General features: G+C 42.2%; 2 protein-coding genes across 4 annotated transcripts; one reads left to right on the top strand and one right to left on the bottom strand.

The window, feature by feature from the left end:
* Nucleotides 1-14,433: 14,433 nt before the first annotated feature.
* LOC122562687 (diablo IAP-binding mitochondrial protein-like) lies at nucleotides 14,434-31,947 on the top strand. 2 transcript variants are annotated; one of them, XM_043715761.2, is made up of 6 exons: nucleotides 14,437-14,559; nucleotides 14,735-14,834; nucleotides 22,684-22,818; nucleotides 23,368-23,478; nucleotides 28,265-28,361; nucleotides 29,895-31,947. In XM_043715761.2, the coding sequence occupies exons 1-6, from the start codon at nucleotides 14,510-14,512 to the stop codon at nucleotides 30,122-30,124; spliced, it is 723 nt and encodes a 240-aa protein (XP_043571696.2). In that variant the 5' UTR covers nucleotides 14,437-14,509; the 3' UTR covers nucleotides 30,125-31,947. The 2 variants fall into 2 exon arrangements, with proteins under 2 accessions (XP_043571698.2, XP_043571696.2); XM_043715763.2 differs by lacking the exon at nucleotides 23,368-23,478 and having other exon boundaries at nucleotides 14,434-14,559.
* A 6,222-nt stretch (nucleotides 31,948-38,169) lies between these two features.
* LOC122562686 (N-acetyllactosaminide beta-1,3-N-acetylglucosaminyltransferase 4-like) lies at nucleotides 38,170-71,761 on the bottom strand. Of its 2 annotated transcripts, none has more exons than XM_088000311.1 (3): nucleotides 71,724-71,761; nucleotides 44,827-45,180; nucleotides 38,170-41,814 (listed from the first exon to the last, which is right to left on the bottom strand). In XM_088000311.1, the coding sequence occupies exon 3, from the start codon at nucleotides 41,787-41,789 to the stop codon at nucleotides 40,689-40,691; it is 1,101 nt and encodes a 366-aa protein (XP_087856437.1). In that variant the 5' UTR covers nucleotides 41,790-41,814; nucleotides 44,827-45,180; nucleotides 71,724-71,761; the 3' UTR covers nucleotides 38,170-40,688. The 2 variants fall into 2 exon arrangements, with proteins under 2 accessions (XP_087856437.1, XP_043571694.1); XM_043715759.2 differs by lacking the exon at nucleotides 71,724-71,761 and adding an exon at nucleotides 53,503-53,603.
* Between the last annotated feature and the right edge of the window lie 328 nt (nucleotides 71,762-72,089).

Below are 72,089 nucleotides of genomic sequence, written 5' to 3'. Positions count from 1 at the left end.
CCACACAAATATACTTGCTCTGATTATTCCCCTTTTATAAAAGCACACCTTTTATTTTGCTGTGATATTGAACTACTGTTCCATCTGAAACTTTCCTCTCCTATTCCCTTGAATACATTGGCACACTTCATTTTGCACAATCACTGCCCTATTTAAACCAACTCCACTTTGGTTTCAGCTGGCCAAAGTCTTCAGAAATATCCTTTTGTGTCTGCCACCAACCTGTGTTATCACTCCTTCAACTCCATGTGAGATTGAAATTATAAAGTCATAGAAATACACAGCACGGAAACAGACCCTTTGGTCCACATTGTCCGTGCCGACCAGATATCCTAAACTAAACTAATCCCATTTTCTAGCATTTGTTCCACATCCACTTACAACCTCCTTATTCATGTAGCCATCCAGTTGCCTCTTAAATGTTGTAATTGTACCAGCCTCCACCATTTCCCCTGGCAGGTCATTCCATACACACACCACCCTCTGCGTGGAAAAGTTGCCCCTTAGGTCCCTTTAAATATTTCCCTCTCACCCTAAACCTATGCCCTCTAGTTCTGGACTCCCCCACCCCATCTTGATCCTCTCCTCCAAAATCCACCTCAATGACACTGCTTCTGTTTAAATCCAGGTTCCTTTTTCATTGATTCCAGTGTCATTTATACACATTATCTAATATCTGCTGCTTCCACCCTCAATTAAGATTTTATCCTCCATTCCTCTTTATTACTTGTTTAAATTCTGCATCTCAAGGAGATACTCACAAACAGGGTTAGCTTTGATATATACGTATGCCAATGCCTGACAATTCACAAGTTACGTGTGTTTCACAGCCATTTTAAGGCAAAATATGTGACGAGGCAGATCATACTTTCGCTCATGATCAACAGTGCTGAAACCATACTGTTATATTCCTATCAGAATCTATTCAATTTATTCACTGGCACTGTGGCTCAGTAGTTAGCACTGCTACTTCGCAGCGCCAGGGGCCCAGGTTCAATTACAGCCTTGGGCGACTGTCTGCATGGAGTTTGCACATTCTCCCTGTATCTGCGTGGGTTTCCTCTGGGTGCTCCAGTTCCTCCCACAGTCCAAAGATGTGCAGGTCAGGTGGATTGGCCATGCTAAACTGCCCAAAGTGTTAGATGCATTAGTAGGGAGTAGATGAATGGGTCAGGTGGGTTGCTCTTCAGAGGATCGGTGTGGAAATGTTGGGCTGAAGGGTCCTTTTCCACACTGTGGGGAATATAATCTAATCTAATTTAATCTATTTATTTTCACTTTCTTTCCCACAAGCGAGATTGGGTTCAACCAAGTAGTGAAAATCTTGGCTCACCCTAACTTCAAATTTTATACTAAAGAATACTAACCCCTAACTCCAGAACATTTCTAACTTTAATTCCCATTTAAAATCTACATACTTTTAAATAAATCATGACTTTTATTATTCAAGTTTGATTTTGACAATATTCTCCACATGAAGTCCCAAAGTCCACACTACACAAACTCTAATTTATCTCAGACTTTCACAATTTATATATTACTCCACAAAGATTAAGACTTCTCCCCAACCCTCAATGACACCAATTTCAGAATATCTTTCTTTTCTAATCACTCCAATTACCAGCTCCCAGCCACTCCTGCTTTATTTTCGACTCAAGTCCCAAATTGCATCCTGCACTCCTCCATCTCCCTGCATTACAGCTGACGATGTTTCACTATCTACATTAGCTTCCACAAACACAACTCTCCTGCATGCAGACATTCTCTTTCAACTTCTCAATATTTTCCAAACACCACAACCCCCCATCAACTTTGGCTTTATCCATTTCATTTAGCTTGTCTGTGCCTAAATGTCTTTCAGTCCTTTTGTAAAGCATCTTGTGATATTTCATGATGTGAATATGCTTCCAAATTGGTGATATTCCCTCTAAGATGGCACCACAGCTGGTGACTTGTAAACTTTTCACTGTACAGACTCATGCGAGTATGAATCAATAATGCTGATTCTAATTCTAGTAATGCATTTTGAAACTCTGTATTCTATTTCAGAATTTTTAAATAGATTTTATGAACTCTTCCTCTGTCCCATCCTGATCTGTTCTGCTTTGGTTTAAGCGGAGTCTGTAGGAATTTCTAGAGGTACAACCATATGATGCCAGCCAGCTCAGAAACTCATCAAATTATCTTCCTGTGCCATTGACTACTCAATGACCAGCAGAACTGTGAAATTAACTGTGGCTGAAAGTCAGCCAGAAGTGAGATTCTAATCTCTTTTGCAGTGCAATACTATTGCATTAACATTAGGCATCTGACAAAAATTGCTTTCACAAACTCTCTTTGACTCAAATACTGCACTTCAAAATGATACCCAAGACAATGGATTTCACCAAAATGTCTTCACATTGAACTGTGCTACATTATCAATTGACATCAAAATTTAAAACCATTTTAGTATTTGTCTGTTGAGGAGAGGTTAGGAAAACATTAAAAGAACAAAAAAATAAATATTTGATTATATCAGAATTATGTGATTCCTTCTCTCAGATTTATGTGGAGATTATCCATTCCCTTGAGATAAAATAAGTATTGTATGCCTGTCTGTAAAATTAACTCGCATAGATCTTTACACGTCACTGCTGTAACTTGATTGTAGAAGTAAACCATTGTGAAAATAGCTAATCACAACGATTTCCACTCTCTTCTTGGACAACAGTCTGGGTAAAGTCAATGGGGAGAAAAACAGCAGCCCCTTATAGCAAGGAAAAAATTAGAAGAAAGAAAGGATTGTTCAGGATAAAGACACGTCTGACTGGTTGCACTCTCCTACAGCTGCTATTCCCTAAGTCATTTGACTGGCATCTGATGAAATTTAGCTGTAATGCATTAAATATGATGCTAGTGTTCAGTAGTACGGTGTTTTCACAACAATGGCAGTACACCGAGAGACATTATCATTATGTTTCAATAAATAATCATCTTTTGTTTGTATCTGCACCGTGTCTCCACTTTTTATTTGAACCTCAGCCTAGTCCTGCCCTAACAAGGCTGCCTCTTAGCATTAGCTCCACCAGGGCATACTTTATTTTAATTTTCCTCCCACTGATGTACAAACAAATTCAAATGAATGATCTATTCATTATGCTGGTCGCCTTTCCTTTTAAAGAAAAAAATCACTGTCGCAATAAAGATTGAGAAACTGCTTCCTGTGTTATTTCAAATTGTTGGGAAACAAAAAAAACTTGAATTGTTAGGTTTGTGGCCTCATCCTGAGAAATAATGATGTAATTAATAAAAAGGAAGTTCTAGTTGTAAGAACTTGTCAGGAAAAGTCCTGATAAATTTGTAAAGTATTTAGTAATAATGTAATACAGTTAGGGAGAATCAAAATAGTTCCTAAATACAACATATACACTTGTTTCATTTTAAAATGGCAGTATGCTGTGAGGTTCACTGGATTTTTATTTCAGTGCTTACAGATTTCAAAATAATAAAGTATAAGTTCAGAAGTTATGGAGATCATACTCCATTGCTACAAATGGACATCTGTCTGCCTGCCTGCCCCAGATGGCATTCTGTCAATCCATTCTCCAAATTTTTCTGTCACACTAGGAGGAAGAAATGGTTAGAAGATCCTGTCTCCCCTTCCCACCTATATAGATAGATAGATATAGATATATATCAGAACACAGCAAAGTAAGTTAGAGGTAGCAAAAGACCAACCCAAATTCCCTTTGTTCTAGTTCACAGAGGTGTAGTGCACAACACAACCCAGGATTTCTAGAGTATGCCTTTCATATTACAAACAAAATTTGTTTGTAATTAAGCAATGCATGATTTTAGCCTAGCTAGGCACCCAAGTTGCATAAATACATAGATGTCGTCACAGCCTTGTGCAACATAAGGTTTGAACACACAAATTGCCCAACAATTATGAAGCAGGATCCTTTCTTCCTTTGGCATCAGATCAATACAATTAGGAATAGAAAGTTAGGCTGCACCTTGCACATGAAAGAATTGTGCGGGTTACATTGGACTGAGGAATTCCTTTTTCTGTCTGCCCTCCCTTCCCATCAGCCCTCTCTCCACAATGATGCTGATAATGAGGACATTGATTTCTGACAGTTCTGAATATGAAGTGCAGTTTTATATTCAGCCTGTGTGTGATATATCCTATGTTGTGATGGTTTTCTGTGTAAATTCTAAATTTAAAAGATCAGTTTTTTAACAATGATGTGTAATTTCAAACAAGTCTGTTCATGCCGTGCACACCAAAGGCTCAATCACTTGAGTTGCCAGAACTTACTCAAGTGCTTTCAGATAACACTCTAGTGATATCAATTATCACCTAATAAAGGGAAGACTTCACAGCTTACGGAAGGAAGTTAAAAAAATATGAAGAAAGCATCTCCTTTAAAAATCAAATGATTAAAGCAACAATGATTAACTTGTGTATATATTTTCCTCTCTTTCTTTTCATAAATTCTTGTGTACATTCACTCATCTATGTCATGGTTGGAAAATTATAACTAAATTTCCTTCTTCCTCATTGTTAAATCCCTCTTTTATTAATTACTGATACCAACAGTATAACGTATAACTGAGCTCAGTAGTGAAATGATGAAACCCTTTGAGAGGACTTAGAAGTTGGGCAGAATTTGGTTCCAGAGTTGAAAAATGTGGTGCTGGAAAAACACAGCAGGCCAGGCAGCATCCGAGGAGCAGGAGAATCAATGTTTCGGGCATAAGCCCTTCTTCAGGAATGAAGACCTCTTCATTCCTGAAGAAGGGCTTATGCACGAAACGTCAATTCTCCTGCTCCTCGGATGCTTCCTGGCCTGCTGTGTTTTTCCAGCACCACATTTTTCAACTCTGGTCTCCAGCATCTGCAGTCCTCATTTTCTCCCAGAACTTGGTTCCAGCCAGGATTGTGCCTGATATCGCTGGTCAACAAAGTTTTCTCACTGGAGGCAGGTCAAGGGACTGAGGAGTTCCTGAGCTATGCTGGAAAATCTGCTCATAGCACCCAACTAGGCCTCAGTTGCATTCTCCCTAAACGAGGGCTAATGAGAATTGCCTGAAGCTCACAGGAAAGATTCCAGATCTTGTATAAACAAAAAGTAATTATCATTTCTAATAGCTCCAAAACAAAATTTGTAATCTTTGGCCTAATCAGAGTCGAGAGTGTGGTGCTGGAAATGCACAGCAGGTCAGGCAGCATCCAAGGAGCAGGAGAATCGATGTTCCAGGCAGACAGGCCATTACAGTACCAGGATCATGATCACCTCCATCTGTTCATCCATCACAATTCAGCAGAAAGTCAAATATATACTTTACATTCAATCAAGCTACATTGAAAGTTTTTAACATAAACGATTGTTCCTACTGCTCCTCTGATGGTAAAAACATAAGGCAGTTCTTTCCAGATTTTCCCAGTTCATGCATGAAAAATGGAATATTAAAAACCATGTGCGAGAATCCCAGATTACGAGGGTGTCTCGACTTTGAAGGTCAAGTATAATTCCGGAGGATGACACAATTGGTCTATTTTGATTGAATTAGTAATTAATCAATTGTTGCTGCTTTGCTTTGTGACGAGGAGACTGATCCTAAATCACACATTGCAGTGGATTCCTAATTGCTGAGCAATCATGGACACAAAGCAATCATTATCCAGCAGTTAATTAACAACTGGGAAAGCACCATAAAAATTATATCTGTCTGTTAAATTGCATGCATTAATTTTTTTTCAGAAAACTTTACCAAGGTAATCATGATTCTGGTGCTTTGGTGCAGTCTCTTTTTAGGCTGCCTGATTTTCATTTTTCAGTTAATGGACGATAGCCTCCATTTTTGATCTAACCCTTTTAAACAAATTTTAAAAAAGCATTACTTCCCAATTTATCATAACTATATCTCCTATACTGACATTGCATTGGTCTAATTCCTCCTTTGCTTTGGCCACTGTTTAAACAAAGGGATACCCCTGAGAAACACAGCCTTGTGAATACTAACACAGTGTGCACATATCCAGTTAATAACAGAGGATTTATTATTTTGCAGCCAAAATCATTAGAATACAAGGATGATGTTCTATTCCTCTATATATTCTTTATGATTATTCTGTGTAATGGAACCTCCAGCAGCAGGTCATGACAGTGACAGAAGCCACTGAGCAAGGGAGTTCTGAGAGACTTCCTCCAGTAAGTGACAACAGTGAGGGAGGGCAGCTGAAGCAGTCAAACAAACTCACTGCAAAAGAGTATCTTTGGTGGAGAGTGGGCTGATCAGAAAGGAGGACAGACAGAATAAGGAATTCCTTAGCCCAAAGTAACCTACACAGTTCTTCCATGTACATTGTGTATAGCCGTTGTTTATTCCTACTGTTCCTGCTTGTATTGACCTGACACTAGTGGAATAACGAAACCCTGCTTCATCATCATTGGACCAGGTGTGTATTCAAATCTCATGTTGCATTAGAATATGGATACAACTATAATTATGTAATTTATTATGTGCTGTGACCATCTCATGTTTTCTAATTAAATTAACCAAGGTGTGCCAGTATTTCTGAGACCTAGGCATAATGTAACCTAACATCCTGCGCAATCCATGGGCTATCCATTTTACCTGCAGCTACTTTTCAAACTCCATAGTAGTAACATGGACCAAGTAAAATTGTAACAACCATCAATTCCATCTGCAATTGCTACTTCCAAGACTCAATGTCTGGATGCTGCAGAAATTGAACGTAAGTACTCTGATTAAAAAAAAGGTTTTCCTCACAATTTTAACAATTCAATAGATGTTTTATATATATTTATAGTTTACAGGACCCCAATATCCAAAATCACAATACAGTTCTGTGGGTTTACTCTATTGCTTAACTATTATCAATAAACACAAAGCAATTTCATTGAGCGTTGCCTTTTACTGTCGTTAAGGATATAAATCAATCTCCACTTGATACCACTGTTTTACTATTAGCTTGGTTCATTGTTTTCTTGTCATGTTACTTTATTTATGCTATTCTGTCATAGCTACTTTGCAACTTTTCTGAAAAAGTGCAATGTATCCATTTACATCATTAACAAAAAGACAGTAGTGACACTTCTATTACCACACTGTTGGGTTCACTGATTTCCTAATAGCACACTTCAAAGACCACAAGAATTGAAATAAATACTTGCATTTATGCATCATCTTATCACATCACGATTCCTTAAAGGACCTGATATTTTCAAGCCCAATAAACTGTCCTGCAGTAAATCGTTACATCACAGGCACCGAAAAGATGCATGATGAATTAACCCTTTGTTTCATATTGGATGAGAGAGGAACGTTGACCGAATGTTGCTGTTCTTTGGAACTATTTCTCATTGTTGCTACTTATCTGAAGTCTTGTTTCTGCTTTTAAACCCATCAGACTATTTGGCCTCAACCCTCATTATTCCAATACAGTGCCAATTAAGGGCCTCAAATGTGAAGCCTGTAGGCATGAGTGTGTGCTTACTCTTGACCAACCAGGTTATCCAGTATCAGATTTAGCTCAAACATCTCAAGCAATACTATCTTTTCCACTGAGCTGCCAGATCCCCCTACCATTTTAGGTTCAACTTCGAGGGTTTCCAAACATTGCCAAATTGCTTTCTCTTGCTTTGACATGCCGGACTCCCCACCCCACCCACCCTCATTTCAAGTGTGAGCGCTGATATGTATTTTCATCTTGAAATTTGAGATGATCTACTCAGCTGTCTCAGTCCCCTCTCTGCCTACCTTGAAAAGATTTTCTTTTCCCTATCTGCTTCCTCAATCCCTCTACTGACTCAACGTTTGATCATCTTTGATCCAATTTTACTCACATCATCAATTTCTCAATCTCCTCCAATCCTGCATATATGACCTCTTTCAAAGCTATTGTCAGTAATGATACCCTTTCAAAGATCATCCCTGGGATCCTCTGCAGAGATAGATGATTATCTTAAAAAAATGCCTCTGAGGTAAGTATGATGTCCTGGTCACCTCAATGGTCATCTACTCCGGCTGCAGTGAGGGGGTGGACCGTGCCCAGCATGGGTTCTCCTGGTCCATAGCTTTAGCAGTATGTACATTGAAACAAAAGACATACATTGTTAGTTACCAAGTCGGGCCTGAGCTTGTACCAAGACCTGAAGAAACCACACAAAAAACAAAATCAAAGACATTGCCAGTGATAGTGACAATGGTCTGAAGAATGTAAAAAAGCACTAAGCAAAACTCAGTAACCACAAGGACCATGGGGCAAGGCTGATGTACAAAGCAACAGGACCCTCTGAGAATGTCCTGAAGGCAGTGGCTGGTCATTAGACCCAAAGTGAGGTGAAATGAGGCCTTCTCCAAAACAGCAGCATATGGCCACCAACTCAGCAGTTACTGCTCTTTCCTTGATGGAGTCAAAGGTCTGATGTGAGCGTTTATATTGGGAAGTGCAGAAGACATAGTTGCATAGATGCAGAGCCTGACCCATGTTTCCATTTGACCAGAAACAGCCCCCCGAAAGTGTGTTCCAGACCAGCTGATTTCAAAAGATCAGTTCAGGGAGAATCATGAGATCTCCTTGAATTCTGAACCTGTGAAAAATTAACTTTGGGGAAGTGGTTGGAATGAAAACATAACCAATCATCATGAGAATGTTTTTGGTTAAATGTTGTGACCCAACTTCCCCCTACCACATGACCTGACACCTCTGCTACCCCGTACTGGCCCAGAACCAATCCAATTTCCCCACAGGCCGTACCCTATTCATCTGGCATCCAACCCTTGGCAGTCTATCCAATCCCTGGTATCTTTCCCAGCTGGCATCCCTCTTACCTGGTATCCTGTCCCACTTCTATCCATCTGACATCCTGCCCTCACAGCAGCCCAACATCACATTTACTGTATGTACCTACTGCTTTGAAAAAGAGCACTGTTTGTCTTTCTCTGGCAGTTCTGTGTGTGTAAAAAACTGCCTGAAAGGAATAATGGCTCTGCCCCAAGCAGGACTTCCTCTTAAAAATGTAGAGCTGTCTTCTTTTGTAAAGAAGGGCCAAATTGGCGATCTGCATGAGATCACTACTGCTTGGAAAACCTGGTCAATAGTATTTTATTTCATACCCAAAGGGTAAAAATGATTACATTTGGAAGAGAACATATTGGTCATTCTGGAACTCCACTTTGAGATACACAGATTAATCAGACCAGCATATTGTTATTTTCTCATTTTATTGTTTTTTCCCTTCTGGGAATCAGCGCACAACTGTAATATTTAACAAACTTGTACTTTAGTGTTAAAGGTCATATATTGAGGAAAGATGTGCATTTTGCATTCCCACACTCTCTATTCAAAAGAGGTTGAGTACATACTATTTTCTGTATACATCAGAGGACAGAAAAATGTAACATGTTTAAAGCTGCATGATGCAAGAACAGTATAACGAGGTACCAACAGATATGAAGCATTAACGCCTCAAAACGGCGGTGCTCGGACCCGACGTAGTGCACCAGTTGGAGGACGCTCAGGTGTGCGGTGGGATCCCGTCCGCGCTCACCCCAGCCCGGATGGAATTTCACATTGGCCCCAAGGTCCCGTACTTCCCGCGGGAGCCTGTGCCCCACAACCTGAGCTGCCTCCGAAATTTTAATTTTGTTTCTTTCATAGATGTGAAAAGGAGGGCTTTATATAGACTGCTGCTGCACACCGTCCACTTCTTCTCCCTCATCCACCGTCCGGACACACCTTGGCCTAACCATTTGCCACCGGGTGGTGGGGATCCCCAGTGGAGGGCTCTCTACGTGGGAGTCCTCCCCCTTTCTCTCAGGGATCTGGGATGGAGAGTGCTGCACGCAGCAGTCCCCTGCAACCGCAGATTGCGGTGGTTCACGGACTCCCAGCCCAACTGCTTGTTCTGTGGTGCTGTGGTGTCCGTGGACCATGTGTATATTGGGTGTGGGCGTTTGCACTCCCTTTTTGATTTTCTGAAAAACCTCCTCCTCTGCTTTTGGTTGCACTTCAGTCCCACGCTCCTGATCTTTGGGCACCCGGTACGGAGGGAGGGCAGGTCTGAAGACCTCCTCGTGGGTCTGCTCCTGGGCCTGGCCAAACTGGCCATTAATAGGTCCAGGCAGCGGGCCGTGGAGGGGGTCGTTAGGGCCGACTGCCTGCCCCTCTTCCGCAGTTACGTTAGAGCCCGGGTGTCCTTGGAGAAGGAGCACGCGGTGTCGACCATCACCCTGAGTTGTTCAGGGAGAGGTGGGCGCCGCAGGGAGTGGAGTGCATCATTTCTCCCTCCAACTCTATTTTGATTTAGTCTCTACCCTCCCCTTCACTGTTTTGATCACACAGCACTGCCCTTTGATGTGAAGGGCAGTGTTTATCACTGGCCACTCGGGTGTTTTCCTATCTTCCTGGTGGTGGAAATTGAATAAAGATTCCTTCACATTGTGTCTTTCACTGTGTCTCACACCTGCACACACACACCATGGGTGCTGGGGAAAAAATAAGCACTACCGCACTTAGGTGGTAGTGTGGGGGTTAAATAAAACAAAAAAAAAGAAAAAAAAAGTATATAACCATGGAATATCTTCCTAAAAAAAATTTTAAAAATGAAGCTTTGTTTAACGCCTTAAAACGGCGGTGCTCGGACCTGGCGTAGTGCACCAGTTGGAGGACGCTCAGGTGTGCGGTGGGATCCCATCCGCGCTCACCCCAGCCCGGACGGAATTTCACATTGGCCCCAGGGTCCCGTACTTCCCACGGGAGCCTGTGCCCCACAACCTGAGCCGTCTCCGGAATTTTAATTTTGTTCCCTTCCAGGGGGTAAAAAGGTGGGCCCTGTATAGACTGCTGTTGCACACCGTCCACCTCTTCTCCCTCATCCACCGTCCGGACACGCCTTGGCGTAACCATTTGCCACCGGGCGGTGGGGATCCCCAGTGGAGGGCTCTCTACGCGGGAGTCCTCCCCCTTTCTCTCGGGGATCTGGGGCGGAGGGTGCTGCACGCAGCAGTCCCCTGCAACCGCAGATTGCAGTGGTTCATGGACTCCCAGCCCAACTGCTTGTTCTGTGGTGCTGTGGAGTCCGTGGACCACGTGTATATTGGGTGTGGGCGTTTGCACTCCCTTTTTGATTTTCTCAAAAACCTCCTCCTCTGCTTCTGGTTGCACTTCAGTTCCACGCTCCTGATCTTCGGGCACTCGGTACGGAGGAGGGAGGGCAGGTCTGAAGACCTCCTCGTGGGTCTGCTCCTGGGCCTGGCCAAACTGGCCATCAACAGGTCGAGGCAGCGGGCCGTGGAGGGGGTCGTTAGGGCCGACTGCCTGCCCCTCTTCCGCGGTTACGTTAGAGCCCGGGTGTCCTTGGAGAAGGAGCACGCGGTGTCGACCAACACCCCGGAGTTGTTCAGGGAGACGTGGGCGCCGCAGGGAGTGGAGTGCATCATTTCTCCCTCCAACTCTATTTTGATTTAGTCCCTACCCTCCCCTTCACTGTTTTGATCACACAGCACTGCCCTTTGATGTGAAGGGCAGTGTTTGTCACTGGCCACTCAGGTGTTTTCCTATCTTCCTGGTGGTGGAAATTGAATAAAGATTCGTGCACTTTGTGTCTTTCACTGTGTATCACATGTATACACACACACCATGGGTGCTGGGGAAAAAAATAAGCACTCCCACAGTTAGGCGGTAGTGTGGGGAAAAAAGGGAAGAAAAATAAATAAATAAATAAAAAGGAGAGTTGTCACTGGCCAAAAAAAAATGAAGCATTGTTTATTACAGGGGGAAAGTGAGGACTGCAGATGCTAGAGATCAGAGTCAAAATGTGTGGTGCTAGAAAAGCACAGCCGGCTAGGCAGCATCCGAGGAGCAGGAGAGTCGACGTTTCGAGCACAATCTCTTCATCAGGAATGTGTAGGTGAGGGGGGCGAGGCGGCTGAGAGATAAATGGGAGTAGGGTGGGATGGGGGTAAGGTAGTTGGGAATACGATAAGTAGAAGAAGGTGGGGGGGGGTAATGGTGATAAGTCAGAGTGGATAGGTGGGAAGGAAGATGGACAGGTAGGACAGTTCAAGGGTGCGGTGCTGAGTTGGAGGTTTGGATCTGGGATAAGGTGGAGAGAGGGAGATGAGGAAAATGGTGAAATCGACATCGATCCCGTGTGGTTGGGACCCACTCTCCACTCTCGGCACATTTCCTTGTTGCCGCAAGAGGTATGAAACATGCTCCCCACCTCCATCCAAGGTCCCAAGGGATCCTTCCACATCTGACAGAGATTATTCTGCAAATCCAAACACCTCATCTACTATGTCCATTGCTCTTGATGTGGTCTCCTTTACACTGGGGAGACAGGACACCAACATGCAAAACGTCTCAGAGAACATCTCTGGGACAAACACACTGGCGAGAGGTTCATCAGATTCGCTAACACGTTCCACCCCAACCTTAAGTTCACCTAGAACATCTCCCTCCCCTTCCTGGATTCTCTACATCTACATCAAAGGTCACTGACTCAACATGGACATCTTCTACAAATCCACTGACTCCCACAGCTACCTGGACTACACCTGCTCCCACCCTGCCTCCTGTAAAAATGCTATCCCTTATCCCCAAATCATCTGCCTCTGCCACATCTGGTCCCAGGAGGACCAGTTCCACCACAGAACAGACCAGATGGCCTCCTTCTTCAAAGACTGCAATTTCCCCCTATGTGGTCAATAATGCCCTCCAGCACAACTCAACCACTTCTCGCACCTCCGCCCTCAAACCCCACCCCTCCAACCGCAACAAGAACAGAACCCCCGATCCTCACCTTCCATCCCACCAACCTCTGCCATTTCTGCCACCTACAAACGGACCCCACCACCAGAGATACATTTCTCTCCCCACCTCTATCTGCATTCAGTTAAGACCATTCCCTCTGTGACTCTCTTGTCAGATCCACGCCCCCACCAACCCACCCTCCCCTCCCGGCACCTTCTCCTGCCACCACAGGAATTGCAAAACCTGTGCCCACACCTCCCCTTCACCTCTGTCCAAGGTCCTAAAGGAGCCTTCCACATCCAAAGATTTACCTGCATTTCCACACGTCATTCTCTGTATCCGTTGCTCCTGATTCAGTCTCCTCTACATTGGGGAGACAAGATGCCTACTTGCAGAACGTTTCAGAGAACATCTCTGGGACACATGCACAAAGCAACCCTACCGCCCTGTGGCCACACAATTTAACTCCCCCTCCGCCAAGGACATGAATGTGCTGGGTCTTCTCCATCACCAAAACCTAACCACCTAATGCCTGGAGGAAGAACGCCTTGTCTTCTGCCTTGGGACCCTCCAACCACACAGGATCAATGTGGATTTCACCAGGTTCCTCATTTCCCCTCCACTCACCTTATCCCAGATCCAACCTTCCAACTCAGCATCAGCCGCATGACCTGTCCATCTTCCTTCCCACCTATCCATTCTACCTTGTCTCCGACCTATCACCTTCATCCCCATCTTCATTTACCTATTGCCTTCTCAGCTACCTTCTCCCCAGCCCCACCCCCCCTTCATCTCTCTTACCCATTAGCTCACAAGCCTCATTCCCAACGAAAGGCTTACGCTCGAAACATCAATTCTCCTGCTCCTCGGATGTTGCCTGACCCACTGTGCTTTTCCAGCACTACAGTCTCGACTCTGATCTCCAGCATCTGCAGTCCTTTCTCCTACTTCAACTCCTCCCATTCCACCAAGGACAAGCAAGTCCTGACCCTCCTCCACTGCCAAACTCTAGCCACCAGATGGAGGACGAACATCTCATCTTCTGCCTTGGGAACCTCCAAACACATGCAGTAATGTGGATTTCACCAGTTTCCTCATCTCCCCTCCTACCCCACCTTATCCCAGATCCAACCCTCCAACTCTGCACTGCGATCATGACCCATCCATTTTCCTCCCCACCTATCCGCTCCATCCTCCTCTCAGACCTATCACCATCACTTCCCCACTTTCGTCTGCCTATGTCATTCCCAGCTAAACCCCAGCCCCACCTCCTCATTTATCTCTCAGCCCCCATTGGGCCTCCCCAATTCCTGATGAAGAGTTTATGCTCGAAACACTGACTCTCCTGCGCCTCGGACGCTGCCTGAACGGCAGTGCTTTTCCAGCACCACACTTATTGACATTGTTTATTGAGGGCAGAGTGACCGTCTGTGCGCCTGCGTAAAGGTTCGCCCTGGCCACTTTGACCTTTTTTTAATCAACCTGCTGCAGAGTTAACACAACACCTCTGAAGCTAGTGAGAGTCTCCGGTATACACTACCCTGTGCCACAGAGCCCCTGGGTGTCATTGTAGTGGACGAAGAGCCTGGCCATGTAAGACTCGGGCACAACCCACACTTCTCTGCGCAGTTTCTCCAGATCGCTGTGCGCAGGCACCAGCTCATGGATGGTCACGTGACGGCTTCGTTCTTGGAACGCAGTGACGTTGCGCGCACCAGCTGATGGAATGTTGAGACAATGGCTGCGCCGTTTTATAGGTTGATGTCTCGCTGTAGCCGTTTGTCCAGGTCATTACCATGAAATTGCTACAATTCTTCATTCTATTGACCGGGTTCGCCCTCCCCTCGCCGAGGAGACTTAGCTGTATTGGTCTGGACGTGCGAGACCCTCCTCTAGTAGTGTCGGTGAAGTGTTCTGCTCTCCGGCCCCACAGCCGGCTTTAACTTGTATTTTGTCTTTTAGAAGGACCCTCTTCCTGGCTCTGCTCCACAGCAGGAAACGAAGGTGGCAAAGAGTGGCGCTGGGGCTGGGTGCAACGCTGGCCGCTATTCCCATTTCACAGGTACAGCTACCATCTATTTTTAAAATGCCCGTTATAAGTAGGGAAGTAGTCTGAGGCGCGCGTCATTCAGAGCTGTAAATGTTGTTCAATAATGTGGAGTTTGAACATTTGCATGAGACAACCGGAGCATGTACCCTGATCACGACGATCGGTTATCGTTTTAGTGCTGAAAATGTGTTGCTGGAACAGCGCAGCAGGTCAGGCAGCATCCAGGGAACAAGAGAATCAACGTTAGGGGAATAAGCCGTTGTTTTAGTCTCAACCTCTCCCCTCATTTTAAAACCTGATTGAGGTACACTAACAAATAATGCTATTTCTAAGTTCTTTAGTCAGAGAAACTTGTCGCTGTGGCACGAACAGTTAGAATATGAAGTAAAATTAATGCCCGGATTCTTTAGGTAGTTTGTTCAGGATTGCAGTCCAAGCGTGCAATTTACCAGTGGATCTTTACAATATAAAAATTGTAGGGAAAAGACCACGTGATTTACCAAGGCTGCCCCACAAGGCAATGTGACTAAACGTTAGGTCATTGTGTTCTTCATTGGCTGCCTTGGGATCTCCTGCAGTTGTCAAAGGTTCTGTGTAATGGAAGTTTGCTTTTTTTTTTGCTTTGAACAGATTTTTTAAAAACAACAGGACAAATGTTGGAAAAATCTGAAAAATTTCTCTCTGATCTTGCGATGATTGTAACTAGTATGGAATGAGCTGGCATAATTATAACATTTAAAACCCATCTGGATGAGAATATGAATAGGAATGGTTTAGAGGAATATGGGCCAAGTGCTGGGAAATGCGACTAGATTAGTTTAGGATATCTGGTTGGCATGGATGAGTTGGATTGAAGGATCTGTTTCCGTGCTGGATTTGTCTATGACTCTAGTGCAGCGAACTACTCTTGTATCATAAAAACTGAAAAAACTACAGATGATGTCAATCAAAAACAGAAATTTTATTAGGGCTGGTATGATGGCCCTGTAATTAACACTGCTGCCTCACAATGCCACGGATTCAGGTTCAATTCCAGCTTCTGACTGTGCAAACTGCACACAGACATTCTCCCTGTGTCTTTGTGGGTTCCTGTCGGGTGTTCTGGTTTCCTCCCATGGTCCAAAGATGTCCACATTAGGTGGATTGGCTATGCTAAATTACCCAGTGTTCAGGAATGTGTAGGTTAGCTGTGTTATCCATGAGAAATGCAGGGTTATAGGATAGGGTCGGGGGATGGGTGTGGGTGGGATCCTCTTTGGAGGGTTGGTGTAGACTTGTTGGGCCAGCTGTCTGTTATCACACTGGGGATTCTATAAGTTGTTGGAAAAGCTCAGCGGGTCTGGCAGCATCTGTGAAGAGAAACCAAAGTTAATGTATCATCAGATGATCCAGTCATAATCTTTACTCCACATAGGAGCTAGTCCCATGAATACAGTCAGGGCTCTCTGAGCAAGCTGACCACTTTTTCTGTTGCTTCCCTATCCTGTGGGAAAAGTGGAACCACTGACTATCAAACCATCCCCCACACAAACCGTTTTGCTTTGTTTTATGTTGAATATTACAGCTTTATACCAGGTTTTGTTTTGGTAATAACTTGTCAACATTGGTCATGACCTTTTTTGAGAAGTATGAACTATGTTGCTAAGACAGGAGATCTCAGATAGGTTAGGGCTTCACTTATATGATCAGTTTATTTTCTTACTCTCTTCACATTGAATGATGGCAGACAAGTTGTTCATTTGGAACAGTCATTCCATTGCTGAGGAATACATTGGCAGAGCTGGCAGCCCTTCTGCAATCTTTCTGTTTCTCTGGCTCCCACTGTTTGCTTCTGAGATGAGTGGCCATTTTCTCCTCCTGTTACTCCCCCTCCCCTTTTACTGGAGGAGAGGGAATACCTTAAGTGAATGGAGAAATAATCCTGTCAGGGTGAAATGGAAATGGGCAAGTTAAAACTTAGGGACAATATTTCACAATTTTGTAAGATGTCTTCAGGTATTGCTTTGGGCAGTGACTGTGATGATTTATCTCATAGACAGGAAAATATGACTACACATGCACCCCTCTTCATAGACCTTCCTCAGTGCTCTTTGCAATGCAAGAAATTGGTCATTTGGTGCTTATTTCAGATTCTCTGGGTTTGTGGCGTGACTTTTGTGGGTCCAAGGGGTTGTAAAAGTACTGTTGCCTCATTAAAAGCAACAAATTTGGATAATGCAAATGAATGGGAAAAGCAGCTGCCACATGTGTGTGGTGTGAATTCCATCAAAGCACCAAAATGGAGACTTGCTACTACTTTACGTCCAACCTGTTTGCACCAGTAAAAGGCAATTGAGAGCCAGCATTTCTTTTCTTTCTTCATTCATGGGACATGAGCATCAGTGGCAACGCCAGTGGGTTTTTTTGTAATCACTAATTGCCATTGATAAAGCTGTTGCCTTAACAGCACAAAGTACTGTGAAGAAGAGAGTTCCTCAAAATGATCTATGACTTAGACTCCTACAGCACAGAAACAGGCCCCTTGCTGTCATGCTGTCCACGATCCCATACTAATCTAATCTCACCTGCCTGCGCTTGACCCATATCCCTCCAAACATTTCTTATTCATTATTTAAATATCTTTTAAATGTTGTAACTGTACATGCATCCACCACTTCCTCTGGAAGTTCATTCCACACACCAAACCATTCTGTGTTTAAGAAAAACATTGGCCCTCATTTCTTTTGTTAATCTTTCTCCTCTTGCCTTAAAACATGTTCTCTAGTCTTGAAATAGTTCACCCTGCCATTTGTCTTAACGATATCCCTCATGATTTTATTAACCTCTATAACGTCACCCCTCGACCTCCTACACTCCAGTGAAAGAAGTCCCAGCCTCTCCTTATAACTCAAACCCTCTGTTCCCAGCAATATCCTGGTAAAACTCTCCTGACTTACAGGAGAACTTGCAGTTTCATTTATTCATTCACAGGATGTGAACATCACTGGTTAAAGCCAACGTGGTGAACTGCTGCCTTGAATGTTGCCGTCTACAATGCCATTAGGGAGGGAGTTCCAGGATTTTGTCCCAGTGACAGTGAAGAAACAGCAATATATTTCCACGTCAGGATACTGTGTGGTTTGGAGAGAAACTTGCATGTGATGGCTTTCTCATTTATCTCCTGCCATTGTTGGTAGAGGTTGAGAGTTTCGAAGGTGTAGTCTAAGGAGCCTTGGTGAGTTACTGTAGTGCATCATGAAAAGGTGCATATTGCTGCTGCTACTGTGTTGATAGGAATAAATATTGAAGGTGTTAGGGCACCAGTCGGATGTGCTGCTTTGTCCTGGATAGTGTTGTTATTGGAGCAGTACAGATGGGGAATATTCCATCACACTGCTGGCTTGGCGTCTGTCTTGTAGATGGTGGACAGATATTGTGGAGTCAGGAGATGAGTTGCTCATTGCAGGATTCTTAGCCACTGTAGTCAGTGTTTATGTGGTTATTTTGGCTCACTTTCTAGCCAATGGTGACACCCAAGATGTTTTTTTTTGTGTGGGGGAAATTCAATAATAATAATGCCATTGAATGTCAAGATATGATAGATTCTCTTATTGGTGATAGTCATTGGCTGACACTCGAGTGTCACAGATCTTTGCCACTCGGCCTATCTGTCTAAAGATGCTTAGATTCTTCAGTCTTTACTTTTGCTCTGATATACTGAGTTCCCCATCATTGAGGATGCAGATATTTCTGGAGACTCCTCTTCCTACACTGTGGTTGATTGCCCATCACCATTTATGCCTGAATGTAGCAGGGCCACTAAGCTTAAATCTGATGCATTGGTTGTGGGATTGTATAGCTCTGTCTGTTGTTTGCCAGTCCTATGTGGTAGCTTAATTGGTTGACACCTTGTTTTTGGGAATATCTGGTGCTGCTCCTGACATGAAAAATGTATTGCTGGAAAAGCGCAGCAGGTCAGGCAGCATCCAAGAATCGACGTTTCGGGCATAAGCCCTTCTTCAGGAATGAGGGTGTGCCAAGCAGGCTAAGATAAAAGGTAGTGAAGAGGGACTTGTGGGAGGGGCGTTGGGAATGTGATAGGTGGAAGAAGGTTAAGGTGAGGGTGATGGGCCGGAGAGAGGGTGGGGCTGAGAGGTCGGGAAGAAGATTGCAGGTCAAGAAGGCGGTGCTGAGTCTGAGGGTTGGGACTGAGATAAGGTGGGGGGAGGGGAAATAAGGAAGCTGGAGAAATCTGCATTCATCCTTTGTGGTTGGAGGGTTCCTAGGCGGAAGATGAGGCGCTCTTCTTCCAGCCGTCGTGTTGCCATGGTCTGGCAATGGAGGAGGCCAAGGACCTGCATGTCCTTGGCGGAGTGAGAGGGGGAGTTAAAGTGTGCAGCCACAGGGCGGTTGGGTTGGTTTGTGCGGGTGTCCCAGAGGTGTTCTCTGAAACGTTCTGCAAGTAGGCAGCCTGTCTCCCCAGTGTAGAGGAGGCCACATCGGGTGCAGCGGATGCAGTAAATGATGTGTGTGGAGGTGCAGGTGAATTTGTGATGGACATGGATGGATCCCTTGGGGCCTTGGAGGGAGGTGAGGGGGGAGGTGTGGGCGCAAGTTTTGCATTTCTTGCAGTTGCAGGGGAAGGTGCCGGGAGTGGAGGTTGGGTTGGTGGGGGGTGTGGACCTGACAAGGGAGTCGCGGAGGGAGTGGTCTTTCCGGAACGCTGATAGGGGAGGGAAATATATCCTTGGTGGTGGGGTCTGTTTGGAGGTGGCGGAAATGACGATGGATGATACAATGTATCTGGGGATTGGTGGGTTGGTAGGTGAGGACCAGTGGGATTTTGTCCTGGTGGCGATTGGAGGGGCAGGGTTCAAGGGCGGAGAAGCGGGAAGTGGAGGAGATGCGGTGGAGAGCATCGTCGATCATGTCTGGGGGGAAATTGCAGTCTTTGAAGAAGGAGGCCATCTGGGTTGTTCAGTATTGAAATTGGTCCTCCTGGGAGCAGATGCAGCGGAGACGAAGGAATTGGGATGGCGTTTTTACAGGGGGCAGGGTGGGAGGAGGTGTAATCTAGGTAGCTGTGGGAGTCGGTCGGTTTATAGTAAATGTCAGTGTTGAGTCGGTCGCCCAAGATAAAAATGGAGAGGTCTAGGCAGGGGAGGGAGGAGTCTGAGACGGTCCAGGTAAATTTGAGGTCGGGGTGGAAGGTGTAACTAAAGTGGATGAACTGTTCAACCTCTTCGTGGGAGCACGAGGTAGCGCCGATACAGTCATCGATGTAGCGGAGGAAAAGGCGGGGGGCGGTGCCAGTGTAGCTGCGGAAGATGGACTGTTCCACATCCGACAAAGGGGCAGGCATAGCTGGGGCCCATGGCTGGTTTGGAGGAAGTGGGAGGATTGGAAAGAGAAGTTGTTCAGAGTGAGGACCAGTTCAGTCAGTCGAAGGAGGGTGTCAGTGGAAGGATACTAGTTGGTTTGGCGGGAAAGGAAGAAGTGGAGGGCTTTGAGGCCTTCGTGATGGGGGATGGAGGTGTATAGGGACTGGATGTCCATGGTGAAGATAAGGCGTAGGGGGCTGGGGAAGCGTAAATCATGGAAGAGGTGGAGGGCGTGGGTGGTGTCCCGAAAGTATGTGGGGCAGTTCTTGGACTAAGGAGGACAGGACTGTGTCGAGATATGCAGAGATGAGTTTGGTGGGGCAGGAGCAGGCTGAGACAATGGGTCGGCCGGGGCAGTCAGGTTTGTGGATTTTGGGCAGGAAGTAGAAACCTACATACCCTGCAGTCAGCCCTACCCCAGCTCAGGACAACACTCTCTCAGACCTGCAAAGGACCTCTACTATCCTTCATCCTCCGAAGAATCTATACACTAAACAAACAGTTCTTCCTAGCCATATCGGAAATTAAAGACAGGAAGTACCAAAAACTTTCATGTACTTACCCCCACACTCCGGATTCCTCAGCCATTGAGGTTACAGATTGTAGTGCCTCATGAATGCCTTAAGTTGCTAGATCTGTTTGAAATCTGTCCCATAGAACACAATGCCACCCAAAGTGATATAGTCCTGGCTTCATGTCGATAATACTTTGTCTGTACAAAGACTGTGCAATGTTCGTTCTTACTGATGCTGTTGTGGACAGAAGCATCTGCTCTCGGGAAATTGGTGAGAATGAGGTGAAGTACATCTTTTCCTTTTTCACGTCCCTCAGCACCTGCTGCAAGCCCAGTATAGCAGTAACATCCTTTGGGACTTAGCCAATTCAGTCAGTACTAAGCAACTAGGCCACTCTTGGATAGATGTTCTCTGTCTTTCTGCCACCCCACCCTGTGCACCCTAGCAGTGGTGTTCAACGTTGAGGAGAACTGATTTGTCATCTGAGGAGGATGTAATAGATTATATGTGCTAATCAGCAGGAGCTTTCCTTGCCTTTGCTTGACCTCATGCCCTGAAACTTCATAGAGCCCAGAGTCGATGTTGAGGACTCCCAGGACAATTCCCTCCCGACTGTATCCCTTGGTGCCACCACCTCTGGCAGGTCTGTTCTGCCAATGCAGCAGGGACATAACCAGTGATGGTGGTATCTGGGACGTAGTCATTCTCATGGAGTCATTATCTGTGTAATGTAAGGCTGTTGCTTGATTATTCTGTGCTAACTTTGACCAAAGTGCAAAAAAAATTTACTAAGGAGTTTGCAGGGTTGTGTGTGCTGTTGCATTTCTAGTGCCTTGGTTGATGATAGGTGATCTATCTGGTGTCATTCCTTTTTGTGAGACTTTGTGTTGGTACTGAGTGACTTGCTGGGTCAGCTAAGAATCCCCTACATTGCTATGGAACTGGAGACATACATAGACTAGACCATGTGAGGTTGGCAGAACCAGATGGATAATTGATAATGGTTTCATCATTCTTGGACAAGCTTTTAATTCCAGCTTTATTAATTCCATTCACATTTCATCATCTGCTCTGATGCAATTTGAATCCATGTTCCTAGAACATGTAGCATTATCTGTAAGTCACCCTTTCTCCTAAATTGGTGGTTCAGGAAATATAAATTAGATTTAAAGTATGTAAAGGAAGCAAGTAATTATTTGAACTTAAATCTGGGATTAAGAGGTGAAGATGATTTAAACTGGAAAATAAAATACTTCCAAAAAAAATTCCAACACTTCCTTCTGTTCTGAAGGAATGAGTCTTGAAGTTGACAGTTACTGTTTTCAGGGCCAGTGATGTTGACTGGCACTAATTTTGCTGATGATATTGTAAAAATCACTTATTTGCACTATTAACATTTTTGGGCATGTTTAATGGGGATGGACTCCCATTCATGCTGTGCTATGTCTTGCCATGGCATACCCATTAGCGACATTGTTCTACTGCAACGTGAGGTTGGGTAACTTGAGCCGCTGTTTCCAGATTTACACATTTAATCGCACGTGTACAGAGCATGGATTTTATTCCATAATGGTGAGTTCTGGGAGCCTCAATGTTATCATGAATGGAAGGTCTGTGCTATGAACTGCCTCTGTAATTTGGATCTCTTCTGGTGAAGGGCTTCTGCTCAAAACGTTGACTCGTCTGTCCCTCGGCTGCTGCCTGATCTGTGCTTTTCCAGCACCACACTTTTATCGCCTGTGTTCTCTCCCACCTTGCTTACCAACCTTTCTGAAATAGATGCTTCAATTTTAGTTTTTTAATGAAGTGCCTGTGCAGAGGAGAGTAATTTATTCTAATAACTTAATCGAATGGAATTGGTGTACAGAACTGAAATAAGTTTATTAGTTTGGATTAATTATGATATTCATAGTGTGTATCTGCAAATTCTGCCTTTAACGTTTCCTCCCAGTTGATGATATTTATACCTAACATTTGATTTTTCAGTCGCAGTCTGCGTCAACGTCTCTCGCCCATGAGGATTTAATCAAACGCGCTGTCTCATTGGTAACTGATGGTGCCAATACTTTTCTGTCACAAACAACACTTGCACTTATTGATGCTTTGACAGAATATACTAAGGTATGTTGAAGTAGTTTGCTTGGAAGCAGTCAACAATTTTAATTTTTTTTTAATCTACAGGCTGTTTTCCTCAGCCGTAGGCCTAAGAATCTGCCCTTAGCAGTAGTTTGAACTTCCATTTGCTAACTGACACAACTTGCTAGAAGATTTTTATGTATTCCTGAAGTGAGGACTTGGGCTATATTATACTCTGTCTGGGCACCACGTGTTTTTGGTGGTGATCAGTAAGTTGATCTCCCCAATCATGTCCAATCATTGTACAGAAGAGGCCACTTGGCCCACAGAGTCTGTAGTTTGGTTAAAACACAGACCCTATGTGTCATAAGTCAAAAAAACCTATGTTTTCTTTGTGTTTACAGAATGATATATGATTGTAATAGAATGGTAAACTTTTCATATAAATTTATACAGTTTTAAAGAATTCAAAATATCATAACTCCTAGTTGTCTGTTAAAATGTTAGCCTAATGAAAGTAAATCTGTCTCTGTGTATTACTTGTTTTTCTTAAAAGAAATGGTGTCTTGGTATAAGTATGTTGGTTTACTCTAGGCTGTCCACACTTTAGTCTCCCTTCAGCAGCAGTATTCTGGTCTTGTTGGCCACATAAGCGATAAAGAGGAAGATGCCATTTGGCAGGTCATAATTGAGGCTCGTGTAAAGGTATGTTTCAATGTTTTCTCTCATAAGTACTTCAGAGCTAAAATGGGAAGGGAACTTTTTCCTGTTTCAAATTTCTGGCATGAGTGACGTAAGATAAACCACATGAAATTCAGCCTGTTGCAAAGTGTACTTTCTGCTCCAATACTGTCCTTTACACCTAACAGCAGAACAGCATTCTCTACTTTGCAACCCATTCCATTTCATTTGTTGAGTTTACCAACCTTGTTTCAAACTGAACGCATTTTAGTTTAGAGTTTATATTTGCAAGAGATAAATTAAGATTTCCCATTGTAGGGCATGTATGCCAGAAAGGATATAGCTACTATCCCAAAAGGGGGCATAGACTGAGAATTAGAATCAGACCGTTCAGGCGAGATGATCTGAGGCACTTCTACAGAAACAGGGCGATAGATGTTTGGAACTCTCTCTCACACTAATTGCAGTGGATACAGGATCAGTTAATTTTAAATCTAAGATAGATAAATGATTATTAGACAAAGGTATTGAGGAATATGGGCTGATGGCAGGTATATGGAGTTAGGCCACAGATCAGCCATGATCTCATTTTAGTTGGGTGGAACGGGCTTGAGGAGCTGATTGGCTGGCTTTGGTTCCTATGTTCTACTGACAATATAGACAAAGCTGGGTTCAAATCCAGCTCGATAAGGTGTTTACCACACCCTGCTGTAAATAGTTAATTCTCAGAAACTGTGACCATCAGAAGGTTAGGGATATATATTGTAAAATCAGAATACAGATGAAAATTTTAATTTGTTCATTCTGAAATTACTTGCTTCTCTGACCAGTTTCAAAAATTGCAATATTAGGCATTCAGTCCGTCCATTCAAGATGACCTGTATCCCCTGAATTAGGCGAGGAGATTGGTTATTCACCTTGTTCTACCTCTAAATTAGGTCAAGGTTATTCGGTTTGTTCTGAATTCCACATTCCCTCTAACCCCAATAATCTCTTGTGTCCATGCCATGAATCTCTCCACCTCTACCTGAAAAATATTCAATGACCCTTCGTCCACTGACGTCTGAGGCACATAGTTCCCATATTACTCCAGCCTCTGATTTTCCCCTTGTGCCTAAATGGCCTTCTCCTGTTTTAAAAATCTTTCCCCTAATTCTGGACTTGCCTACAAGCAAACATCATTTTAACACTCCCCTTCTCAAAACCATTCAGTATCTTAAGCTTCAGTCAAATCACTCCTCCCTCTCAAACTTCAGTGAAATCCAATTCAGCCTGTCCGATCTTTCCTAATAATAGGGAAACTTATTCACTCCAGATATCAAATCAATAAACCTCCTTTTGAATTGTCTTCAATGTGTTTAAAGCCTTCCTTCAATAACATGACAAAATCTGCACGCAGCATTAGACATAAGATGGATGAGCTTGAGGCTCTTTTGGAAATTGGCAGATACGATATTGTGGGGATAACTGAGACGTGGCTTCAAGTGGACAGGGCCTGGGAAATGAATATTCAAGGCTACACGTGCTATCGTAAGGACAGACTGACGGGCAGAGGGGGTGGGTGGCCTTGTTGGTAAGAGAGGATATTCAGTCCCTTGCGCGGGGGGACCTAGAGTAAGGGGATATAGAGTCAGTGTGGATAGAGCTGCGAAATACTAAGGGTAAAAAGACCCTCTTGGGTGTCATCTACAGGCCCCCAACAGTAGTCTGGATGTCGGATGTAAGTTGAATCAGGAGCTGAAATTGGCCTGTCGTAAAGATGTTACTACAGTTATGGGGGATTTTAACATGCAGGTAGACTGGGAGAATCAGGATGGTATTGGACCTCAAGAAAGAGACTTTGTGGAGTGTCTCAGAGATGGATTCTTAGAGCTGCTGGTGCTGGAGCCGACCAGGGAGAAGGCAATTCTGGATCTGGTATTGTGTACCGAACCAGAATTGGTCAGAGACCTCGAAGTGAAGGAGCCATTGGGAAGTAGTGACCATAATACATTAAGCTTCAATCTGCAATTTGAGAGGGAGAGGGTACAGTCGGAAGTGACAGTACTTCTGTTGAATAAAGGGAACTATGGAGCTATGAGAGAGGAGCTGGCCAAAGTTCAATGGTGCAATACCTTAGCAGGGATGACCATGGAGGAACAATGGCGGATATTTCTGTGTATAATGCAGAAGTTGCAGGATCAGTTCATTCCAAAAAGGAAGAAAGATCCCAGGAGGAGGCATGGGCGGCCATGGCTGACGAGGGAAGTTAAGAAACATATAAAGTTAAAAGAGAAAAAGTATAACATAGCAAAGATAAGTGGGAAAACTGAGGACTGGGAAGCTTTTAAAGAGCAACAGAGGATTACTAAGAAGGAAATAAGCAGAGGAAAAATGAGGTACGAAGGTAAATTGGCCAATAATATAAAGGAGGATAGTAAAAGCTTTTTTAAGTATGTGCAAGGCAAAAAAATGGTTAGGACTAAAATTGGGCCCTTGAAGACAGAAACAGGGGAATATATTACGGGGAACAAAGAAATGGCAGAGGAATTAAATGGGTACTTCAGATCTGTGTTCACTGGGGAAGACATAAGCAATCTCCCTGAGGTAACAGTGGCTGAAGGACCTGAACTTAAGGGAATTTATATTTGCCAGTATTTGGTGTTGGAGAGACTGTTAGATCTGAAGGTTGATAAGTCTCCGGGGCCTGATGGTCTGCATCCCAGGGTACTGAAGGAGGTGGCTCGGGAAATCGTGGATACGTTGGTGATTAATTTCCAGAGTTCGATAGATTCGGGGTCGGTTCCTGAGGATTGGAGGGTGGCTAATGTTATACCACTTTTTAAGAAAGGTGGGAGAGAGAAAGCAGGAAATTATAGACCAGTTAGTCTGACCTCAGTGGTGGGAAAGATGCTGGAGTCTAATATAAATGATGAAATTACTGCGCATCTGGATAGTAGTAACAGGATAGGACAGAGTCAGCATGGATTTATGAAGGGGAAATCATGCTTGACTAATCTTCTTGAATTTTTTGAGGATGTAACTCTGAAGATGGACGAGGGAGATCCACTAGATGTAGTGTACCTGGACTTTCAGAAAGCTTTTGATAAAATCCCACACAGGAGGTTAGTGAGTAAAATTAGGGCGCATGGTATTGGGGCAAAGTACTAGATTGGATTGAAAATTGGTTGGCTGATAGGAAACAAAGGGTAGTGATAAACGGCTCCATTTCGGAATGGCAGGCAGTGACCAGTGGGGTACCGCAGGGATCCGTGCTGGGACCGCAGCTTTTTACAATATATGTTTATGATATAGAAGATGGTATCAGCAATAACATTAGCAAATTTGCTGATGATACAAAGCTGGGTGGCAGGGTGAAATGTGATGAGGATGTTAGGAGATTACAGGGTGACCTGGACAAGTTAGGTGAGTGGGCAGATGCATGGCAGATGCAGTTTAATGTGGACAAATGTATGGTTATCCACTTTGGTGGCAAGAACAGGAAGGCAGATTACTACCTCAATGGAATGAATTTGGGTAAAGGGGCAGTACAGAGAGATCTGGGTGTTCTTGTACACCAGTCAATGAAGGCAAGCATGCAGGTACAGCAGGTAGTGAAGAAGGCTAATAGCATGCTGGCCTTCATAACAAGAGGAATTGAGTATAGAAGCAAAGAGGTGCTTCTGCAGCTGTACAGGGCCCTGGTGAGACCACACCTGGAGTACTGTGTGCAGTTCTGGTCTCCAAATTTGAGGAAAGACATTCTGGCTATTGAGGGAGTGCAGCGTAGGTTCACGAGGTCAATTCCTGGAATGGCGGGATTACCTTACACTGAAAGACTGAAGCGACTGGGCTTGTATACCCTTGAGTTTACAAGATTGAGAGGGGATCTGATTGAGATGTATAAGATTATGAAAGGATTGGACACTCTGGAGGCAGGAAACATGTTTCCGCTGATGGGTGAGTGCCGAACCAGAGGACATAGCTTAAAAATACGGGGTAGACCATTTAGGACAGATGAGGAGAAACATCTTCACCCAGAGAGTGGTGGCTGTGTGGAATGCTCTGCCCCAGAGGGCAGTGGAGGCCCAGTCTCTGGATTCGTTTAAGAAAGAGTGGGATAGAGCTCTCAAAGATAGGGGAATCAAGGGTTATGGAGATAAGGCAGGAACAGGATACTGATTAGGAATGATCAGCCATGATCATGTTGAATGGCGGTGCAGGCTCGAAGGGCAGAATGGCCTACTCCTGCACCTATTGTCTATTGTCATGTGGTCTAAACAATGCCATGATGCCAATTAATTGATAGCTCAGTTGCCTAATGCCATTTTTACAGGACCTTGATCTTGTTTGAATAATCCAAAATTCAGATAATCGAGGTTGTACTGTATATAACTGAAGCATAACCTTTTTTACTTCTGTGTCAAATTCCTCTCATAATTAAGGTGTGAATGGAATTCTATCCTTTATCATTTGTATCCGTATACTAACCTTTTGTAGTTTCTAATTGATGGATTCTAAGATCTGCATCTCCAATGCTGTATGGAGAGTCCATTCTATGTATTAGATCTGTATCCCCTTTGAAGTAAGGGCTTCCATGTATTGATCCAATGTTTGTTAGTTTGAACCGTGGTCCCTGTTCATAAGCTTTTGATTTAAATTAAAATGATTTTTAACTCTTTTAATTAATCTTTTTTTTTAAAAGGTTTTCTCCACAGGGATGCACTATGATGTATATTTTTAATTGACAGAAGATTTTCAACAGCTTTTCTTTATGCCTAGATAAACTGCCAATCATAAAACTTGTGCTATATTTTGTAATTCACTGCAGAGTAACATGTATCGAGAAAAGTATTTGAGCTTTGAGTCAAAGTGGTTGACTGCAATCAAGGTGTCTGAAATGGCAGCAGAGGCTGCATATCAAGCAGGTATTAAGCTTCTAAAGACATGGTTTGGTTGCATTGTTTTTAATTACAAAAACAAGAGAAATGCTTTTTCAAGTGACAATACCAATATTATGAAAAAGGTGCAAGTACATTGTTGGCTGGAAGAGGTTGTTAGCACTCAAACATATATAACAGTAATGTGGCGCATTTCCCAGAACACGTTTTTTTTCTGACATCAAATAATAATAAAATAATTCACCATTTATATCTATTTAAATGAGAAACTTTTTTTTTTTGCATCTGATAATGTTACACTCAGAAACCAAAGCCTACTTTAGGTTAAACATCAACATAAATATTGGGCAGAATCATCTTTAATATCTATTTGGAATAATGCAGCTAGTTTTTAATGAGCGCATACTCAGCAGGAATTGTCCTGAATGGAGTAACAACAAATTGCATTTAAATAGCACCTTTTAACACAGTAAAAACATCCCAAAGTACTCCATTGGAGTGTTATCAAACAAATATGACACCAAGCCATGTAGGTATTTTGGCAAGTGACCAAAAATTGGTAAAAGATGACTTTTAAGAAGAGCCTTAAAGCAGGTAGGAAGTATGAGCAGTTTAGGAAGAGGGTTCATTTTTTGAAGTGTTGCTGCATCAGTTTGTATCGTTCAGCACACTCTGAACAGGCGCAAGAGCTAAATCTACTTGTGGACTGTGCAGAATGATACTTCACATATTTGTTTGATTTCTTCCAGAGTGTGGCATACTGCTGTGATAGCATTTAAAATATGTCAATGGGTATCACTGGCCTGGCCAGTATCTATTGGCTGTCCATAATTTCCCTTGAGATTGGTGGGATTTTGGTTTTTGGGTAGAGAGTTAGACTCTTGAGAGTGCAATTTAGTTAGTGTCAAGATGACCGCTGAGAGCATCTTTGAAGTCATGTCTTTGCTCTCGTTGTTACCACTGCTCCATGTTGAGCTGTTTATTTGATGGGCATTAATGGCAGTACTGTATACTGTGATTTGATGGTGCTTGCAAAATTTATCATCTGCCAGTGTTAAGAAGTCCAACCTAGGAAGAGCATCCTTCTGGATGTGTGTGAATTTTATTCCATTTGTGATATCAGTCATCCTTAGGAACAGGGGCAAAATATTTGGGGGGAAGTGGGGCAGCTCCAGTTGTGAGCTCCACAACATTGAAGTATTGAGATTAACAGAAATGTCTCAACATTTTGTCTTGTTGGTGTACTGTAAAGCCACATTAATTCCAGTCAAGTCTGTTCATCTTGTTTCCTCCCACAGTCCAGAGATGTGCAGGGTAGATGGATTGACCAAGCTAAATTCAGGGTTATGGGGGTTGGGTTGGGGGGGGGGGGGCTAGGTCTGGATGGAGGTGCTGTTTGGAGGGTCAATGCAGAGTCGATGGGCTGAATGGCCTCTTTCTGCACTGTAGAAATTCTGTGACCCAACACCCATTGCTTTTTGTTGAGTGAGTTTTGAGATTGTCACCATTTAAGTAGGCCACCGATTTGGCCTAGCTCTGACTGTAAAGCTTTTTGTGCAGGTGCCGATTCAGCATCAGTAACTGCACACACTCACATACAGATGGCACAGACCCAGGTGGCAGAGATCAAGCAACTGGCCCTGAAAGCGGAGGCTAAACTGGCTCAAGTACAAGTCGAAGAAATTCATCTCAAAAGAACAGAAGAAGCTGCAGTGAAAGCCAGCAAAGAGGTTGCAAACCTGTCGGCGAAAGACGATGAAATACCTGAACAGTATCTCCGGGAAGACTAACCTCTTCGAAAGAAATAATTTGCTGTACATCGGAATTAGGGACTAGAGCAATTTGAGATTTGCAAATGTTTGTAAATTATACAATAACAATTTTGTAATAAACAGTTCATTCATTTTGTTCAGATTTCCTAGAGATCATTTTGAGGAAGAAAAAAAATTATCAAAATAGAAATGCTAACTAGTCGGTTGTGCCAACTTGGACTGTTACAAAATTGTGTGTTTATATCATGTTAAATGTCCATTTTTAGCTGGACCATCCACCTTCTATATGTAACCAGAGAGAACTGCTGTAATAACTAAGAAGTTCAAATAGTTGCTAAATAAGCAAGTCATTTAGCTGAACAGAAGGCTATCAGATCGAGTTCCTCTGAGTAGGTGGAATATGAAATCTCAGCACAGCATGTAACTCCCAATAGCTCTGAGTTTACTATGGTATTGTAGTAGTTTGACTGAAGTTTTCCATTTCCTTTTCAAAAGAATCCAGTTAGCTTCACCTGATTCAGGTTTGTTACCATTCAAGACTTTGAAGTTTTCTGTTGTCTTGAACAGTGTTGGTGATGGAGAGGAAAAATGGGAGAATGTGACAAGAGAAACCAGGCTCTTGAGAGTGAGAGCATAAATTTGATTCTCTCCTTGGGGCTTAAACAGCTACTAAGTGATGCTTATCTTATTTCCATGTATTTTCATCTCTGCTAATCTCCCCTCACTTTTAGGTGGTTGCCAATTCTTGCTTCCACCCCTGAGAGACTAGATATCGCCAATTCCTAACATGAATGTCAGTGGCTATTTGGCAGCAATAACAACTTACCATTTGCTTGTCCAGGCCTCCCTCCAACTCTTGGGCTTGCATGCTGTTTAGTTTGTCACTGAGAGTGTTGAACATTCAAGGGACTAACCGTGTCTTTTCTTAGTCCAAGGGCTACATTTGGTCTGCCCACAAGTAGGGATTAGTGAGCTTGCAGTGCAGATAACTGAGCCACAGTCAATACTACAGGCCAAGTGCAGCCATTCTGGGGGATTACCAACTACTGCAATAGAGCTTGTAAATTGTGGGGAGTTCCATGCTGTGCTGTGATTGCAAGTTCCCACCTACTCAGTCTGTGCTAGGCTGTACTCAGTCATGGTTGTCCTCCCAAGTTAGTCTGGGTGGTTGGTCACTGACAATCAGGTCTTAATGATTGGGGTAATCTGTGCTGTAGCAAAGAAAATGGGAAGCTCAAACTAGAGGTTGGTATTCATTGGACCAGGTTGCCATGGGCATGATGGTTAAAAAGTAATTCAAGAGAGTGTACTCTCATTGTGTAAGAGGAGATGGGTAGCTGCTGAAATTGTTACAAGTGGCTATCAGTCTGGCCTCAGCGTGAAAGTGTATGACCAATAAAGGTATGGCAATTTGCAAAACTGTGGACTTTGGTTAAATGAAAGATGTTCAGAATAATATAAATAGGCTGAATGAAAATTGGGAGCCTAAAAGGTCATTGACGATGTAGGGACAGTAACAGAAAAGGGATCATCAATGATCACTGTTAGTCTCGGGTCAATTCTGTAACTCACTGAGGACAAGAGCTGATCATGTGCCATCTTTTCACTAATCTCAGCCACACAATAGTGAAACAAAATGGCTGTTACTACATGCAGAGTGAGTGGAATAAGTTACTGTCCTCTTCTGTGCAGATAGAGTATAATTAATTTCATGTCAGACCCTGCGACAGGGTAATTGTATCAATTGTGCATCCACTAATTGTATAACGCCATCCATCTGTAATCAAATTGGATTTATTGATTTATCTAGCAACAATTAAATTTGAGAATTAGATCCTTAAGCAATCGTGATCACTGTGTACTTTGCCGTTGGGCCCCAGTCATGTCAGATACTCCAGTCTATGCAGATGCAAACTTTAAAAAGCCTCACCTGGGATTGACATTTCTGGGTCACTTTTTTTTAGATTAGATTACTTAGTGTGGAAACAGGCCCTTTGACCCAACAAGTCCACACCGACCTGCCGAAGCGCAACCCACCCATTCCCCTACATTTACCACTTTACCTAACACTACGGGCAATTTAGCATGGCCAATTCACCTGACCTGCACATCTTTGGACTGTGGGAGGAAACCGGAGCACCCGGAGGAAACCCACGCAGATACGGGGAGAACGTGCAAACTCCACACAGTCAGTCGCCTCAGTCGGGACACTTCTTGTACCTTGTACCTTGAAGACAGTGTTTCAGAGCTGTCACATTCACTCACTCTACCCCTGTGTGATGTTGAAGTGTGACTTTTTTCAGGAGTGATATGTTGTGTATAAGTTTCTGAATTTTGCTCCTCCCAGTGTACCATGCCAGATCATGCCCCACAAAGCTCACTTTAAAAAAAACACCAGCAAAAAATGGGAAACTTTAGTCCTTTGGCTCTTAAATTGGTTGTAGTCAACTTCTGTATAACTGTAGACACTTCTGGCATAGTCATAGAGTCGAACAGCACAGAAACAGACCCTTCGGTCCAACCAGTCTGTGCTGAACATAATGCCAAACTACACTAGTCCCACCTGCCTGCTCCTGACCCATTTCTCTCCAAACCTTTATTCCTGAATCTATCCAAATGTCTCTTAAACGGTTTTGTACCTGCATCCACCATTTCCTCAGGATGTTCATTCCATACATGAACCACCCTCTGTTTAAAAAAAAGTGCCTCATGTCTTTTTTTTTAATAAATCTCTTTCTTCTCAACTTAAAAGTGTGCCTGCTGGTCTTGAAATACCCCATTTTAGGGAAAAGACAACTGCCAGTCTTAGATAATTTGATTTTTAAGCAAGCAATTCTGGGCATAATGTGATAGGAGTTACTGTTCCATGCACTCAAAGAAAGATACTTTGAATTTAAAAGGCATAGATGGACTCTTTAATTTTAAGGTAATGTTAATAGAAACAAAAATAAAAGCAAAATATTGTGGATGCTGGAAATCCAAAATAGCACAAAGTAGTGCCGAAGATATTCAGCAACTCTGGAAGCTGCTGTCAAGAGAAACAGTGAATGTTTCGAGTCCAGTGACTTCTTTGGAACTGAAGGGGCCGGAGAATTATTATTTTTTATGCTATTGACAAGGTGGAGGAGAAGCAAGTCATAAGAGGGTGCTCTGATCAAAAGACAAAGGGAGTGCTTATGGTCGCAATGGAGAGATTAAGATGCAAACTGTTAAAGATGGCTGTGAATAGAAAATAGGTCAGCCCTACTGAGAACAAACCCATACAAACAATACATAGGGTGTGGGTGATGGTGTATGTAGATTTAATTGAATTGGAGGACAGTGTTCATACTCTGAAGTTTGTGAACTAAATGTTGAGGCCTGAAGGTTGTAATATGCTCAAGAAAAGGATGATATGCTTTTTCTCCAGCATGTTTTCAGCTTTGCTGGAGCATTACAGTAAACAGTAGAGCTGTCACATTCACTCATTCTACTCCAAGATGGGTAGACCCAAGATGGGAATGTTAGCCTGGAAGCAAGGTGTTCCACAAATCTGAGATTGATCATGAGCTGTTCATGCATTGGCAAGTCTGTAAAAGTTAGGATGCATCTGATTGTGCACAGGCATTGGTATTCCAGGTACTGTAAGAAGCCCCAGATCAGACAGTGACCTTCAGTCAATAGAACAGAACGAGAGGCATGTGTTCACTCAATTGGAGGCTATAAACTGGTATTCTGTTGTGCATTGGCTGAGTTTTATTAAATTTCCTTTGTACTTACCATAACCATAATGTATTCTATGAAACTGGCATGTTCGTGTAACTAATTAGGATTAGTAACATTAGATTGGCTGACTTACCTCGATCTGTAACTGTACCTGACTTAAGTTTAACAACTGAAATTAATGAGAACTCCCAAAATTTACTAAGATGATTGAATTGAAAAAATGAGACCATTCATACTTGGGGAAAGATTTGATTCTGATTTTACAGTCTATCTTGTCACCGCTTTGTTTTATTATGATTTTTCCTTTCAAGAAAAAAAACCCTGCAGCCAAATAAAGCGGTTTTGCCCATCATACTTTCTCCACAACTGTCAAAACATTATTCATAGGGTCCTGAGTCAAACAAGCATTTATTATAAAAGCTCAATAGAGCCATGGATTGCAAAAGATAACAAAGTGACATTTTAGGACATTATCTGAGCAGAACTCCCAATTCTGACCACTTGATGTATGGGCAACTGATATCTGGTCCCATCAGCAAATATCACAAATGTTCATAGAATATATGACCAGCTACATATTATCATTACAACCTTGGATGGATGTACATCCATCAGCTCCGCCACAATATTGTAAGAATGTGAAGGAGATAGACTTATTCCTTCCCATAATGTGTTTGCTACATTCGGTGATTATTCTTTCTCTGCACTTTTCCTGTTGTGTGGAGCTTTAACAAACTATTGTAGTTTTAACATTAAACAATTACGGATTATCTCTTTTTTTTTTATGGTTGAGTATGTGGACATCACTGGTTATGTGTTGCTGGAAAAGCGCAGCAGGTCAGGCAGCATCCAGGGAACAGGAGAATTGACGTTTCGGGCATAAGCCCTTCTTTAGTCGATTCTCCTGTTCCCTGGATGCTGCCTGACCTGCTGCGCTTTTCCAGCAACACATTTTCAGCTCTGATCTCCAGCATCTGCAGCCCTCACTTTCTCCTCAATCACATCACTGGTTATGCCAGCATTTATTACCCATCCCTAATTGCTCAGATAAGAGTCAACCACATCACTGGAAGTCTGAAGTCATGTAGGCCAGACCAGGTAAGGATGGTAATCTCCCTCCCTAAAGGACATTAGTGAACCGACAATTGACAATGGAATCATGGTCATCATTAGACTCTTAATCACTGATTTTTTTTTGAATTCAAGTCCCCAGAGCATTACCTGGGGTCTTTGGATTAACAGTCCAGTGATAATACCACTAGGCCATTGCCTTCCCAACTATCACCTCATCTACTGACAAGGGCTAATTTTTTGCTCAGCTTAGGTATTTTACTGTTAAAGGTTATTATATCATGAGATGAATTTTTTCCACATTTATTTCCTTTCTGCTTATGTATTATAAAGTGCTTTTCAGTATTATGCTGTTAAAATCATGGCAACAATTTGATTGTGAAGAGCTTGGCTGATGAGAAGTCATTGGTAGTTGACTGTGATTCAATGACAATGCTGTGACTTAAGTAGTTAATAGTTACCAAGTTGACATATTGAGAAGATTATATTGATTTAGCTATGAACTGTGTAAAATTGAGGAAGATTACCTGAAAAATCAGTGTGAAAATCCTGCCTTTATCAACAGTCGGTGCTAATACTCTCTACAATGGGACATCACTAACTAATTTAGGTAATGGAGAATGACCTCCATCTATGTACAGTAGTTGCTATAGCAGAAGGCAGAAGTGTTTACTTTCTCTGCAGTACTAATACTCAAAATGAGTATGATTGTATTTCTGATTTGTCCAATCATGAGAAGTTAATTAACCACTTTGCAAATTTCATTCTGTTATCATTGAATGTTGCACATTCTGCCGTTTAGCAAGCAAAAAATTGCATTTGTTATTTTTGATTAGCAACTTGTGTTTATAAAGTGTTTTTAATATACTGGGATGTTCCCACAGTGCTTTGCAGGAGTATTATTAAATAGAGTTTGACACTGAGCCACCTAATGAGTTTCTAGGATGGTTGAGGTAGATTTTAAACATGAGAGAGACAGAGACTTTTAGGGAATTACTCCTCAAGGCATAGCTGCCAATGATAGAAAGATTAACATTGGGAATGCCCAAAATTCAAGGCGGAGGGTTCTTAGACAGGTCTAAGGCTGGAGAAAGTTATGGAAATAGGGAGGGGTGAGGTCATAGAGGAGTTTGAGAACAAGAATAAGAATTTTAAAAATGAGGTGTTGATAGTCAGTCAGTATTTGTCAGTGAACATAAGGATGGTTATTGGTGCATATCAACTGTTGTAGCATTATAAGTGCTAAACACAAAAGGATGTATATGTATCTCTCCCAAAATTACAACACTCTCAACCTGTCTCTAACAAAATGTTAGCATTTTTGACTATTTATATTAATCATTACTGAAGCATTCTCACCAAACACATTCCTTGACTACATTCTGCACCCTTAAATTCTGCTTATCATCATAATTCATTTTTATAATGTACTGTCAGAAGTCTCTTGTGTTGCAAGGGAACAAGAACCGATAGAGTATTTTGCAATATACGTAAATGACTTAGATGGGATACTGAGTGTAGCAGATCCAGGTTTGCTGACAATACAAAGTCAGGGAGGAAAGTAAATGATGAGGAGGACACCAGGAGGCTGCAGAGAGATAGGTATGTTGGATGAGTGGGCAAGAAAATGACAGATGTACAGCCATGCCCTAGAGTCAGTGCAACAAAGGTTCACTAAATTGATTCCTCAAGTAAATAGTGCCCCAGGTAAATAGTGCGGTGAAGAAGGCATATGGCGTACTGGCTTTTATTGGTAGAGGAATTGAGTTCCGGAGTACTGAGGTCATGTTGCAGTTGTATAAGACTCTGGTGCGGTTGCATCTGGAGTATTGTGTGCAGTTTTGGTCGCCATACTATAGGAAGGATGTGGAGGCACTGGAACGGGTGCAGAGGAGGTTTGCCAGGATGTTGCCTGGTATGATAGAAAGATCGTATGAGGAAAGGCTGAGGCACTTGGGGTTGTTTTCATTGGAGAAAAGAAGGTTTAGGGGTGACTTGATAGAGGTGTACAAGATGATTAGGGGTTTAGATAGGGTCGACAGTGAGAATCTTTTTCCACGTATGGAGTCAGCTATTACAAGGGGGCATAGCTTTAAATTAAGGGGTTAGGTATAGGACAGATGTTAGGGGTAGGTTCTTTACTCAGCGAGTCGTGAGTTCATGGAATGCCCTGCCAGTAGCAGTGGTGGACTCTCCCTCATTATGGGCATTTAAGCGGGCATTGGATAGGCATATGGAGGATAGTGGGCTAGTGTAGGTTAGGTGGGCTTGGATCGGCGCAACATCGAGGGCCGAAGGGCCTGTACTGTGCTGTATTCTTCTATGTTCTATGTAAGGAGAATGTCTTACAAGGAGGGATTGAATAATCTAGGGTTATTTTCCCTGGTGTTCAAAAATAATACAGGTGATCTCATTGAAACAGATGAAATTGTGAAGAGACTTAACAGGCTGGAAACTGTGGGGGGAAACAAGGTTCCTTTTACTGAGAAATTGAGAATGTGAGGTCAGAGTCTCAGAATAAGCAGCTAGCCACTTAAGAGATCAGGAGGAATTTCCTCTTGGGAAGGACTGCGGATGTTTGGGATTGTCTATACCAAAGAGTTAAGGATGTTCTCTCCTTGAGTATATCCAAGGCAGAAGTCAATAAATCTTTAAATAGAGACAGAAGTAAGGACGATGAAATTGGATTAGACCAACCACAATCTTGTTGAATGAGCAGAGTAGGCTTAAAGGCCCAAATAGCCTACTCCTACCCATATTTCATATGTTCTAATGATAGGTGTATTTCTGAATTCTATCTGCTTCTTGTTTCAGAAATCTAATTGCCAGAATGTGGTCATATTTAATCATTGAAATTTTGGGTGAGAGCAGCTTGCAATGCTTACAGTGGACGGCACAGTGGCTCAGTGGTTAGCATTGCTGCCTCTTAGTGCCAGGGAACCAGGTTCAATCCCAACCTCGGGTGACCATGTGGAGTCTGCATATTCTCCCTGATTCTGTGAGATGAATTGGCCTTGCTAAATTGGCCTTGCTAAATAGCCTGTAGTGTCCAGGGATGTGCAGGCCAGGTAGGTTAGCCATGGGAGATGCAGGATTACAGGGATAGGATAGGGGGTGTGTCAGGGTAGGATGCTCTTCAGAGGGTGTGGACTTGATGGGATGAATTGCCTGCTTCCACACTGTAGGGACTTTATGATTATACATTACATTCAGTTTTTTTTGCATTTGTGCAAAGCAAGAACATGCACTAAGTGACAATTCATCAACAACCACATGGTTGTATAACTCTGAAAATGTAAGCTGGAAGTGTACCAGTGGAGTTATTGAAAGAATGCATGGATAGAAATTGATTAGTAATCTATAAAACTAAGCAGGTAGAAAGCACAAGACAATGATTTTGATAACTTTTGAAGAAATAGGGTCACTTTATTATCTGGTTATACATCTGTGAAACACTTTCCCACATTTCTCCACATTAAAGTTTGCAGATTATTACTGAATGCAGAGTATGGAGAAACGGTCACCAATATTAGCCCCAGCCCACCAGTACAGCGATGTGTTGTGATAGACTACAATAATAAACATTAATGGGAACAGACAACTTTGTTGGAAATGGAACATCACATGGGAAAAAAAGGGAAAAGTAAAATATAGCCCTTTAGAGATAAGGAAAGGCCCAAGTAAATCTTGGAGAAGTCAACCAATTCTTCAGATAGAAAACAGGCATTAAATTTGTAGGAAGTTTACCTCCCTGTCTGTCCAGTGCATTTGAATCTGAGACTCTGCTGCCATCTACAGGATGACAGAACACTCACAATCAAAATATGCTTCCTCATCAATCTGTTCAGAGATGTTATTACACACCTCTGGTGCAGGTGGGACTTGAATCCAGGTCTCCTGGTCTGGAGACAGGGACATTACCATTGTACAACAAATGCTCCTAGGATGTATACATTCTGTACAAATTTAACTAAAGAAAACGATTACAGTTTGTCATTGTTTAAAATTATAATTTATCTAAACTGCAAATCAGTAAGTAAATAAACCAGTAACAAGTGACGTATATACATGCATTGTTAAAATACTGCAGAGAGGGCTGTCACCAATATGAATTGTTTCACAGATCACTCATCTCAAAGTTCTAAAAGCAACTTCTAGATAAATATCCCAATAGATTAAGGAAGGGAATTTAGCATGATTAAAGATGATTTATGGGGATGGATATACTGAAATGTATTTGGCAATTGGAAGAGTTCCTCGAATCATCCTGAAAGACAAATGGTTCCTGTTATAGCGGATGGAGCCAATGAAGGAAACACAAAAGCTGTCTCCATCATGTCAACAATCAACACACTTCTGATAGGAAGTGCAGATGATTTTTTTTTGTATCTGTGATGGTTTATATAAAGATACAGAATAACATTAATCAATCTTTCATGATACGGGAGCAGTCTTATACTACATAGCACACAGTGAATTAAGCTATGATTTTTCACACAAAGGGTAAATGCCTAATGCCTACTATGACACAAGGTTATACTTATACCCACAGAAAGCATGAACACCTGGACAGCTAATCCAGCCTTTAGGTGAATTACATTGTTTCTAGTGAGAAGGTCTTGGAGAGTCTTTTGTCTGTTACCTTTAGATGGCCCATCAATAATCTCGTAAACAATGAAGCTCTTTTAATCACACTGTTGTTGAGGTAACATTGTCAATTAAAAATATGGTTGAGTTCATACTACTTTACAATAGAAACACGTTGCAAGGAAATCTGACATTTTACACAAATACTTATATTGTTTCTATTGTTTTGTTTATTTATAAGTTCTGTCATCTCCTTTTGCTTCCCAGTGGCTTGTCTCTTACTCCCTTTGTTTTCCACTGAACTCTCCATGTACTTCACCTTTTCTCTCTGTCTTCTATCTTTTTCCAGATCTTCTTCATTCGTTCTCTTCCTGTGAGAGTGGTGTGTCTTTTCACTCCTGTCTGATTTTGATTACTGACTGAACTGTCTCAATTTTTGCAGTAAGGCCCATCCTATGCAGTAAATTTGTACCTTCATTGGGACAGACTGTAAGGCAGTTTGACCAGAATACAGTAGTCGTGGAAAACACAAGGCATTGGAGTGAAAATGGGGAACAGTGGGCCAGAGTAAGGTACAGAGTATGAAATCTGGATTGGTAATGAGTTGAAAAAGGTAGAGAAAACACCCATTGGAAAACACCAATCTGCCAAGACCCACTGTCAAGAACAATCACTGCTTTTGGAAGTAAACTCTTGAATGTTGGTCAAAGGAAAAGTGTCATGGACAAATTAAAAAGAAGTTTGCAGAAAGAAGAATAGTAAAAGCATTCCAGGACACTGTCTGTATTCTAATATTCTCTTCATCTGGGAAATGCACAGGTTAAAAAATAATCTATTTTTGTGTTACACAATTACATTCAAGCAAATGCATTTGATTATTGAAGGCCTATGGTTATGTTTTGTTTGTGCTATACATTTTTAAGACCTCCAGTTTCCAATAGAATGTCCAATTCTTTTTGACTAGAGAAGCACATACCAAGGGAACAGTATGAAGTACAGCCTTACCTTTTAAATGACAATGAAAGCAATCTTATTACCACAGCATAAGTGACACATATCAATATAACATGTCTTTACCCCCTCTCATCCTTGGTCTTATTGTGCCTTGCATGTGCTACCCATCTGCACTTTATGTGACAAATTTTATAAAATTTGGTCTCCACTTTCTTAGCACTCTGCTATTTCAGCACTGTTTTCAGAGGTTATATAAAATTGAAATTCAGTTTTCTGTGTCTACTGTTTTCATTCTTTTCTTTTTAGCACATTTGAAGCGAGTGTCATTCACAAGGCTCCACATAATCCACATTTGTGCTGGGTTTAGTTTGTGCACTACTATGAGATTGTTATATAAGCATGGATCAAAATTGAATGGTTTAGGTACACCAAGTGTCTTGAAGCCAATATGTGAAATTGGCGTTAACCCCAATTGCAACAAACACATGCCAACAAACACATCGTCTATTGGGAAGAGATCCACATTTGCTGCAGTCCGATGCAGCTCTAATACAGTTTTCCTGGACATTACATAGCCACCTCCTCCAGCATAGGGAGGATATGATTTATTTTCATACATGATGTTAGGAATGAAGTACTTAATTTTCTTATTTCTTTTCGGGATAGCATTGTGAATAATGTGCCCAGCAAAGAGATCATGATCTGGGTGAAAATCCTTGAGATATTCAATTGCATTTAATGTGTTCACAAAGACGTCATCATCTCCCTTTAAGACAAATTTTGCTGAGTAACAATCTGCAGCAAACCATCTGAGGAAATGGATCTCCTTCAATGTCAAATTGAAGAAACTGTCCTGGAAGTCCCATTGAAGGAGGTCACCATAGAGTTTGTATTCAGTTGCCACTAACTGATGGAGTGGCTGACCTTGGAATTTTTCTGTAATGCCCAACAAAAAAACTAATTTGACTTCAACTCCATTAATAACCCCTGCTTTTCCCCATGTATGTCGAATTGAGACCCGCCTGTCTATGTTGGGTGCCTTAGACTTAATAACTAATAATAAAAACAATTCTTGGGAGCATCCCTTTGGTTTCAGCAAAGCTTGAAAGGTCTGGCAGTGTTTATATTCCAGGAAATTCTGATACATCTTGGGTAGGTTTGAAGACTGGTTGGCGTATCGTTTATTTGGTAAACACTGAGAAGTTTTGGTTATATTTCTGCTTGCTTGAGGGACCAAAGTAGAATGTTCTTTTTCATGATTCTTCTCAGTTGCTCTGATCCCAGCTTGCCATTTGAAAAATAGCACACAAGCCGATGCTATTAAAGCAAGCCATAATGTTTTTCTTTTTCTCTTCAAATACATCATGAACAAAGCAAAAGCAGCACTGTCTCTGAAAGAGAGTGAAAAGTCACAACATGTATGAGGGTATGAACTAACGTTAATATATCAATGATCTGGAAATTTGCTATATCTGTCTTCCCTCAGAGGTGTAAACAATTTTTTATCCAAACGGGTTAATAGAGTGAACTAAAATAGCTTAAATTCACAAAAGTATGCACTCCCTGTGAAGATCCTGTCTATTTAAACTATGTGTAACTTTTTATTTTATGATATAAAAGCAGTGTCACAGTAATTTTAAAACATGGTTTATTATTATGACAGTACGCAAAGACTGATTTATTGAATATATTTTAGCAACCTCTTTTAGCTGTTGAAACGTTAATTGAGCTGATTGTTCAATCTTGGATTGATTACATGTCCTGTAGTTCTCAGTATACCCTGGACACCAGGAAGGAGAAGATTTTTGACACAGTGGTAGCGTCCCTATTTCTGAACTACAGAGCCTGAGATCAAGACCCACCTGCACTAAAGATGTGTTATAATATGTCTGAACAGGCTTTTTTCAAGCTACTGTTTATTGAGCTTCCCGAGTTGCTCATGAGAAGAGGGGGGTGAGCTGCCTTCTTGAATCACTGCAATCCATATGCTGTAGGCAGGTCCACAATGCCCTTCGAGATGGAATTCTAGGATTTTGACCCAGCGACAGTGAAGGAACAACAATATATCTCCAAGTCAGGATAGTGAGTGGCTTGGAGAGGAACTTGCAGGTTGTGATATTCCCAGGTGTTTGCAGCTCTTATTCTTCCTGGTGGAGGTGGTTGTGGGTTTGCAATGTGCTGTCTAAAGATCTTTGTGAACTTCTGCAGTGCATCCTCTAGATAGTACACACTGCTGCCATTGAGTATCAGTGATGGAGGGAGTGAATGTGGTACTAGTTAAGCAGGCTGCTTTGTCATAGAATCTGTACAGTGTGGAAGCAGGCCATTCAGCCCATCAAATCCATACTGATCCTCTGAAGAGCATCTCACCCAGACCCATCCCCCTACCCTATCCCTGTAACACTGCATTTCCCATGGCTAATCCATCTAGCCTGTACATCCTAGGCACTATGGGCGATTTAGCATCGCCAATCCACCTAACGTGTCAGCAGAAACCAGAGCACCCAGAGGAAACCTGCGTAGACGCAGAGAACATGTAAACTCCACCCAGACAGTTGCCCGAGGGTGGAATCGAACCCAGATCTCTGATGCTGTGAGACAGGAGTGCTAATTACTGAGCCGCTGCGCTACCATGCTGCCCTAAGGTACTGAAAAGCATAGAAGAACAGAAGGACCTTGATGTACAAACTTATACACAAAGTCCTGAAAGGATCGGGCGAGCTGGATAAGGTGGTTAAGAAGGGACATAGGGTGCTTTTCTTTATCAACTAAATGTATAAGAACACAGCGGATATGTATTAACTACATAAAGGACTGATTCAACCACAGCCAGAGAACTGCAGACAGTTTGGATCACCACCATAAAGGAAGGATGTGATCACAGTGGAGTGGGTACGAAGGAGATTTAGAACAAAGAAGTACAGCACAGGAACAGGCCCCTGGGCCCTCTAAACCTGGGCTGATCATCATGGCCAAAATAAACTAAAAAACAAACCTTCTGCCCTTATTCAGTCCCTATCCCTCTAATCCCTTTCATGTAACCATCCAGATACCTCTTAAATGTCGCCAATGTGCCTATTTCCACCACATCTTCTGCCAGTGCGTTCTGTGTGAAAAACTTGCCTCGCACATCTCCCTTAAACTTTTCCCCCTCACCCTAAACTTGGTCACCCTTGTAATTGAAACTTCAACACTGGGATAAAGCCTCTGACTATCCACCCTATCTATGCCTCTCATAATTTTGTATACCTCTATCAGATCTCCTCTCAGCCATTGTCTTTCCAGTGAGACCAAGCAACATCCTGATGAACCCGCTCTGCACTTTCTCCAAAGATTCCACATCTTTCTGGTAATGTGGCGACCAAAACTGCACACAATACTCCAAAGGCAGACTAACAAGGATTTTATATCGCTGCAACATGGTTTGCCAACTCATGTACTCCCTGCCCTGGCTGATGAAGGTAAGCATACTATATGCCTTCTAAATCACCTTTGCCACCTGTGTTGTTACTTTTAGGGAACTGTGGACCTGCCCGCCCAGACAGTCTGTATGTTAATGTTCCTAAGTGTTCTGCCATTTACAGTATAATTCACACCTAAGTTTGATCCTCCAAAATGCATCACCTCAGCATTTCTCTGGATAAAACTCCATCCACCATTTCTGTGCCCAAGTCACCAATCTATCTATATCCTGTTGTATCCTTTCACAATTGTCGGCACTATCAGCATATCCACCAATCTTCATGTCATACGCAAACTTATAAGGATGTTGCTGAAAATGAAGAATTTTAACTATGAACGGAGATCATTTACAGTTTGAACACAGAGGGGCGTGGCAAGGTTTAATTGAAGAATCTATTTCCTTTAATGATGAGGGATTATGGATTTAAACTAATTGGGAGAAGGATTAGAGCAGAGGTCAGAGGAATTATTTTCTCACTAAAAGTAGTGGGAATCTGGAAGCTGAAAAGATTGTATAGGCAGAAATCCTCATCACATTTCGTAAAAGAAAATGTTGATAGACTGAGAGTAGGTAAGTGGAATTCGAATGGAATGCTGTTTCGGAGTCAGGATAGCTATAATGAGCCGACTAGACTCCTCCTGTGTCACAATGTTTGTAGGTCTGGCACAGTGAACAGACAAAATTGTGACTATTTCCTTTACAAACTATTTAAAGATGTAGTTATCATTTCCTACGTTAAGAAAACTTTTTTCTTTTCCCTTTCATTATATTTGAGGAAGCTCTTTAATAATTGAGCTGGATGAGGAATTGACTCTCGGCCAGAAGTTGCTGAGTTTGATTTCTGTCAATGCTCACTTAGCCTTGAATTATTCCCAGAAGCATAAGATCAATAGTCTGTCTCAGGATGTGATATACGTATGAAAATACTTACTGTACTTACCACAATATCACAATCCTCTTGCCTGGGCACCCTTGATCAATCAGCAATGAAACATCAAGCAGTCGTGTACACATTGGAGAATGATGTATGAGGGTATTTTCTCTTTGTTTGCTCATTTGATCAGGTTCAATGTTGTGGTCCTGAATTAAAACCAGTTCTAATAAAAACATTGTTAGTCCATCGTTGAGAGCTTTTAATGCTCCTGGAGTCTACATCAGTCGGGCAATAGGAAAATGCAATGGAGATGTCTTTGTAATCATGCCCCAGATGTTCCACAGTATCTCATATTATGCTTCTGGTCTCAAAGGAGCTGCAAGAGGGCTCAAGCAGAAATAAGTGGAAATGACGTGTATCCTACAGTGAGAGGAAGAAAAATATCATAATGCTAATTGGAAGTGGGAAGACAAGATTGTATAATCTGAAAACATATATTTAAATGATACACCATAAATGATATAAATAACTACTTTCTAATTGACTTATCAAACAAATTTCAAATCTGTTTAAAAGGTAATCTACTAACAGAACTCATCCAACTGTTAATGTGTTGATCCTGTCTGATTTTGTGAGATCTGCTTCCTTGATCTGACATGACTGATCCTTTGACCACATTGAACCTGGTGTTGAAAGCTCATCAAAGGACAGGAGAGGTTAAAGTGCAGATTGTGCATGAGATAAGGTTAATCTTGGCAGCATTTACCCATCTTCTGTACTGCTGGGGTCAGGCAGCGTCAATTCAACACAGGCAGCTTATCAGCTGTTTAACTGCATGAGCAATACCCAGTGGTGAAACTGGGAAATGAGATACAGAGAACGGCCTAAAAGGATAGAGAATATACTAACAGTGAAGATGAGCTGTTGCAAAGATAACATGAAAATAAAACTAAAGATTCTATATCAGAACGTGCATAAGCTAATGAATTGGTAGGGCACATTGAAATAAATAAATATGATTCAATAGCTATTTAAGAAACATGGCTGCACAGTGACAGGATTGGACCTGACAGTTGAGTATATGATATTCAAGGCACCAATAGGAAGCTAGATAAAGGCGGAGGGGTAACACTATTAATCAATGATAGCATTGGTTAAATAGTTAGAGATGACCTTAGTTCAGGAGATTAAGTTTGGATGGAGATGATGAATAGTAGGGGAAAGAAGTCATCAATGGCAGTGGTGTACTGGCCTCCTAACAGTAACTCCAATATAAACAAAGCATACGTAAATAAATTGCTGCTCACAATGTGGTATCCTTCACAATGAGGAGACAAAACACAAGACTGGGTGACCACTTTGTGGAATACCTTCATGTTGTCTGTAAAAATGACCCCGAGCTTTCAGTTGCTTGTCACTTCAACACACCACTGTGTCCTCATGTCAACATTTCTGTCTCAGGCCTGCTGCAGTGTTCCAGTGAAGAGCAAAACAAGCTGGAGCAACATCACCTGATCTTGCACTGAGGCACCTTACAGCCTTTAGGACTCAACATCAAATTTAACAATTTCAGAACTTCCTTCCTTGTCTATTACCTACCCTCACAACTCCAGCTCCTGCCATGAAATGGGTTACTTTCAGCACAGCCATCCCATTTTCAGTTACTCCATTGTCCCTGTTATCACCTATCTAGCTTCTGTTCTTCCCTGGCCAACAATCAACAACCTCAATCTAACCCAGTCCCATTTGCCAGCATTTGACCCATATCCCTCTAAACCCTTCCTATTCACATACTCATTCAGATGTCTTTGAAATTCTGCAAGTTTACCAGCCTCCACCACTTCCTCTGGCAGCTCATTCTATACATGCACCACCCTCTGCATGAAAAAGTTACCCCTGAGGTCCTTTTTAAATCTTTCCCCTCTCACTTTAAACCTATGCGCTCCAGTTTTAGACTTTGCCATCCTCAGAAAAAGACCTTAGTTATTAACCCTATCCATGCCCCATGTGATTCTAAAAGGTTATCCATCAGCCTCTGATGTTCCAGGGAAAAAAAGCCCCAACCTATTCAGCCTCTCCCAAGAACGCAACCCCTCCAGCCCTAGCAACACCTTTGTAAATCTTTTTTGTGCCATCTCAAGCTTAACAGCATCCTTCCGATAGAAAGGTGACCAAAATCACACACAGCATTCCAAAAGTGGCCTAACCAGTGTCCTGTACAGCCAGAATATGACCTCCAACTCCTATATTCAAAGTTCTGACCAATGAAGGCAAGCGTGTTAAAGGTCTTCTTCACCACCCTGTCTACCTGCGACTCCATTTTCAAGTCACCTGCACCCCAACATCTCTTTATTTGGCAACACTCCCCAGAGGCCTAACATTGACTGTATAAGTCCTGCCCTGGTTTACCTGACCAAAATGCAACATCTCACATTTATCTAAATTAAACTCCTCCAACTCCTCGGCTGATTGGCCCAGCTGATCAAGGTCCCATTATACTCTGATTTTACCTTCTTCGCTGTCCACTACACTTCCAATTTTGGTGTCATCTGCACTCTTGCTCACCATATCTTCTATATTCACATCCAAATCATGCAGTATTCTGCTGGTCACAGGCCTTCAGACCAAAAAGCTACCCTCTACCATCACCTTCTGCTTCTTACCTTCAAGCCAAATTTGAGTCCAATTGGCGAGCTCTGCCCCCATCCCCAGGATCTGATGTGATCTAACCTTAATACCCAGTTTACCATGCAGAATCTTGTTGAATGCTTTGCTGAAGTCCATTTGGATAGCATCTACCACTCTGCCTTCATCAATCTATTTTGTCACTTCTTCAAAACTCAATCAAGTTAGTGAGACATGATTTCCCATGCTCAAAGCCATGTTGACCATCCCTAATAAATCCTTGCCTTTCCAAATGCATGTAAATCCTATCCCTCAGAATCCCCTCCAAATTGTGCCCACCAGTGATGTCAGCCTCACCGGTCTATAGTTCCCTAGATTTTCCTTACCACCTTTCTGAAATAATGGCACCACATTAGCCAACCTCCAGTCTTCCAACACCTCAACCATGCCTATCAATGATGCAAGTATCTCAGCAAGGGGCCCAGCAATCTCTTCCCTAGTTTCCCACAAATGGAAACACCTGATCAGGTTTTAGGAATTTATTTCCCTTTATATGTTTTAAGACCACCAGCAACTCCTATTCTGTAATAGGAACTCTTTTCAGGACATCGCTATTTATTCCCCCAAATTCCTCTGTCCTTATCCACAGAAAGTATTAATGTGAAATACTCATTTAATATCTTATCCATCTCCTGTGGGTCCACACATTGACAGCCTTGCTGAGCTTTAAGGGGCCCTATTCTCTCCCTAGTTACTCTTTTCTCCTTAATGTACTCATAGATTCTCAGCAGGTTTTGAGAAGATTTGTAGCTCAGGTTGTGGTTCTGCATATAGGTTTACTTGCTGAGCTGCAAGGTTTGTTTTCAGAGGCTTTGTCACCATACTAGGTGACATCATCAGTGAGCCTCCAGATGAAACACTGGTGCCATGGCCCATTTTCTATTTATGTGTTTAGATTTCCTTGGTGATGTCATTTCCTGTTCCTTACCGAATATTTTTGGATTATCCTTAACCCTAATTTCCAAAGCTATCTTATTTCCGCTTTTTGCCCTCCTGATTTCCTTCTTAAATACGCTCCCACTGCTGTAGGGATTCACTAGATCCCAGCTATCTATACTTGACATGTGCTTCCTTCATTTTCTTGAAGAGAGCCTCAATTTCTCCATTCATTCAGCATTCCCTACGCCTACCAGCTTTGCCCTTCACACTAACAGGAACGTACTGTCTCTAAGCTCTGGTTATCTCATTTTAAAGGCCTTCTACTTCCCAACAGTCCCTTTCTTTGTGAATCGTCTCTCCCAATCAATCTCCCTGTCGAATACCATGAAAATTGGCTTTACTCCAATTTAGAACTTTAACTTGTGGATCAGTTTAATCCTTTTCCATAATTTAAAAAAGAATAGAATTATGATCATGTGCCCCTAAGTGCTCCCACACTGACACTTCAGTCACTTGTCCTGCCTTATTTCCCAAAAGAAGGTCCATATGCTCCAATCAATCCGCCATCTGGTTGCCAGCCATTTTAACTTTCCCTCCCACTCCCCCAACAGCATGTCTATCTTGTGCCTTGTCCACCATCAAAATAAGGCCAGACGCAAACTGGAGGAAGAATACCTTATTTTCCACCTCGGGAGCTTACAATCATATGGCCTTAACACAGAATTCACGAGCTTTCAAATCTCCCAATCTCTCCCTCACCTCATCCCAAGACGAGCCCTCCATCTCCACCCCTGCCCCTTGACCTGACCTACTTGACCTTCCTTCCTACCTTTCTGCTTCATCCTTCCCACTGACCAATCACTATCACCTACTACCTGCAGCCACCTAATGTCATTCCATCTAGTTTTCCGCCAGGCTCACACCCCTCTCTCTATTTATTTCTCAACCCTTTTCCCCTTCCCCAGTCCTGATGAAAGGTTCCAACCTGAAACATCAACTCTCCTGCTCCTCTGATGCTGCTTAACCTGCTGTGCTTTTGCCAGCTCCACACTTTATCAACTCTGACTTTCCAACATCTGCAGTCCTCACCATCTCCTTCTCTAGTAAGTACGTCTACACATTGAATAAGAAAGTTTTCTTGTACACACTTAACAGATTCCTCCTCAACAAAGCTCTTAACACTATGACATTCCCAGTCTATGTTTGGAAAGTTAAAATGCCTTCCCATTAAAGCCCTATCATTCTTACAGATGTCTGAGATCTTCTTACATATTTGCTTCTCAGTTTCCCTCTGTCACCTGGGGGGATGGAGGGGCCTATAATACAATACAAACAAGGTGATCATTTCTTTCTTATTTCCCAGTTTTACCCATGTATCTTCATCGGACAATATCCCAGGAATATCCTCCCTAAGTATAGCTGTAATGTTATCGCTAACCAAAAACGCCACTCCTTCTCCTCTCCTGCCTCCCTTTCAATCCTTCCTACAGCATCTATACTCCTGGAACATTAAGCTGCCAGTCCTGTCCATCCCTGAGCCACATTTCTGGAATAGCTAAGATATAGTCCTAAAAGTCAAGTGAGCTTTTGTCCCTCTGCTCGACAGGAGGTTTCTGTCCTCCCTGAGCTTGCCTTAGGCATTACGGTGTGGCAATCAAACTCCCCACCTGTCACTGTCCCCAGAGTGGGTCCCCTCGGGGTTTGCCTCCCTGCTGAGCTGGTAAGTGGAAAACAATAAGAGCAGCCGAAGCCTCCCACTTATTCCACACCTCTCATGTCTCTGCATAGTGCCAGATTAGTGCTGAAAATGTGTTGCTGGAAAAGCGCAGCAGGTCAGGCAGCATCCAGGGAACAGGAGAATCGACGTTTCAGGCATAAGCCCTGAAGAAGGGCTTATGCCCGAAACGTTGATTCTCCTGTTCCCTGGATGCTGCCTGACCTGCTGCGCTTTTCCAGCAACACATTTTCAGCTCTGATCTCTAGCATCTGCAGACCTCACTTTCTCCTCTTAGTGCCAGATTAGTGTCAGGCTCGACAGACTCTTGCTCCCAATCATACCTGCATGGGCAGCACGGCGGCTCAGTGGTTAGCACTACTGCCTCACAGCGCCAGGGACACAATTCCAGACTTGGGCGACTGTCCGTGTGGAGTTTGCACATTCTCCCTGTGTCTGTGTGGGCTTCCTCCGGGTGCTCTGATTTCCTCCCACAGTCCAAAGGTGTGCAGGTCAGGTGAATTGGCCATGGTAAATTGCCCATATTGTTAGGTGCATTAGTCAGATGTGGGTGGGTTACTCTTCAGATGGTTAGTGTGGACCTTTTGGGCCAAAGGGCCGCTTTTCACACTGTAGGGAATCTAACCTAATCTAAGTTCATCTGCCTTATCTGTCAGGCCTCTTGCTTTGAAGTAAATGCAGTTTAATTGATCAGTCTTACCTCATTTTCTATGAGAAAGTGGGGGGGGGGAGGTGAGTGCAAAAGGGGCTGAGAGATACGGCACGGTGGGCGGCACGGTGGCACAGTGGTTAGCACTGCTGCCTCACAGCGCCAGAGACCCGGGTCCAATTCCCGCCTCAAGCAACTGACTGTGTGGAGTTTGCACATTCTCCCCATGTCTGCGTGAGTTTCCTCCGGGTGCTCCGGTTTCCTCCCACAGTCCAAAGATGTGCAGGTCAGGTGAATTGGCCATGCTAAATTGCCCGTAGTGTGAAGAGGTAAGTGTAGGGGTATGGGTGGGTTGCACTTCGGCGGGTCGGTGTGGACTTGTTGGGCCGAAGGGCCTGTTTCCACACTGTACGTAATCTAATCTAATAACTGGGATGTGGTGGGAAGGTAGCTGGGAATACCATAGGTAGATGAAGGTGGGGGTGATGGTGATAGAATGGAAAGTGAAGCAGATAGGTGGGAAGGAAGATGGACAGATAGGACAGGTCAAGAGGGCGGTCCTGTGTTGGAGGGTTGGATCTGGGATAAGGTGGGGGCAGGGGAGATGAGGAAACTGGTGAAATTGGCATTGATCCCATGAGGGTGGAGAGTCCCAATGCGGAAGATGAGCTGTTTTTCCACCAGTCGTCAGGTGGCTAGAGTTTGGTGGTGGAGGAGGCCCAGGACTTGCATATTCTTGCAGAGTGGGAGGGGGAATTCAGTCACAGGGCAGTGGGGTTGTTTAGTGTGTGTCCTGGAGATGTGCTCTGAAATGTTCCACAAGTTGATGTCCTGTCTCCCCAATGTAGAGGAGACCACATTGAGAGCAATGGGCATAGTAGATGAGATGTTTGGATGGGCAGGAAAATCTCTTATCTCATTTTCAGCCAAGCTCTTGTCTGCCCTGATGATTTGACTTACTCTTCTTACCTACTGCACCTGCTTCAGCCTTTTCTCTTTCTCACAATTGCTTTGGGTGTCTCCCCACTGTCCTTACCAGTTCAAAGCCTCCTGAGTACCATTAGTAAATCTCCCTGCAATGATATTGGTCCACTTGCAATTCAAAGGAACTCCTCCCTCTTAAACAGGTCATTTTTATCCCTAATAAGTTCCCAGTGGTCCAAATATATGAATCCTTGCCCCCTGCATCAGCTCCTCAGCCACACATTCATCTGCTCAATCCTCCTAGTCCTACTGTCACTAGCACATGGCAGCAGTAGCAGTCCAGATATTGCTGCCCTCGAGGACCTACTTTTTAATCTCTTGCCTAGTTTCCTATATTCTCTCTGCAGAACCTCATCCCTTTCTCTATCTATGTCATTGGTACAAATGTGCACAATGACCTTCTGATAGTCATTCACCCCTTTCAGAATATTCTGCATTCTCTCTGAGACATCCTTGACTATGGCACCAAACAGGCAACACACCATCCTGATCTCTCACTGGCAGCTGCAGAAACATTTGTTTGTGCCCCAGACAAGAGAGTTCCCTGTTCAATTGATCGCTTGGAACCTGACATACTCCTCATTACAGTAGAGACAGTCACAGTACCAGAAACCTAGCTGTCAGTGCAATACTTCCCTGCAAGGCATACCTGTTTGAGATGGGGATAGCCATGGAAGATTCGTGCACTACTTGGCTACCTCTCCTACCTTTCCTAGCAGTAAACCATCTACCTGACGGTATCCGCCATGTCTCCACCTTCCTGAAATTGTCACCCATCACATCCCTTTGCCCTTGTAAACTCTTCATTGTGGAGAGAAATCAAAGGCTGCAGGTGCTGGAGATCAGAGCCAAAAAGTGTGGTGCTGGAAAAGCACAGCCAGTCAGGCAGCATCCAAGGAGCTGGAGAGTCGATGTTTCAGGCATAAGCTCTTCATCACATTCCTGATGGGTGACAATGGTACCTCTCCATTGGTATTATGTACTATTGATGTAAAGTGAATCTAATTTTGCAGAATAGGAATTTCACAACTGTAAAGTTACTTTCACTGTCCCCACCCAAGAACATGCAAGTACACTGTAACTACCTAGAGACCTTGTACACAGAAGTATTGGTTAAGTCACAGAGATGTTTTTTTTTTTAAATTGGGAACTTTGATAGGAAATCAGATTCAAAAGGCATTTTCATTCTGCGGACTTTTAAGAATTTGGGCCTGTTTTAACATTTTGATCATGTTTTCCTTTTTATGGTAGACAATCTTTATTTTACACTGATACTAAATGTATCCCCTCACAGTAACAAAATGCTTCATTTCCCTCCACATTACGAGGGGAAACATTGATAATGTCAGCACATCACAAGATTATGACTGAATTATGCACTTCCGTGTACATTTATATATTGTAACTGCCATATCCACTTTTCAACAGTAGGTTCAAGTCAGTCGTTGATATAAACACAATGTTATACAGTAAACATGTTTTCCTTAAAACATTAGTGGGTGGAAGGAACTTATTTTCAAATGTAAATATAGATCTCCAATCTTACAGATTAAGTATGCTTGCTTTTGCAGACTTATTGTAATGTATTATCAATGAACAATGAGGAAATTAAAAGTAACCTATAAGTTTTAGATTGATAAATTATTCTTTCATCTTAATTGATGCAGCAGCCAGTAAAAAAGAACAAAGGCTGTAGCCAGACACACAGACATCTTAAACACATTACCCATACCGACATTTACAATGGTGTTTTTAATCTAACAGTGAGTGAAATGTGTCAAACATTACCAAAAATGCATTAAGGCCTTACCTGGTCACTTATTTATCTTGGTTTGGTTTGATACACTGTTTCTGGAACCTGATAATCATAAATGAAAATACTTGAGGTAGGAGGTACTGAAAGGAGTGCTGTTTACTCATACTCCTTATAAAAGGAGCCGTAACGTCAATGTATCATAAGGAAATGCACTAAGTGGCCATTCCTCAGGGATACTGAGAGTGTGTAACTATGGAGACCTGGGATGAAGATACATACACAGAAAAGGTACTGATGAATTAATGAAGAGAGACAAACACTAGGAAATGTAACATTTTAATCTGGCTAATCATCCACACAAGGAATTGAGATATTCATACATCTTCTGGAGAGGGTGTGGTTGTGTTTTCCATCAGCAGTAACATACTGATTTCAATTTAACTCTATTGAAAATCAGTGCTTTTTTTTTCTCCATTTGTTCCTTTATTGATATTTAATTCCAAAAAAAAATTCCTGAGCTTAATACAGAAACTGTGAACACTTTGGAAAATAAGAGGAGCAGTGAGATCTAAGAACAAATTATTAAAAATTGCAACAAGGATTAATAAGGCTGTACTAAAGCAAACAAAGCACTGAGGTTCATTTCCATCGAGGTTTAGAATTGTATTATCGAAATGTAACACAAATGAAATATATGATTCTGTTTACTTGAGGATTTCTGATAGGCTTATTTAGGGATACACATATTTACTGTGCAAAGTGATCTCCAGATATAGTATGTGCTTAGGTTACTACAGTGCAGAAACTGTGATCATATGATAACATACAGTTACTTGGCTCATTCGCACACTGAGCATTTAAAGAGACATCACTCCAAAGGAGATAACAACAGAAATCAGGAGAATCTCTTTAATCAGAGGATGAACAGAATTTGAACTCACTATCACAAAAAATAGTTGTGGCAAAGAACATAGGTCCATCACCAGGAAGCTGTTTAAGTAGGAGCAAATTACTGCAAAGGCTGGAATCTGTACTGAAAACAACAAATGCTGGAGGTCACAGAGGGTCAGACAGCATCCATGGGGTGAGAGCAAGCTAATGTTCGATTGTAGATGACTGTTCATCAGAGCTATATAATTACATGCAGGAGAAAAGCATAGAAAGATGTGCTGAAGGAGTTAGATGAGAATAGAAGAACATAAGAACTAGGAGCAGGAGTAGGCCATCTGGCCCTTTGAGCCTGCGCCGCCATTTAATAAGATCTTTTTGTGGCCTCAGCTCCACTTACCTGCCCTTTCATATAACCCTTAATTCATTTACTGTTCAAAACATTATCTATTTTAGCTTTGAAAGCATTTACTGAGGAAGCCTCAACTACTTCACTGGGAATTCCATAGATTCACAACCCTCTGGGTGAAGAAGTTCCTTCTCAATTCAATCCTAAATCATCTCCCCCTAGTTTTGAGGCTATGCCCTCTTGTCCTAGTTTCACCCACCAGTGGAAACATCCTCTCTACATCTATCTTATCTATTCCATTTATAATTTTATATGTTTCTATAAGGTCTCCCCTCATTCTTCTAAATTCCAATGAATATAATCCCAGGCTACTCAGTCTCTCCACATAAGCCAACCCCCTCAACCCTGGAATCAACCTACTGAACCTCCTCTGCACCCCTTCCAGTACCAGTCTATCCTTTTTCAAGTGAGGAGACCAAAACTGTACACAGTACCACAGGTGTGGCCTCACCAGCACCCTATATAGCTACAACATAACCTTGCTGCTTTTAAGCTCAATCCCTTTAGCAATGAAGAATAAAATTCCATTTTCCTTCCTAATTACCTGTTGTATCTGCAGACTGATCTTCTGTGATTCATGCACAAGGCATTCATGTCCCTCTGCATAGCAGCATGCTGCAATTTTTTTTACCATTCAAGTATTACTCCTTTTTAATGTTATTCCTACCAAAATGGATGACTTCACATTTATTAACATTGTATTCCATCTGCCAGATCTTTGCCCACTCATTTAAATGATGTCCCTTTGCAAAGTTTCACAGTCCTCTGCACACTTTGCTTTCTCACTCATCTCAGTATCATCTGCAAACTTTGACAAACTACACATGGTCCCCAACTCCAAATCATCTATGTAAATTGTGAATAATTGTGGTCCCAACACTGATCACTGATTTCCAACCTGAAAGGCAATTATTTATCCCTACTCTTTGCTTCCTATTAGTTAACCAATCCTCTATCCATGCACCCCTCTATCCAGGAGTGAGGTACATAATTCCTTGAAAGTGGTGTCACAGAGAGGCAGGGTGGTGAAGAAGGCAATTGGTACATTTATATTCGTCGGTCGGAGCTTTGAGTACAGAAGTTGGCGTGTCATGTTCCGCCTGTACAAGACATTGGTAAGGCCGCATTTGGAATACTGGATACAATTCTGGTCACCCTGCAATTGGAAGGATGTTATTAAACCAAAAAGGATGGACACAACCACCTGATGAAGGAGCAGCGCTCTGAAAGCTAGTGCTTCCAAATAAACCTGTTGGATTATAACCTGGTGTTGAGGGATTATCAAACTTGTGCCAATTTGTATATTTGTTAAGGATTTAGATGGAGAGGAATTTGTTAAGTGTATACAAGAAAACTTTCTGGTTCAGTTTGTGGATGTACCTACTAGAGAAGGTGCAAAACTTGACCTACTCTTGGGAAATAAGGCAGGGCAGGTGACAGGTGTCAGTGGGGGAGCACTTTGGGGCCAGCGACCATAATTCTATTAGTTTTAAAATAATGATGGAAAAGGATAGACCAGATCTAAAAGTTGAAGTTCTAAATTGGAGAAAGGCCAATTTTGACGGTGTTAGGCAAGAACTTTTGAAAGCTGATTGGAGGCAGATGTTAGCAGGTAAAGTGACAGCTGGAAAATGGAAAGCCTTCAGAAATGAGATAATAAGAATCCAGAGGAAGTATATTCCTATCAGGGTGAAAGGAAAGGCTGGTAGGTATAGGGAATGCTGGACGACGAAAGAAACTGAGGGTTTGGTTAAGAAAAAGAAGGAAGCATATGTCAGGTATAGACAGGATAGATCGAGTGAATCCTTAGAAGAGTATAAAGGCAGTAGGAGTATACTTGAGAGGCAAATCAGGAGTGCAAAAAGGAGACATTTGATAGCATTGGCAAATAGGGTTAAGGAAAATCCAAAGGGTTTTTACAAATACATTAAGGACAAAAGGGTAACTAGGGGGAGAATAGGGCCCCTCAAAGGTCAGTAAGGCAGCCTTTGTGTGGAGCCGCAGGAGATGGGGGAGATACTAAACAATTTTTGTTGCAAACGTTTCGTCCCCTGTCTAGGTGACATCCTCAGTGCTTGGGAACCTCCTGTGAAGCGCTTCTGTGGTGTTTCCTCTGGCATTTATAGTGGCCTGTCCCTGCCGCTTCCGGTTGTCAGTTTCAGCTGTCCGCTGTAGTGGCCGGTATTGGGTCCAGGTCGATGTGTTTGTTGATGGAGTTTGTGGATGAGTGCCATGCTTCTAGGAATTCCCTGGCTGTTCTTTGTTTGGCTTGCCCTATAATGGTAGTGTTGTCCCAGTCGAATTCATGTTGCTTGTCGTCTGCGTGTGTGGCTACTAAGGATAGCTGGTCGTGTCGTTTCGTGGCTAGTTGATGTTCGTGGATGCGGATCGTTAGCTGTCTTCCTGTTTGTCCTATATAGTGTTTTGTGCAGTCCTTGCATGGGATTTTGTACACTATCCCATGCAAGAAGCATGGCACTCATCCACAAACTCCATCAACAAACACATCGACCTGGACCCAATATTACCGGCCACTACAGCGGACAGCTGAAACTGACAACCGGAAGCGGCAGGGACAGGCCACTATAAATGCCAGAGGAAACACCACAGAAGCGCTTCATAGGAGGCTCCCAAGCACTGAGGATGTCACCTAGACAGGGGACGAAACGTTTGCAACAAAGATTTCCAGCTTGGCGAACAGAACCACAACAACGAGCACCCGAGCTACAAATCTTCTCCCAAACTTTGAGATACTAAACAAGTATTTTGCATCAGTATTTACTGTGGAAAAGGTCATGGAAGATATAGAATGTGCAAAATAGAGGTGACAATTTGAAAAATGTCCATATTACAGAGGAGGAAGTGCTGAATGTCTTGAAAGGCACAAAAGTGGATAAATCCCCAGGACCTGATGAGGTATACCCTAGAACTCTGTGAGAAGTTAGGGAAGTGGTTGCTGGGCCTCTTGAGATATTTGTATCACCAATAGTCACAGGTGAGATGCCGGAAGACTGGAGGTTGGCTAATGTGGTGCCACTCTTTAAGAAAGGTGTAAGGACAAGCCAGAGTACTATAGATGGTGAGCTTGACGTCAGTGGTGGGCAAGTTGTTGGAGGGAATCCTGAGGGACAGGTTGTACATGTATTTGGAAAGGCAAGGACTGATTAGGGATCGTCAACATGGCTTTGCGCGTGGGAAATCATGTCTCACAAACTTGATTGAGTTTTCTGAAGAAGTTACAAAGAGAATTGATGAGGGCAAAATGGTAGATATGTATATGGACTTCAGTAAGATGTTCGACAAGATTTTTCATGGGAGACTGGTTAGCAAGGTTAGATCTCATGGAATACAGAGAGAACTAGCCATTTGGACTCAGAACTGGCTCAAAGGTAGAAAACAGAGGATGGTGTTAGAGGGTTGCTTTTTAGACTGGAGTCCTGTGACCAGTGGAGTGCCACAAGTTTCCGTGCTGAGTCCACTACTTTTCATCATTTAAATAAATGATTTGGATGCGAGCATAAGAGGCATGGTTAGTAAGTTTGCAGATGACACCAAAATTGGAGGTGTAATGGACAGCGAAGAGGGTTACCTCAGATTACAATGGGATCTTGATCAGATGGGCCAATGGGCTGAGAAGTGACAGATGGAGTTTAATTTAGATAAATGCGAGGTGCTGCATTTTGGAAAAGCAAATCTTAGCAGGACTTATACAACTTGAGTGTTGCTGAACAAAGAGACCTTGGAGTGCAGGTTCATAGCTCCTTGAAAGTGGAGTCGCAGGCATATAGTATAGTGATGAAGGCGTTTGGTATGCTTTCCTTTCTTGGTCAGAGTATTGAGCACAGGAGTTGGGAGGTCACGTTTCGGTTGTACAGGACATTGGTTAGGCCACTGTTGGAATATTGCGTGCAATTCTGCTCTCCTTCCTATCGGAAAGATGTTGTGAAACTTGAAAGGGTTCAGAAAAGATTTACAAGGATGTTGTCAGGGTTGGAGGATTTGAGCTATAGGGAGAGGCTGAACAGGCTGGGGCTGTTTTCCCTGGAGTGTTGGAGGCTGAGGGGTGACCTTATAGAGGTTTATAAAATCATGAGGGGCATGGACAGAATAAATAGGCAAAGTCTTTTCCCTGGGGTCAGGGAGTCCAGAACTAGACGGCATAGGTTTAGGGTGAGGAGGAAAGATATAAAAGAGAACTAAGGGGCAACTTTTTCACACAGAGGGTGGTGCATGCATTGCGCTGCAAGAGGAAGTGATGGAGGCTGGTACAATTGTAACATTTAAAAGGTACCTGGATGGGTATATGAATAGGAAGGGTTCGGAGGGATATGGGCAGGTGCTGGAAAATGGGACTAGATTGGGTTGGGTTATCTGGTCGGCATGGACGAGTTGGACCGTGCTGTTTTTGTGCTGTACATCTTTATGACTCTATGACTTGGCCTCCACAGCACTGCAGGGCAATGAGTTCCACCCTTTTTTGAGATCCTCAATAAATTCTCATAAATGAGTCAGACACAATTTCCCTTTCATGAAGCCGTGCTGACACTACTTGGTAAGGTTATTAATTTTCAAATATTCTGGGATTATTCCTTAATTATTGATTCCAACAATAGATAATAAGCTAATCAGCTGTGAGGTACCCATTTTTTGCCTCTTTCCCTTTTTGAACAGGGGAGTTACATTGGTAGGTTTAATTCTCTGGTACTTTTCCAGAATCTAAGGATTTTTGGAAAATTATAACCAGTGCATCCACTATCTCTAGCTACTTCTTTTAGGATCCTAGGATACAAGCCACCAGGGTCAGGGGACATATCTGCCTTTAACCCTATTAGTTTGTCTAAAAATAATTCTCCAGTGAGGGGGATGGAACCTAATTCCTCCTCTATATTCTTTAGCATTAATAGGATGCTGAAAGTACCTTCCACCATAAAGTCTGATGTCTGTTTAATTCCTTTGCCATATTTTTAGTCCTCATAACTATCTCCTCAGAATAATTTTCTAAGGGGCCTATGTTCACTTTGACCTTTCTCTTTCTTTTTATGTATTAAAAGAACCTCTTATTGTCAGTTTTTATATCCCTCGCTAGTTTGCCCTCGTAATTTATTTCCCTCTTTGTTTATCTTTTTAGAGCTTCTTTGCTGAGTTCTGAATTTATCCCAGTCTTCAGAACTATCTCTGATCTTTCCTGTCTTATATGCTTTTGGTTCAACTTAATACTCTCATTAACTTCCTTGGTTAGCCATTCTTTTAGAATCCTTCCTCCTTACTATGTTGTATTTTTGTTGAGAGTCATGAATTACCTCTGTACATGTCTGCTATTGCTTGCTTAATGTCTTTCCTGCTAATCTATCCACCTAGTCCACTTTAGCCAACTCTATCCTCATTTCATTGTAATTCCCTCTGCAGTCAAAGATTCAATTGCTTGTGACAGATGAGTGATGTTTGGAGTTTCCCAACATCTTACATCGTTGGGCAGGATAAAGAGGGTGAAAGCACTGGATACTGCAAAGGAAATGGATTTTGACAACAAACAGCAATGGTATGAAAATTTATGCTCCAGAACGTGCTGCTTCCCTAGCCAAACCGGTCTAGTACAGCTGCAATACCCTGGTGTGTCCCCAACAATGTGGAAAATTGCCGATGTATGTTTCTAAAAAAAAAGCAGGATAAATCCAACCCAACCAATTACCACATCATCAGTCTACTCTCAATCATCAGTAAAGAGATGGAAGGTGTCATTAACAGTGCTATCAAGCAGCATGTCCTCAGCAATAACCTGCTCAGTGACGCCCAGTTTGGGTTCCGCCAAGGCCACTCAGCTCCTGACGTTATTACAGCCTTTGAGTCTAACCTTAGCTTCTGCCTCAAAGCTAGTGAACAGCACAAAGAGTTGACTGCCAGCTGCTTACTATGGTCAGTTCAATGAAATAATTATTTGTAACTGCTTGTTTGTGCTTAAGGGTTTGGGGTGTTGAGTCATCTCCAACAAGCATTCTCTCCAATTAAACATTCAGATTCTCTGTGTTGTAGAGATGTTGTAATCAAGCTGTTCAGAGACACACCTCCAGAACTGATGAGACTTGAACTCAGGCCAACTGGCTAAAAGGTAGGGTCACTACCACTGCACCACAAGAGCCCGCTTCTTTATTGGATAAGTCAGTTAATATTTAAAAATGTTAAATGACATTACAAGATTAGCCGCACCCATCAGGATATAAAGGACTGCTCCTTGTAGGAGCTTCCCAGTTACCAGTTCCTTACTTATAAGGAGAAAGTGAGGACTGCAGATGCTGGAGATCAGAGTCGAGAGTGTGATGCTGGAAAAGCATAGTAGGTCAGGCAGCATCTGAGGTGCAGGAGAATTGACGTTTCGAGGCATAAGCCATTCCTGATGAAGGGCTTATGCCCAAAACATCGATTCTCCTGCTCCTCGGATGCTGCCTGACCTGCTGTGTTTTTCCAGCACTACACTCTCGACTTAAAGTTGTTCTAAGACAGAGCTCCAAAAGTGGGGATCGGGACCCAAAGCTATCCCCTGGACAGTAAATGCCCCTCCCGCACATCTTGCCTTAATAGGCCTTCACCTCTCCTTCCCACAGCTGACTGAGGCAATGGGTCAGTTCCCAAGCTTCAAATTTGGATCACATGAGGATAAAATATTTAAGAAGCATTGTTTGAATAGTTAGCATTTAACTAAGCTGTAATGTATGTTTTCTCTTAAATTCAGCCTCCCGTCACATGAAAGATTATCGTGACCTTCAAATGAAATATAATCTGTTCTGTTTTATCAAGAGTAAGCTCCTTCTTCTGCCACAGGTTTTGTCTGAGCATCCTTACCCATTTGACATCAGTAACTTAGACTAACAACAAGAAGAAAGATTGCTGGGAATGAAGCTGCCCAAGGCAACCCAACAAGCACACTGTTCTGAGTGGACAAAGAGCTCCTTTGCTGAATTCTGAATTTATCCCAGTAATCGCTTCCTTACATGCTTTTGGTTCAACTTAATACTCTCATTAACTTCCTTGGTTAGCCATTCTTTTAGAATCCTTCCTCCTTACTATGTTGTATTTTTGTTGAGAGTCATGAATTACCTCTGCACATGTCTGCTTATTGCTTGCTTAATGTCTTTCCTGCTAATCTATCCACCTAGTCCACTTTAACTAACTCTATCGTCATTTCATTGTAACTCCCTCTGCAGTCAAAGATTCAATTGCTTGTGACAGATGAGTGATGTTTGGAGGTTGCCACATCTTACATCATTGGGCAGGATAAAGAGGTTGAAAGCACTGGATACTGCAAAGGAAATGGATTTTGACAACAAACAGCAATGGCACTTGTGCTCCAGGACATGCTGCTCCCCTAGCCAAGGTGGTCCTTCTAAGGACCAATTCTGTCCACAATAAGATGGTGACTGTGGTAGTATCTCTCATGCATGAGTGGTCGTGAACAAATCTTCAGCTCTCCTAAAACTACAGATATCCAAGGAGAACAAAGAAGAAAACATTACAGCAAAAAACTGTTATTGTATCTTTAAATATTCAGGACCTCAAAAGCCCAGAATCTGACAGATTCTGTGAATGTGGTAGTCAGCAGTTAACAAACACTGCAGACAGGTACCAGTACTCAGTGTGCCTGTAAAAGTTCAAAGGCTCCAGGGGTAGTGAAAACATTTGTGTAGATCACTGAAAGTCTTATTAGAGTGACTGTAATAAAAGTTCAAATAATAAACCCAGGAAAAATATCAAACATCCAAAATAATTTAAATTCTTAAGAGGCAGGTTGAAAATGTTTACACGTAAGGGAAAACTCTAGGATTAGAAGCGAAGGCCTAAAGTACTTTATTTAATAAACTAGCAGTGTTAAAATCACTTGAAATCTTCAGGAAAAGCTGCAAAATAAAACGCACATTCAATTTTCCAAAAATTAAAAGAATCATTAAATTGGCAATGTTTAAAAGAATCATTAAATTCACTGATTAGAGTGAAGTAGTTGAAGGCAGAAGATAGGTTTATGAAAATAATTTTGAGTGGTAAAATAATTTTTGTTTTTCAATTAAAATATTCTTAAAGACTCAATAACAGAACATAATCATTTTTTTTCTCTCAACTTAAAATGGTGTGCATACCTGAAGAAAGTTGAAAGGGTGTGAATTGTCCATATTACCCAGAAAGGAAAACAGAGCAGATGTTCGGTCTTGCTCCATCTTGGGGAAAAATTACAGCACTTCTTCAATTAAAGCATTTCAGTTATCTTTAAACATTTGAAAGCCATTATTCCTCCAAAAGGAATAGGAGGGCATGGTGGCTCAGTGGTTAGCACTGCTGCCTCCCAGTGCCAGGGTCGCAGGTTCAATTCCAGCTTTGGGCAACTATGTGGAATTTACACATTCTCCTCATATCTGCGAGGGTTTCCTCCAGGTGCTCCCACAATCTAAAGACCTGCAGCTCAGGTGAATTGGCCATGTTAAATTGCCCGCAGTGTTAGGTGCATTAGTCAAAGGAAAACGGGTCTGGGTGGGTTACTCTTCAGAGGGTTGGTGTGGACTGGTTGGGCTGAAGGGCCTGTTTCCACACTGTAGGGAATCTAATATAACTCTGAAACATTCAGCATTTTTTAAAGTTGAAATTACAGAAAATTTCTGAAAAGGAAAATGAAAAGATAGAAGGAAAAAGCGTTTACTAAAACAACAAAACTTATTTCTGACAAATATTCATAGAATTCACTTTGTGAAAGATAAATTAAACTTTTTTTAATAGATATTTTTATTGAAAATTTAACATATTTTTACAAGTTTACAAATAAAAAAAATCCCAAGTATAAACATTAATATATAATTAAATCTTAAATAAATAATAACCAAAATCTATCAAACAGAAAAAAGAGATACCGAGAGAAGAAAAACTAAACTCAACTAACTACTAATCTAACCTACAACTAACCAGAGTGTATAATTAAGTCTCTTACATTATTCAGGGGGAAAAAAACACAGAAATTGAGTAGTGAGATACATGCTCAGAGTGTGTTAACATCAAATCATAACAAAACCCGTATTCGTGTGGGATTCCTCTCCCAAGGGGCCTCGGACCAGCCAGGTTCACCATCTCAATTAAATAAAAGCCCTTGTTAGGATGGCCGAAATATCTGTATTTGTGTAATTCAAGAAGGGCTGACATATTTTATGGAACAATTCGGTCTTTTGGTGCACCATATTTGTAAGGAAGTCAAGGGGAATACATTCCATGATCATTCTGTGCCAATTTGAAAGTCCAGGGGGGTCCTCAGCCACCCAGTTTACCAAAATATTTTTCCTTGCACAGAAAGGGAGAATAGAAAATAACCTCTTCCCGTGCATATCCAGGGAGGGTAAGTTTGAAAATCCCAAAAGGAGAGATACAGGGTCCACTCTAATTTCCGTTCCTAAGATTTCTGTCAGAGCACTTGCTACTTTAATCCAATATCTAAGGATCTTATGGCAGGTCCATAAGCAACGTACAAGAGTGCCCACCTCTATTTTGCATTTGGGACACATTGGAGATGTTCCTGCCTTAAATTGTGCCAATCGATCTGGTGCCATATGGGCCCTATGAAGTATATTCAACTGAATGGCCTGAGTTCTGTTGCAGATGGTGATTCTTCTGGCATTTTCCCAAATGTCATTCCACATTTCTATAGATATTTCCAGTCCCAAATCCTGATCCTAAATTTTAAGCAGATTGTCCATATCTCCCGATACTTCAACATGTAATAAATGATAAATAGTGCTGACCGAAGATACCTCCATTGGCCATAACACTCTACGTTCTCTATCTGATTTATAAAGACTATCTAATAGCGTAGTCTTCTTCTGTATGTAATCTCAAATTTGGAAGTATCGAAAGAGATCATCATTCTGTAATCCAAATTTCTGATGCAGCTGTTCAAAAGACATCAGGACCCTTTCTTTAAACAGATCCCCTAAACAGGAAATACTCCTGGATCTCCAGAGTTTAAAAGTGGCATCTGTAAGCCCCGGTTGAAATCCCCATGCTTCCACTATCGGGGCATAGGGGGATGTTTTATGTGAGTTGCCCTCATTTTGCCGCATTATATTCCAAGCTTTAATTGTATTTAGTATTATAGGGTTTTTACATTGATCCTTGATGATTTTCCTCTTGTCTGAAATCAAGAGGTTAATAAGTGGGCATTTTACTTGAGAAGCCTCGATGTCCAGCCAGATTGATTGCAGGTCAGACAAGACCCAATCGGCTATGTAACTTAATAGGGAACTTAACTGATATTTCCGAAAATCTGGGAAATTCAGTTCTCCCCTTGCCTGTGGAAGCTGTAGCTTCTTCAGCTTAATGAGGGGCCGTCTATGATTCCAGATAAAGGAACCCAACCAGCCATATAATGTACGTAGTGCCAGCCTCGGCAGCATCACCGGAAACATTCTCATAGAGTATAGGAGACGGGGCAGGACATTCATTTTAATTAGTGCTATTCTACCCAGCCATGAAATTGGAAGGTCTCCCCATCACTGGAGGTCCTGCCTTATCCTTTCCAGTAAATGCACAAAGTTAGCCTTGTATAACTGATCAAATACTGGGGTAATAAAAATGCCCAAATATAAAAAACCCTCCAGGGACCACCGAAAGGGAAAGTGGGATCCGTCCAATAAGTGGGATATACTAGCAAGGCCACCCATTGGCATAGCCTCCAATTTTGAAAAATTAATTTTATAGCCTGAAAATACACTAAATGTATTAATAACTTGGATTAAGCGAGGCACGGACATCAAAGGATTACTGAGAAATAGAAGAACATCATCTGCATAAAAGGTAATTTTATATTTACCTGTACCAATCTTCACAGCCGTAATATTAGGGTCAACACGTATAGCTTCTGCTAGTGGCTCAATTATTAGCATAAATAGCAATGGCAAAAGAGGACATCCCTGACGGCAGCCCCTACCCACACTGAAGCTATCCGAGCCTAATCCATTGGTAATCACAACTGCTTTGGGATCACTATACAGTGTTGAGACCCATTTGGTAAACACCTTTCCATCGCCAAACCTTTCCAATGTGTAAAACAGATATGACCATTCAACACTGTCAAATGCCTTTTCCGTGTCTAATGAGAGTACTACTCCTGGTATCTTTCCCTGATGGCAGGCTTGAATCACATTCAAAACCCTTCTAACATTATTGGATGATCTACAGCCCTTAATAAACCCCGTCTGATCCTCCTTTATGATGTGTGGCAATACCCTTTCTAGCCTCAATGCTAACGTTTTAGAGAGGATTTTAAAATCTACATTTAGCAAGGATATTGGTCTGTATGACACACAATCTTCTGGGTCCTTACCTTTTTTGAGAATAAGAGAGATAGTCGCCTCTTTCAGCGAAGGCGGGAGACAGCCCTGACTGTATGAGTAGTTATACATGTCCATAAGTGGACCAGCCAATATTCCTGTAAACTCTATATAGAATTCAGCTTGAAAGCCATCTGGGCCAGGTGCCTTACCGCTCTGAAGTTGCCTGATTGCATCAAGTATTTCTTGGATTGTTAGGGGACCATTCAAGACCGTTACCTGTTCCGGAGTTAGGTCCAGAAAGGTCAGGTTTTCAAAAAATGACTGCATCCTCCTAGCTCTATCTTCGTAATCCTGCGATTTATATCAATCAGAATAAAATTTTCTAAAGATTGCGTTAATCCTTTTATGATCATGAGTCAAAATACCCGCACTTTCCTTGATAGACGTGATAGTTTGAGAGGCCTTTTATTTCTTTGTGAGAAATGCTAAGTATCTACCAGGTTTATCGCCAAATTCATATAACCTTTGTTTTGCAAATAATATTTCCCTCTTAGCCGTTTGGGTAAGTGTGGTATTCAGAGCTGTCCTAAGGGCCGTAATCCTTTGTACTTTAATAATAGAAGGTCTGTCAGCATATGCTGTTTCAGCCGCTTTTAAGCGAGCTTCGAGCAGACACTGTTGTTCTCCCTTTAATTTTTTCTGGGTCGCTGAGTATGAAATGATCAAACCTCGTGTGTAAGCTTTGATGGTCTCCCACATCATTGATGGTTTGCTAGCCGTACCTGAATTAATTTCTAAAAAAAGTTTTAAATTCTTGAGAGAGGTACTTTACAAATTTACTGTCTTTCATCAGGAAGGAATCCATACGCCAATGTCGGGGGGATGTCTCATTGTTCCTCGCCTTGATTTTCATATATACAGCAGCATGATCAGAAATTGCTATTCAGCCTATTTTACAGGATGATATGGAATTTTTAAAAATCAAGAGAGCAAAAAACATATCAATTCTGGTATGGCATTTATGTGGATTGGGGTAAAAAGAAAAATCTCTGCCCTGTGGATGAAGGCATCTCCATACGTTACTAATCCTAATTCTTTGTTCAAATCCACTAATTGTCTGGATCTGGGAGATACTCCTGCAGTACTCTTGGGAATCCTATCTATTTCCTGATCCATAATACAATTAAAATCTCCCCCTATAATTGTATGACGAGCACCGAGAGCCCATCAATTTTGAGAAGGCTTCCGTTATAAATTTCAAAGGATGTGCTGGGGGACAATACAGATTTAAAATCCCATATTCCTCTCCATTTATAAGGGCTTTAATCAGAATATATTGTCCAGGTTCGTCTTTTATCTAGTTTAGGATTTCGAAAGGGAAATTCTTCCGAATAAGGGTAACAACTCCCTTGCTTTTTGAGCTGAAGGAAGAAAAGAAGGCCTGATCAAATCCACCCTGTCATAATTTCAAGTGTTCTTTATCCAATAAGTGCGTCTCCTGTAGGAGAGCTATATCAACCTTTTCTTTCTTGAGGTTTGATAATATTTTCTTCCTTTTTGACTGGTGAATTACTCCTCTTGACATTCCAGGTGCACCACTAAACCGACTGATCAACCATAATCGTCCGGTCAAATCCGAGACCCCTCGGGAGGGGAAACCCTATCCAGAACATCCCGAGCATAGAGCATATAAAATTCACAAAAATAAAGGCTCTTTAATACACTCACATCAATATTATAAAAAAACTATTTCTAAATTTTAAAAAACGTATTTAAATGGAGATTTTCCCCCTTGTTCCCACGGGGCATCACTTCCTTTCCAAAAGCCCATCATATCCTCTCCCAACCAGTGCCCACCCTTGACCCAGACACTCTATGATAGGATGAAGAAAATTCAAATATACTACAGAGCTAGAGTTAACAGTGAGCACCCTACCCCTCCCCCCCCCACCCACACCAACACCTGGATATATTTGGTAATGTTAATACCAAGTATAAACATATATAACTATAAAATTACACAGTCTCAACAAGTAATAATTAAATATAGTAATACAAAATAACAGGCGAAAACAACCCCGCTCCTAAAGACAGAGATAAAACAGGATAAGGTAACCACCTTCCCCCACCTACGTTAACTAGACCCCCCGGCCTATATATATAAAAAAAGGGGAAAGAAAATCGCTAAGTAGAGAACAAATAAATAAACCTCTCTCCCCACCCCCGAAGATAATATTAAACAGTAAGGTAATGAAAGGGATTAATATAAAAAAAAGGATGTAAACTTGGGGGGGGGGGGGGGGGAACAAAACAACATCAATTAACTCTTACAATTTATCTAAGAGAGTCCAAAAATTCCTTGGCCTTCACCGGCGATCCAAAGTTGTAGATGGACCCTTCATGGTTAAGTTCTGAATTAGTGGTGCTGGAAGAGCACAGCAGTTCAGGCAGCATCCAAGGAGCAGTAAAATCGATGTTTCAGGCAAAAGCCCTTCATCAGGAATAAAGCCAGAATCTGGTTTCCAGCATCTGCAGTCATTGTTTTTACCTTGTTGATTTTAACCCTACTGCGAATCCTCTTGCAAGGATGCTTGCCTTGAAGAAGTTTTCCTCCTCTCTCTACAAGCTTTATTCCTGATGAAGGGCTTTTGCCCGAAACGTTGATTTTACTGCTCCTTGGATGCTGCCTGAACTGCTCTTCCAGCACCACTAATCCAGAATCTGGTTTCCAGCATCTGCAGTCATTGTTTTTACCTTCATGGTTAAAGCGTAGCGTCGCTGGGTAGCGCAAGGAGTACTGAATATTTAAGTCCCTTAAACACTTCTTCGCTTTGTCAAACGCCTTCTTCTTTCGGACCACAGCTGGAGAAAAGTCCTGGAATAACATAATCTTGTATCCTTTATAAATCATAGCTTTGGGATATTTCCCAAGATTTCTGGAAACTTCTAAGAGTATCTGCCTCTCCTTACAGCTCTGCAGCCGGAACAGGACTGGGCGGGGGCGCTGGTTCGAGCCGGGCCCGCGTATTGCGACCCGGTAGGCCCATTCCACCCTTACCTGGCCTGATCCACCCTCTAGATTTAAAAGCTGTGGAAGCCACTGTTCGAGAAACGCTGTAAGCTGGCCTTCCTCTTCACGTTTGGGAAGACCCAGCAAACGAATAGTTTTTCGACTACCTCGATTCTCGAGGTCGTCAATGTGGTTCTCTAAAGTCCGGACTCACTGCTCGAGAGTCCGGACCCGATCCACGGCCGATTCTGCTATGGCCTCGGAGGTCGCGGTCTTTAGCTCCACCCCTCCGACTCGGCGCTTGATTTCTTCGATGTCTCGGTCGTGCTTTTGTAACGCGGCCAAGAGTAAATTCCATCGGCTCCGGGACTCTTCAATGAAGGCGTCGATCTTCGCGTCAAGTTTGGAGATTATTTCCATGAGGCTCGCCACCGTAGGTAAGGCCCCGGGGCGGCTGTGGACGCCTCTGCTGCAGCTGGAGAGGGTGGGGGAGGGGTTCCTGCTTGCTGAGAACTGCAGACTCCCTTCCCTTTAGTCATTTTTACAGGAGATTAGATTGTTTAAATTCAGTACAAAGCAACTAATTACATTAAGTAAAAACTATTTTAAGTGATTTGGTGAGTGTGGAGGAGGCGGGTGGCCCATTTTGCCCAAGTCTTGGGAGGAGCAATATAGACTCAGACTTGCTGGGTCGTCGCCATCTTGGATCCCCCATAAATTAAACTTTTAAACAAAGCTTGCTTGGGAAGACTCAACATTTAATACATTTGAAGTGATTGTGTAATTTAAAACCCTGAACTGCAAACCTAGTCACATTTACAGAATATATTTAACAATTGCAACATTTTTCAATAAATAACTTAAATAAGAGCAGCAGCGGCAATTAACTACAACGTCAATGGGAAAAATACTACACTTCTTAGCAGATTTAAAATCACAACTACCTCAGACAGGATATTAAACTGGATTATATGGAAAAGACAATTCATGCAAAACAGAATTTATTTAGGATTTATTTATTTACTATTTAGGATTGTCAAAGCAGCCCGGCAAAGAATAAGTGAACATGTAGATCCAACAACAGTTCATGTTTTAAAACAACAGTAAGAGAAGTGACAAACTCATTTGATAATATTATAAGAACAAGGAGAGGGGATGGCCTGGCGGTATTATCATTGGACTGTTAATCCAGAGACACAGGTAATGTTCTGGTGACCTGGGTTTGAATCCTGCCACAACAGATGGTTGAATTTGTTTTTAATAAAATTTGAACTTAAGAGTCAAGGCCATGATGATGTCCACACTAATGATGACCATAAATTAATTGTCAGGAAAAACCCACCTGATGTCCATTAGGGAAAGAAACTGCCAGTCTGATCTGGTCTGGCCTACATGTGACTCTAGGCCCACAGCAATGTGGTTGACTCTTAACTAAACAATAAATGCTGGCCTAGCCAGTGACACACTCACCCCTTTAATGATTCTTTTTAAAATTACAATTACTTTTCATTACTTTCAAGATCATGGTAGATAGTGCACTCTGGAAAAAAGGACATGATGGGAACAGAAAGCCATTCTATCTCAAAATATTCAACAGTTCACCAGTCTCCTAATGTACAAAAATATCATATGAAGACATATCACAAAATGTCTTCAAACCCTTTGATGCTAAAGCACACAGGTTTGGATGTGGAATTAAGAGAAACACACAAGTGAAAACAATGTCCATCCAATCCTGCCAACCCAATTTCTGTAAGAAAGTGGGACATTTCCAAAGACTCTGCAAAAGTCAAAAACAACCTTTGAATACAGAGTTAATAATGATTACATAGACAAACAAGTTAATGCCTTACTGCAGATATCATTGTAGGAAAATCTTTGCCTTTATAGGGTGGTGTTCAACCAATGGGAGATCAAAGTCAACCTTTACTGGGAGTAATAGGTGACTCACCTGAAGCAAATGTGACAGGGATCATATAGGTTAATGATCATCCAACTATTTCAAACTTGATATTCGGGTGAATGTTACAGCATTGTTTGAAAAACATGCATTGGCTGAAGAGAATGGAACTCCAACCCACCAAGTGAACTGCTTGATGTAGGCAGCGAATCACTCAAAACTCAAAGGATGACAGAGGGTGCTCTTAAAGAAGCAGAGATCAATATTATGTAGAACTGACCAATGCCGTCAGAAAACAAAACTTTTCACTTCTGAGCAGAAAACCATGCATGGCACTTAAGATACTATAATATATTGAAAAAACACAAAGCTCAGAGGCTAAATACCAGTAATCAGTTTAACCCTACTCAACAAGGGTAGCTCTCAGAAGAAAATTCACTGAACCTAAAAGAAAAGATGCACTACTCAAGATTAAGTATACAGTTAACTTTTTCATAACTAACAGATCAGATTGTCCCTCAACCTGATCTTTAAAGTCTGATCATTGAATATCCTTGACACCACAGTCACCACATTTTTGCAATAGTTCTACATCAGTCTACTCAAAAATAGCACAGTCAGCAATTCAGTCTGTGACTGAACTTAATAAAATCATAGTTATCTGAAAGCATAAGTGAGAATGAAACAATCACATATAACTGAACTAGCTGTTTTTAAAAAATAAGAACATTACACAAGGATGCCATTCAGCCCATTTATGCCTGTGCTTACTCTGCTCATCTTCCACTGCACTTCCAGACAGTGCTTTCCAGACTGGTGTGTACAGTACAGGAGTGTGAGGTGCTCCTAGTGTGATCACTGAAGGAAGGCAGATTGGACTAAAGGGTGTGGCACCTAGGAGCAGGTGGGTCTGACACAGTATCGAAACCAAAAGCACAATAAGAAAAACATGAGTGGCAGCAGGAAATGGATCCCAGGGTTTACAACTAAAGCTCTGCAGGTGATCAATGAAGGAAGAAGGCAGCTGAAAATGGGCTACAATTGGATGTGAGCTGTTGTCAAGATATCAAAACCAGTGGCACAATAGAAGCACGTGTGGCTGCAAAGAAAATACTAACTCCTGGCAGATTGGCAAAT

This window comes from Chiloscyllium plagiosum, unplaced genomic scaffold (assembly GCF_037043375.1).
Source record: "Chiloscyllium plagiosum isolate Xiang-an unplaced genomic scaffold, Cpla_swu_hap1 HiC_scaffold_24, whole genome shotgun sequence".
Lineage (NCBI taxonomy): Eukaryota > Metazoa > Chordata > Chondrichthyes > Orectolobiformes > Hemiscylliidae > Chiloscyllium > Chiloscyllium plagiosum.
Note: the sequence above shows the minus strand (reverse complement) of the source record. Positions and strands in the feature narration are given on the sequence as shown.

Bases quoted from the DNA above. Each gene is read 5' to 3' on its own strand.
- LOC122562687 (XM_043715761.2), top strand. From the start codon at position 14,510: ATGGCTGCGCCGTTTTATAGGTTGATGTCTCGCTGTAGCCGTTTGTCC. The intron at 14,560-14,734 runs GTCATTACCATG...TTTGTCTTTTAG, and splicing joins CGCTGTAGCCGTTTGTCCAG to AAGGACCCTCTTCCTGGCTC. The intron at 28,362-29,894 runs GTATTAAGCTTC...CTTTTTGTGCAG, and splicing joins AGAGGCTGCATATCAAGCAG to GTGCCGATTCAGCATCAGTA.
- LOC122562686 (XM_088000311.1), bottom strand. From the start codon at position 41,789: ATGATGTATTTGAAGAGAAAAAGAAAAACATTATGGCTTGCTTTAATA.